This window comes from Eptatretus burgeri, chromosome 4 (genome assembly GCF_056783735.1).
Source record: "Eptatretus burgeri isolate ZD-2024b chromosome 4, Ebu_testis_v1, whole genome shotgun sequence".
Taxonomy (NCBI): Eukaryota; Metazoa; Chordata; class Myxini; order Myxiniformes; family Myxinidae; genus Eptatretus; species Eptatretus burgeri.
This window is the reverse complement of record NC_140964.1, coordinates 25,592,814-25,664,902: the sequence shown is the minus strand read 5'-3', so window position 1 is coordinate 25,664,902 and position 72,089 is coordinate 25,592,814. Positions and strand designations below refer to the sequence as shown.

At 43.6% G+C, this 72,089-nt stretch overlaps 2 protein-coding genes, 1 long non-coding RNA gene and 1 pseudogene across 3 annotated transcripts; 1 reads left to right on the top strand and 3 right to left on the bottom strand.

Annotated features, from left to right (window-relative positions):
• The first annotated feature begins 9,424 nt into the window (after window positions 1-9,424).
• LOC147027659 (uncharacterized) lies at window positions 9,425-12,313 on the top strand (annotated as a pseudogene).
• Window positions 12,314-24,675: 12,362 nt separating this feature from the next.
• LOC147027658 (uncharacterized) lies at window positions 24,676-29,050 on the bottom strand. The gene is made up of 2 exons (XM_085877193.1): window positions 27,642-29,050; window positions 24,676-25,104 (listed from the first exon to the last, which is right to left on the bottom strand). The coding sequence occupies exon 1, from the start codon at window positions 28,438-28,440 to the stop codon at window positions 28,006-28,008; it is 435 nt and encodes a 144-aa protein (XP_085733319.1). The 5' UTR covers window positions 28,441-29,050; the 3' UTR covers window positions 24,676-25,104; window positions 27,642-28,005.
• On the bottom strand, window positions 28,651-38,580 carry LOC147027657 (uncharacterized). Its single transcript, XM_085876524.1, has 3 exons — window positions 36,983-38,580; window positions 36,542-36,620; window positions 28,651-29,439 (listed from the first exon to the last, which is right to left on the bottom strand). Exons 1-3 carry the CDS (start codon window positions 37,045-37,047, stop codon window positions 28,651-28,653), a joined length of 933 nt encoding a protein of 310 aa, XP_085732650.1. The 5' UTR covers window positions 37,048-38,580.
• A 423-nt stretch (window positions 38,581-39,003) lies between these two features.
• LOC147027656 (uncharacterized) lies at window positions 39,004-68,319 on the bottom strand. The gene is made up of 3 exons (XR_015056893.1): window positions 68,127-68,319; window positions 42,981-43,095; window positions 39,004-40,084 (listed from the first exon to the last, which is right to left on the bottom strand). It is a non-coding gene; the product is annotated as an uncharacterized LOC147027656 (long non-coding RNA).
• Between the last annotated feature and the right edge of the window lie 3,770 nt (window positions 68,320-72,089).

Here is a 72,089-nt window from a genome sequence, read left to right as displayed (position 1 = left end):
CACCGGACGGACAATCCAGTCGTGACCCTCTCGGACTAACGCCGGGAACCTGTCACGGGTGGACCTTTCGGTCTCACCGCGATCGAGCCAATCAGCCCCCGCGTGGGATAGGGTTGCTCGCCAAATTCGACCTACCTAAGTACCCACGCGGAGGGTAGACCGGGCGATCGCACCTCGCCGCAGGTCGACTTCGGACACGGGCCACTTAAGCGACCCGTTCCGTACTATCGGGATAACCGAGCGGTGTTATTCGTCGACCTCGACGGTTCGATTAATTATCGGGCGTATTCAGCCCACTACCAACCCTTTACGTGAAGCAAGATGAGGATTCAATGAGAGAAATGACGAAGCGAAGCGGGAAACAGTTCAACACAAAGCACATTTATTCGCGACGAACGGAAAGCACACATATTCAATTCCACCAAAAGCACACAGAAAAGAAAAACACAATATTACACAAAAAGCAAATATAAAAGAGAAACACAATGCAGAGCTATCCGACTACCGAGCACACGGCAACACTTCTACAATTTTACTTCACAGACGGCGCCGACAACACATACCCAAAACCAAGGAAAGAATACCCTCAAGGATGAGGCGGGCCTGAGGCCGAGACCGGGTCGGGCCTACCCGTCTGGTGATGAGACGCGGAGCGGCGATGGTGCCTCAACTCCGCGGGCCTCGCGGGCAGTGTCTGGTAGGGGGGTGGGAAAGGGGCCCCCTTGGTCGCACTATCTCAGCGTGGGGGGAAACAGGAGGGGGTTGCTGATGCTCGGGGTATAGAGGATTTTTATTATCCCGCGACGAGCGTCTCCACCTCGGCCAGGTCGCGCTGTCGGCCTCCCTGGGGTGCAGCTCCCTGCACGACGCGAGCACCCCCTCGTCTGCCCTCGCCGCCTCTCCACAGCTCCGTCCCCTCCGTTCCGACTCCAACGCACACGACGACCAGCTCCTTCTTGCCAACTCCACCGCCCGCGAAGTCTTGACTCTCTGTTCCCTCTCGACTCTCCTACTCACTGGACTGATGAACACGGTCACTTTTATCAGCCCCGTGGCTTCGCCCTCTCATCTTTGACACCCTCCCTTCGACCTTTCACCTCGCTCCCCATTGGCCCGAGAAAAAGTGGGCGTGAATGCTTTTTGATCCATAAATTTGCATATATCGATCGCCCTCCAACGCCCTGGAGGCGGGGCCAAATCGCCCCTCGCTCACCAATTGGACGGCAAAAAGTGGGCGTGTGTCGTTTTTGATCCGTTTTTGAAGCACAAAATCCGTGATTTTGTACACGCTGTTCGGCGCGCGCCCTGCACGAGTCCAACACCGGTACCCACAGGCGGCGCAAGAACGGTGGCGATGCGACGGTTGCGAGGTGTGACGTGAAGGTCGTGGCGGTTGTGGTGAAGCGGCGTTGTGGTTGCTGGTTAATGTTGTGGTTGTGGTGGTAATCATGGCGGTTGGTCCAAAATAAAGATAGTAAAAGAAAAACGGCTATCCTGAAGAGTCGCAGCACGCATAAATGACATGTATTCCCACTAGACAACGGGTTTGGGCCTAACTACCCATGTACTTACCGAGATACCTCACCTAAGGGACCTGAATGGTGGTTTGCGAATTTGGTAACCACAACACTACCCCCTCCCCTTTTTACAGACTCGTCCCGAGTCGTCAAATTTTCGTGTGCCATCATGTGTAGTTTTCCCCTAGTACATTTTACCTACGGATCCCTGAGTGCGACATTCATGGTATTCGTGTCCCCAAAATAAATAACTTGAGGGCTGCGTAACTACCTAAACAAACTCACTCACACGGACGACTTAAATAAAATTGCCGGCGCTAAGACAAACATGCCGGGGGCGCACTCATATTTACAGTACATCTTAACCTTAACTTACAAATTTTACACTAAACCATGGCCCAGGATCATTGAACTCTGCAAAAAGAAAGCAGTTAGCAGGGAGCCAGGCTGCCCACATGCAGTCTCTGGCTCAAACAATGCAGGTGACAGGGAACGTGGCTGGCTGCTCACACGCAGTCCAAGGCCTTCCCTTTTGAACTGAACGCAGTGAACCACAACGGTGCATGGGCTGCACAACGCAGTCTCCGTGCCAGCTCAAGTGGCACACGCAATGAGCACAACGAATGGATGCATGAACACAAACACGGTGCACGGGCCGCCACTGCAGGCCCGTGTTGTAGCTGCCAACAGAGCAGTTCTCGCAGCTTGCAAACTGTTGCCTTGCGGATCCTGGCGCACATGGAAATGAACAGGGGGGCAAAGCAAAAATTGAACGGGGCTGGTGAACAGGGGCAGTGGGCATGCCATGGCAAAGGTAGCAGGCAAACACAGCCCGCAGAAGAAGGCCGCTGCAGGCAAACACAGCCGGCAGATGAACTGGCCGGCACAGGCCTTGAAGAAAAACAGCCAGCCGGCAGATGAAGTGGGCCGGCACAGGCCTTGCAGCACAACAACAGCTGCCGATGAAGTTGGCCGGCCTCTGCCTTGCAGCAACACAGCCAGCAGATGAAGCTGGCCAGCCTTTGCCGTTCACTGGAGGTTGGTGGAGGGAGTGCGGTGGTGCTGGCCACTTGGAAGGCGGGCTCGGACCTACCTACCTGTCTCCCTCCCAACCTATCGCCTTTGCCTGTCACTGTACATACCCACTCCCTTAATTTGTGAAAAACCAATTTAGCCCCAACTTATTTTTTTGTTGTTTTTATTTTTACTTCCCCACTATAAATCGTCCCCTAACCCCCTTTATCGTCCTTGTTCGGCTAACCTATCCTGTCACCTAGCCTACTCCCAACCCCTACGTTCCCTTCCCGGAGGGGAATAAGGGAGAGCTAACGTTCTGTGTCGAGGCCCAACGAAGCCTCAGAATGGCCTCCCCAGAGTTCGGCGATCTATAACCAAAGTGGGTCCAGCGCCCCACAACGACAGCGAGGGGATGGATGGTGCGGAGGGGTACATCTCCTAATCTACCCTAACCATTTAACTGTTAAACTACCCCGGGGCTTTCAACAAGCGCCTCTCGCTTAAACTATTGGTTCTAACAACCCAGATTCCCGTCGCCTGTGTTGGTGTCCTCACAATTTCGGGCCTCGCCCCCCAATTTTCTCTCCGTGCCCTCACACGGTCTCCTGGCTAGGACACGTGGCTCCCTTTGGCAGGCACGACCCTCTGCCGATTCTCCCGCTATGGCACCCCCGGGCACTACACTGCCTCCGAGCCTACCAGCTCCCTAACACCGGGGAGTGCCCCCATGGCACCTCCCCTGAAACGCACACGTGGCAGGCCGGCCTCCCGGGCCCCTTTCCGAGGGTCACCCGTGCCCACAACACTGCCCACGCGGCTAATGGCGCCCCGGGCCCCCGCACCAAGCAGGCGCACCCGTGCCCACTACTCTATCCCGGCCCCCCATGGGCCCATGGCCTACCGCGGCCGACTAGCCTGGTGCCCGGGGTACCCACTCAGCGATACTCACCTTTCGCAGCCACGCTCCCAAGCCCGTCAACAGGGCTCCTGCACCCCTCCAAATGGGTCTCGAGCCTACTTTCCCACCAACAGCAAAACGACCTCCATTTTCAATTTGACTAACCCAGCTAACTCACTTTACACTGACCCCGGGGTCCCTTGGGCGGGAGTCACTCCTCCCCCCAATCACTCATCGCACCATGCATTCCCCATTCGCTCCATTCACACAGACCCGCTGGCCTCACTCACTCACCAAGCACATGCTTCCACTTCACTCACCAACTCTTCAACACACTCACCGCTGAACTCTGCCATCCTTCTATCTGCATCCCCTAACTAACTCGTGCTCCCACGTCGTCCCTTAAACTATAGCACGTTCCTTTTAACACTACGTAGCTAAACTACGTCCCCTCTACACATCCACAAGTCTGTCACTGTCCTCAAATGTCCCAAAAATCAATTTATTTCCCAACCTAAATCTGGCTACAATCCCTCGAACTAATCCATTCCACGGACTCCATGAGGACTTACCCCTGCCCCATGAAGTCGGTCTAACTAAGCTAACCCTTCCCCCTAACTAGTTTCCATCCTGTGCCCCGGGTCAAGGGGGTCTTCCACCCCTTGCCCAGGAATCCTGTGCACCCGAAAGTGAGGCTTGTTCTTTTTTTTTTTTTTTTCTTTACATGCGCAGCGCCAGCGCGGCAACTCGCGCACTTTGCACCTGCCCGTGACGTCATGCAGCTGCACGTGTTCCTCGTCCCTCCTTGGACGGTACCATCCGGCAGAGATACCCCTCCTGCCGGATTCCAACCACACGTGCAGCCATGACGTCACCGTGCGCATAAAAAAAAACACAAGCCCCACGTCTCGAGGGGTTCCCCACGCGAACGCATGTGCTTTGCCCGTTGGAGCTTAACACACACGATCGCGTGGAGAACCCGTCCGGTCCAAATCCATTTACCTGCCTAAACTTTGTCCGTCCGCGGGATCGGCAAATCCACCGCGTGCGTTTCCGGACCGGGACTTCACTCTCGCAAGCGAGCACGTGGCGGTCTCGTGCGTTGCACAGCACGAACCTCGTGCTCACTGCTGGGTGAACCCGGCACGGTCCCCGAAATAGCTACAGCCGCTACTCGGCTTTCTTTCTTCTCATGTCGCCGTCGTCGCCATTCGACCCACGCACACCTGCGTGTTACGACGCACACAGTCCACTCCATCACATTCACACCGGGAGATGCGGCTGCGTGCTCCCGCATGCCAACCGACATCTCCCTCACATACCGCTCTCTCACACACACGGTCTCCCTTGCATAACCCATACCACTCACGCGTGCCTCACTACTCACACAAACCATACTACTCACACACGCGGGGGGACTCAACCGCTGTGCCTCATCCACACACCGTGCCTCACTCATACACGCGGGGGAACTCAACCGCGGTGCCTCATCCACACACGCGGGGGCACTCACCCGCGGTGCCTCATCCACACACGCGGGGGCACTCACCCGCGGTGCCTCATCCACACTCCGTGCCTCATCCACACACGGCGTGTTGGGAAGCACGTATTCCGGCACCATCGCCACCACACCACTCACACACGGGGTCGCTTCCACACACGGGGACGCACTCACACCTTGCACCACACACACAGGGACAACCACACTGGGGATTCGTGTCCCCACAAGGGTCTCCGGGGCCTCTATACCCCCCAAGCTCTCCGTGCACCTGTCCACAGCACTCCTCCCCTCGACCTCGCAAAGCACGACCGAACTCACCTGGTCGTGACTTGCCTCAAGGGGGCATACTCCCTCCCCTCGTTCCTGGAGGAGGCCATCCAGGTGCTCGCACTGGGTCTCCACCCAGTCCACCAGCTCACCCCCATTATCCTCCACTGCCTCCGTGTGTGTGTGTGCGTCACTTACCCCGTCTTCATCGTGTTGTCTCTCCTCTATCGTTCCTATCTCCCGTGTCTCTGCCAACTCTTCACCCTTTACCTCCCTTGTCTCAACTATTATTATTTCCTTTGTCGTCACCTCGTGTCTCGTCTCACACGTTTTGGTCTCCCCATTTAATTCTTCCCTTTTGGTCACCGTCGATTCCTCTGTCACGACCCTCGCCCAACACGCCCCCCGAATTATTTTTTTACCCGCCTCCACCGCGGGCCTGTCAGCCGTTGCATCCCCTTCCAGCTCGTTTGCTCCCACACGTGGAGTCGCCATTCCCAGCTCCCTGGTCCGGCCTTCATGCCCGCCTGCAGGCATCGGCCCATGTTCTGCGTCTCACCCCGGAGCTTTTTCGTTTCTTCCTTCATGTTTGTTTCCATTCCGTTCATTTGTTGTGTATTCGCATCCAATTTTTGTGTATTCGCATCCAATTTTTGTGTATTCGCATCCATCTTCGTTTTTACTTCGTCCATTTGCTTGTTCATGTTCGCATTCATCTTCGCTGTCATTTCCGCATTCATTTGTGCCAGCATGGTGATTAGCTGGGCCATGTCGGGTACGCTTGGGTGAGCCGTTTCGGCAGGGGTTGGGGAAGGGTTTTGGTTGAGAGGGGGAGAGGAGGTGTCATACACCGCGGCCGCTGCCGCACCTATTTCGGGCTCTGGGTTCAGTTGGACGAGTCCGTGTTCCTGCACAATCAACATTTCCTGCTCGGGGATTCCATCCTGGACCATGGATCCTACACATTCTACATCCATTTCTAATACCCCCGGCTCCCGCTCGCCTTGAGACGCCATCTTGCTTCTCTTAAAGGGTTAATTTGAATCGCTCGTAATTTGGAGGGAATCGCGGGTCGCTTCTCTCACCCCTGGACCGATTCCCGTGAATTTAGCCGGAGACAGGAGAGCCCGTTTTCCTGTTCTCCGATACCAGTGCCGCGAGGAGGGCGATGAATTTGTATCCCACTCCTGACACCAGTGTTGCGGATTCGCGCCCGCCGGCGTGCTGACGGCCACGTAACTCGAATCGCGGCACGTCGCCCACCGGACGGACAATCCAGTCGTGACCCTCTCGGACTAACGCCGGGAACCAGTCACGGGTGGACCTTTCGGTCTCACCGCGATCGAGCCAATCAGCCCCCGCGTGGGATAGGGTTGCTCGCCAAATTCGACCTACCTAAGTACCCACGCGGAGGGTAGACCGGGCGATCGCACCTCGCCGCAGGTCGACTTCGGACACGGGCCACTTAAGCGACCCGTTCCGTACTATCGGGATAACCGAGCGGTGTTATTCGTCGACCTCGACGGTTCGATTAATTATCGGGCGTATTCAGCCCACTACCAACCCTTTACGTGAGGCAAGATGAGGATTCAATGAGAGAAATGACGAAGCGAAGCGGGAAACAGTTCAACACAAAGCACATTTATTCGCGACGAACGGAAAGCACACATATTCAATTCCACCAAAAGCACACAGAAAAGAAAAACACAATATTACACAAAAAGCAAATATAAAAGAGAAACACAATGCAGAGCTATCCGACTACCGAGCACACGGGAACACTAATGCAATTTTACTTCACAGACGGCGCCGACAACACATACCCAAAACCAAGGAAAGAATACCCTCAAGGATGAGGCGGGCCTGAGGCCGAGACCGGGTCGGGCCTACCCGTCTGGTGATGAGACGCGGAGCGGCGATGGTGCCTCAACTCCGCGGGCCTCGCGGGCAGTGTCTGGTAGGGGGTGGGAAAGGGGCCCCCTTGGTCGCACTATCTCAGCGCGGGGGGAAACAGGAGGGGGTTGCTGATGCTCGGGGTATAGAGGATTTTTATTATCCCGCGACGAGCGTCTCCACCTCGGCCAGGTCGCGCTGTCGGCCTCCCTGGGGTGCAGCTCCCTGCACGACGCGAGCACCCCCTCGTCTGCCCTCGCCGCCTCTCCACAGCTCCGTCCCCTCCGTTCCGACTCCAACGCACACGACGACCAGCTCCTTCTTGCCAACTCCACCGCCCGCGAAGTCTTGACTCTCTGTTCCCTCTCGACTCTCCTACTCACTGGACTGACGAACACGGTCACTTATATCAGCCCCGTGGCTTCGCCCTCTCATCTTTGACCCCCTCCCTTCGACCTTTCACCTCGCTCCCCATTGGCCCGAGAAAAAGTGGGCGTGAATGCTTTTTGATCCATAAATTTGCATATATCGATCGCCCTCCAACGCCCTGGAGGCGGGGCCAAATCACCCCTCGCTCACCGATTGGACGGCAAAAAGTGGGCGTGTGTCGTTTTTGATCCGTTTTTGAAGCACAAAATCCGTGATTTTGTACACGCTGTTCGGCGCGCGCCCTGCACGAGTCCAACACTGGTACCCACAGGCGGCGCAAGAACGGTGGCGATGCGACGGTTGCGAGGTGTGACGTGAAGGTCGTGGCGGTTGTGGTGAAGCGGCGTTGTGGTTGGTGGTTAATGTTGTGGTTGTGGTGGTAATCATGGCGGTTGGTCCAAAATAAAGATAGTAAAAGAAAAACGGCTATCCTGAAGAGTCGCAGCACGCATAAATGACATGTATTCCCACTAGACAACGGGTTTGGGCCTAACTACACATGTACTTACCGAGATACCTCACCTCAGGGACCTGAATGGTGGTTTGCGAATTTGGTAACCACAACAATATATATATATATATATATATATATATATATGTATTGTATGTATATATATGTATTGTATGTATATATATGTATGTATGTATATATATGTATGTATATATATATGTATATGTATGTATATATGTATATGGAGAAAACGCTGAACCTGAGGGTCGAGTCTGCCATCGGCCGAGACCGAAAAGGTGATTCGATGGAGAGAGGAACTGAGATGACGAAGAGGAAGTCGGGCTTCGAGGCGGGAAGGCAGGAGAGGAGATGCGGAGCCTCCGTACTTACTCACCTCACGGCCCGACACCTTTGTTGATCCGCCTGCGGAGTCCGGCACCTCAATTTGGGCTTTGTCTGGTGAACGGGCCAGGCCTGGATTTGTATGCTGAACCCTGGAGAGAGATCGGCTGAGGCCCATCGTTGATCTGGCGGACTTGTGCCGTCGACATTGCGCGGGGCCAGAGCGCGCATAGACCCCTTGCGTGAGGTCTACGACAATAGGACAGGCGCCATTTTGCCACGCGGCGTGGTTCGAACTGGGAGCTCGAATCCATGGATATCTGCCTGTTGTGAGCGACATTTGTGCTCTTGACACTGTCCTCTCGTCCATGAAACCTCACCAAGTACTCTGTCTTGTCTTGCATGCATGCGGTTTGTCTTTGTCTGCACGTGTTGCATAAGGCATATTTCGGTAGCGACCCCCTCGAAACCTGTAGACCGTGGTTCCCTTGTTAAGAACGGGTTGAGGTTTGTTAATAAAACCATTGTCGTGAATTTTGCTTGGGTTGTGATCCCCGATGTTCCCCAATAAATCTGGTTAATTCGTATGAAGTTTTCATTTGTGTCGCGTAGAGGAACGATCCATTCGATTGGCATATAACACCAAAAATGGTTACAGACTGGTAGAAAACACTCGGCATCTGACAAAACCAGTCTGTAACCAGGGGTTCTATTTCCCCAACTGGCAAGGTACAAGGATTATGTTGGTATCGCGATTGAAGGTCCGTGACCTGAGGCCTGTGCTGAGCCGGCCTGCGTTATAGATCCCGAGACGGCCGGAGTGGGTTGAGAATCCCACCGTCGCTGAATCCTTAACACTGGCTGTCAGGAGTGGGACAACGAACTCTCTGCTTCCACCTCCGTAAATTTGCAGAACACCAATTGTGTTAACAATTGGTAGTGATTTTATGCTTGAGCGGATCAGAGGAAAAACTTGTAAACTATAAAGAAAATGGAGTTGAAAAATGGCGGCGCGGCTCCACCTTGGAGTGACACGAAGCCGGAGAGGGCTAATTATAGCGGAACTAACGGCATAACACGAGGCGGAGGCTCCCAGCCACCACGTGGTCATGACCATGGTTCAGACCACGTGGTCGCGGAATGCGCCATGGCAGGCATGGCAGGACAGCTGCGTGAACATTGGCAAGCTTCAGACACAATTGGGGGATGCCTTGGAAGAGGTGAGGAGTTATGAAGATTATGTAAGGGAGGTGCAAATTGAAATGGACGAGGCACAACGGCACGCAGACGAGATTCAGAAAAAGGATGTGTACGGTGGGTCACAACAAGTGGCTGATATACGGGAACGAATTCGGTGGCTGAAAGAGGACGTTGCCAACAGAGTCGACGAACTATGTGGAAAAAAGAATTTAGTCGTGTTCTTTACCTGTAATTTGGAATATGAGAAGAGCAAACTGGACAAAACAATAGAGGAAGAGCAGATTGGTATCTCCCAAGACAGGAAGAACTTGGAGGAAGAATGGAAAAAAAAGCTAAAAAAGGAAAAATGTGAACACGATTTGGAATTGAAACAACTGAAGGAAGAGGTAAGCTCAGGCAAACAGATAAGAGAAAGCCAAGAACGGAAGATAAAAAGAGGAGAGGAACATCTGGAGGAAAGGAAGGAAGAATTGTTGGAAAAGTCAAGACAGTTCAAATATCTACAGGGAGAAATGAATAAAGTAGAGTGGGTTACCTATGAGTTGGAACAAGAGAAGCGCAAACTGAATGAAAGAATAGAGGAAGAGCAAATTAGTAATTCCCGGGATAGAGAGAACTTGGAAGAAGAATGGAAAACAAAGCGAGAAAAGGAAAAACGGAAATACGATTTGGAATTGAGACAACTGAAGGAAGAGGTAAGATCAGGCAACCGGATAAGAGAAATCCGAGAACAGCAGATAAAAATAAAAAAGAAAGGCCTGGAAGAACTGGAGGAATACAGTAAGAAAAGGGACGAATTGAGGGAGGAAGCATGCAAAAGAGGTGAGGAGATGGGAAAGGAATTAGAAAAAAAAGCTTCTGAGTTACAAAAACACCAAAATAAAGAGAGGGAATTACAAAACGAGCTGAGGATGTTAAGAGAGGAAAGAAAGTGAATGGAGAATGAAACGGTCAGGAAGCACACTGTGCAGATCGAAGAGCAAGAAGCCAAAGCAAGATTAAAGAATGAGATAAAAGAAAGAATGGTGAAATAACAAGGAATGAAGGAGGAAAGGGAAATCAGCCAATTGAAGGAAGTGACGAGATTAGAGAATGAGGAACAAGAGAGATGGTGGGATAGAAAACAAAAAGAACATGGATTTGAAATTGAACAATTTAAGGAAAAAGCAAGGTTAGAGTACGAGGAGATAGTGAAAGAACAACGAATGAAACAGGAAAGTGAAATCAGCCAATTGAAGGAATTGACGAGATTGGAGAAGGAAGAACAAGAGAGACAGTGGGAGAGGAAACAAAAAGAACACGGATTTGAAATTGAACAATTCAAGGATAAAGGAAGGTTGGAGTACGAGGAGATAGTGAAAGAACAACGAATGAAGCAGGAAAGGGAGATAAGCCAATTGAAGGAAACGATGAGATTGGAGAAGGAAGAACAAGAGAGACAGTGGCATAGAAAACAAAAAGAAAACGAATTTGAAACTGACAAGCTAAAGAAGAGAGCATGGTTGGAGTACACGGAGATGGAAAAACTCCGGAAAGATAACGAACAACTAAAAAGGCTCGGAGAGGAAGAACGACTCAAATGGGAAGGGAGATGGAGCCAGGAAGTAGAACAGCACAATAATGTGGGATGTGTGATATCACCACAGGGAGTAATGTTAGTGGTGCGGAACTTGATTGACATCACTCTTCGGTTGGCACCACAATTAGAGCAAATCCTGGTGATAAAGACATTGAGGGAGTATACAGGGTTGTTGACGAGTGAGATACATTTTGAGCAGGTCCAGCATGTGGAGCTGATAGCCCCAGAGGAGTGTGGCAAACCGATGATGAGTAACCTGCTGGAGAGAAGCGAGTGGACAGAGGTGACTCTGGAACGAGGCAGGTGCGTGGGTACATGCATACATGGTGCGGACGATGAGCTTAAGTTAGAAATTGAATTTGATGTTAACGAAGAGACTGTCCGATGTGGTGCACGTATGCGTGACCCCTGAAGGTGTGTGTGGAGTGCCTGTGAATGAATGGTGTGAGCCCACAGTCCAGACTACAGCAACAGTTTGTGCTGCCGAGGCCGAAGTGTGTGTGGGTACTCACCTGGCATTCAGGAATGTAGCCCTGGAGTGTGAGGCAGTTGGTCAGTACACAGGCAAGGTTGAAGGTGTGGAATGTCAACACCTCACCTTGGAATGTGTGGAGCTTGCTGTGTGTGGGAGTCCTGAGCATGCAATGATGGTGACATGGGAAATAGGTTTGAGGTGCAAGGAGAAACAGAAATGCCACCAGGACAGAACTTGAGCCAGGGGACAGAAACCATAATGGACAGCTCCGCATGGGTTCTTACAGAGTTGGAAGTGCTGCATCCAGGAGCAGGCTTTAGAAATGGGATTTTAATTTCTCTATCAGCCTCACAGGAACTTTGGAGTGGAGTACAGATCAGTGGCAGGCGGCACTGGCGTGTGTCACTTGGTCTTCAAACCTTTCTGAGCACACGAGTGGTTTGGCGAGCTGAGTGGGGTTTATCTGTCTTCAGGGAGTTATGGAGAAGAGGGGGATGCCATTCCACCAATTGGGGTTTACCTGATTTCTGTGAACTCGGGAGAAGAGGGGGAGGCCATTTCACCGGTTGGGTTTTACCTGATTTCCGTGAACCCTGGAGAAGAGGGGGAGGCCATTCCACCAATTGGGGTTTACCTGACTTCCGCGAACCATGGAGAAGAGGAGGGGGTAGATCACAGCCCCCATTGAGGCGTGACCCCCTTGAGCCGTGGCGAAAGGCAGCGGGGTCATATAATGGGAAATGAGGGATTCGTTCCCTCACTCCCCTTCCAATGAGCCAAAGAAGCAGGCCATATGGGGATGTGAAAATCTTGATTGGAAATAGTACCGAAAGTGATTGCAAATTGAGAGATGACAGAAGGCATAAAAGAAGCACGAGTGGATTTGAGTGATTATTAAAAAAGTGGTGGAGACATTACAGGCAGAGCGTAAAACACACCTGAAACAAGTTGATGACAAAGGGTGGCTTGTTTGAGGAAGGGTTGAAACCATGCAGAGGTTCTATGGGACTGGTGAAGAGATTTTGATGTCTGGTTTAAACTTTTGGAAGTAAACGATTAGGGCAGTATGGAGGAAGCCAACGGACGACGGACGTAGAGACAAATTAATTGGGGTTTGATGAAAAAGTGTACCAGTTACATTTGATGACCAAGTTGTATCCAAGGGACTGGTGTGTTGTTGTTTTTTTCATGCAAACGTGAAAGGTGGCGGATGGTGTTGTGGGCTGGGTGTGCGGCACTGTGGAATGAATGACGAAAGTGTAGGGGTGAATGGCGTGGTTGTGCGAATGAGGAGAGTGAGTGCGAACAACTTACCCTGTCGGTAGGAGTCTCCAAACCAAGGTAGTGTAGGTTAGGGGGATTTAGAGGATTTGACATGGATTCTGGCTGTTGTTCCATTGTGCAGGCGGACTGTGAGGGGTAGGTGCAGGCCAAGGTATGGGGATACTGGTTGGTAGTGTGACATGGTATGGGAAGTTGGTGAGTCGGGAAATAGAGCACGGCTTTGGGCATTCCTGGCAGGTGAAGGCTGTCAGAGGTGCCAGGAGAGCACAGTATGGGGGCTATGAGAGCACAGTATGGGGGCTAGAGAGAGCCACCCCTGCGTTAGGAGCGCCATAAGAATGCTCAGGTGAACCCTGAGGTCGCTGGGTGTCCCCCACCCCCGGTTGGAAGCACGCAAAGAGGCCTTGTAGTTGTCACACTCCCCAGCCAGCGAGTTATGCCTGGCACCACCAAATGGAAAAAGACAAATGAGGGCCTTGCCCAGGTTTAATAGAATGGAACAGTGTGCCAGGTCGGAAAAAAATGGGTCATTTGGATCATTCTTGCCATAGCAGGGTTTGTTTCATTGTCTCAAACCAAAAGTAAATGGTTAGGTTCGATGGACTCTCCTCTGCACCATTCATGTGTGACACTTGGTACGAGTAGTGTTGATGAGAGAAATTGTTGGCAGTGGCCAGGCTGGGTCGCCCTCTCCAAGTGCCAGAGAGGCCACCAGTATGTCATGAGCACACATCCACGAAGATAACAGTTGAGTAAGAAACACACCATCCTGTCTGTAAAAGAAACAAAAAGAGGAAGAAAAAAAAGAAAAGAGAGAATTTAACCAAGGCAAGTCAGGCAAGGAAGGTTAAGGGGACACTCCATCTCACCTGGTCTGAGGTCATCACACCCATTTTCGTCCTCAATCACGCCTCCGAACTGCATTTGTTTACCATCAATGTCATCTTGACACCATTGCTGTGTCACCTGCTGTCCAACGCAGGGCTTGTTGCCTGCTGCTGTTTATGAGTAGGCCATATGGGCCGAAGCATTTTTGTGGGCCATTGAGGCCAAAGTGCTTTTGTGGGCCATTACAGCCGAAGATTCATGCCATTTTGTGGGCTCAGTGAGCCGAAGGACTCTTTGTGAGATTAGGCCACTGGGCCGACTGAACTCACCTGGTGAGAGGCCATTAGGGGTTCTATTTCCCCAACTCGTAAGGTACAAGGATTACATTGGCTTCGCGATTGAAGGCGCGTGACCCGAGGCCTGCGCTGAGCCAGCCGGCGGAATAGACCCAGGAGACGGCCGGAGTGGGTTGAGAATCCCTCCATCGCTGAATCCTTAAAAAAAAAAAATATACATATATATATATATACATATATATATATATATATATATACATATATATACATATATATATATATATATATACATATATATATATATATATATATACATATATATATATATATATATACATATATATATACATATATACATATATATATATATATATATATATATATATACATATATATATACATATATATATATACATATATATATACATATATATATATATATATATATATATATATATATATATATATATATATATATATATATATATATATATATATATATATATATATATACATATATATATATATATATATACATATATATATATATATACATATATATATATATATATATATATATATATATATATATATATATACATATATATATATATATATACATATATATATATATATATATATATATATATACATATATATATATATATATACATATATATATATATATATATACATATATATATATATATATACATATATATATATATATATATATATATATATATATATATATATATATATATATATATATATATATATATATATATATATATATAGGCTAACCCCTGCTTTAGCAGGGAAAATGGCCTTTAAATGCTTGTGTGTGTGTATGTATGTATATATATATATATATATATGTATATATATATATATATATATATATATATATATGTATATATATATATATATATATATATATATATATATATATATATATATATATATGTATATATATATATGTATATATATATATATATATGTATATATATATATATATATATATATATATATATATATATATATATATATATATATATATATATATATATATATATGTATATATATATATATATATATATATATATATATATATGTATATATATATATATGTATATATATATGTATATGTATATATATATATATATATATATATGTATATATATATATGTATATATATATGTATATATATATATATATATATATATATATATATATATATATATATATATATATATATATATATATATATACACATATCTTGGGTGGTCGCGAGAGTAACCTTATTTTCAATTTTTCCATCTGTCTGTATGTTTGTTGGGTGGTCGCTAGAGTACCCTTATTTTCACTTTTTCCGTTTGTTGGGTGGTCGCTTGAGTACCCTTATTTTCACTTTTTCCGTCTGTCTGTATGTATGTATGCTTGAATGTTTGTATGTAATGGACAGCTCTGGAGGCCAGAGGAGTCAACTGATTTTGATGAAACTTGACAGATCGGTTCATACCATGATGTAGTTCTATGCTTTTGAGCACCGTTGCTATGGATACCACCGTTGCCGAGCAACGGGAATTTGAAATATTTGAAAAATGCTAAAAAATTAATTTTTTTCGAAAATCAAAAATCGGCTTCCAGGCTTTTATGCGCACTATAATCACACTCTTTGTCAAAAAATTTCAGCCTGATCCGTCAAAAACTGTATGGCTAGTATGCAATTATATTACTATATGCTTTCACCCCAACGTTCTCGTTGGGATTCCCTAACGTAGGGTTAGGGAATCGAACACAAATGATGAATGGAAAGTTGCTCGTCATGTTCCTATATGGAACAACGAACGGCAAAAATGCCATCTGATGTGTTCTCTTATCTACATATTTCAAATTCGCCTTAGTCTAGCGACCACCCATGTCGCCTACCGGCCACCCATGTCGCCTACCGACCACCCATGTCGCCTACCGGCTTGTATATATATTGTTACGGCCGTGGAAATTCGCAGAACACCATAAAGGTCCTTAGTTCAGTTAGATCGATAAGTCCGTGTTCAGTTAGATTTCCCCACCGTTGTTTAATGGAAATTATTCGTGTGGACAGGGCTGTGATCTTTGAGTTAGCTGTTATTCTTTACTATCGTTATTTTGGACCAACCACTTCACACAACCACCCTAACTACAAAGTGCCACCAATTACAACAACCACGATCACCTCAACCCTCATAACCACACCACCACGTTTCCACCTCGGCACACGGTTGCCAGAGGCCTGGCCTTCGTCGAGGGAAAGCAGGCGGCCCCCGTTCTCCCCTCCCCCGGAGGAATGGCGTCGCCATGGTGAATCTCACCCTGCAAGGGACAAAGAGAACTACCGCGGCGGCGCGTGTACCTAATTTGGTGGGAAAACGCTTCCTTCGAGAAGTTTCCCGCATGTTCTGGAAGGAGGGTGGGGCGAGAGTGGAGGGGCGGGGTGTGGGTAATAAAAAGCGCGCATGGAGCGTTCGCTCTTTCTCTCTCTCTTTCTCTCTCTCTCTCTCTCTCTCTCTCTCTCTCTCTCTCTCTCTCTCTCTCTCTCTCTCTCTCTCTCTCTCTCTCTCTCTCTCTCTCTCTCTCTCTGTCATTGCTGGTGTTGTTGCTGCCGCTGGACGCAGCGTAAGGAGCTGCGCTGCTTCTGCCGGAGCTGCGTGAAGATCTGGGCTCGTGTCCGAGTCAGGAGCTTGGAGCGGTCGGTTGGTGGAGGTCCGGGCGTCGCAAAGGAGACGCGGGCTGGAGGCGCAGCGCTGCTGTGTCGCGTGAACCTGCGCGTGCGTGTGGGGAGAGCCGGAGAGAGCTCGCCTGTCGCCTGGCAAGGCCTGGGCGCAACCGCGGCTACGCTAGCTGCCGTGGGGACGGGACGTCGCGACTCGCCCGAGCAAGGCACCACGAGGGTGCAGGTAACCTGCAACGGTCTCGTGGGGCCCTTTTGGTCATCAAAGCGCCACGTTATAAAGGCCCACGGGCCCAGTCTGACTCCCTTGTCTGTGAGGGGGTCTTTTCTTTGCTTTTCTTTTGAGTGAATGTTGTGGCGCCGAGTCCCATAAGTAAAACCTGCTTAAGTACATGTACATGGTAAAACAATAGTCGGTTGTAGTGTTTTCGCCTTGTTCGTGTCTTTGTCCAACCCGCAGTCTCCGCAAATCAACTGCATGCGTGTTTTGAATTCCTTGCTTGTGTATACATGCTTGTATAATACCTGCATTGTTTGTATACGTGTAAAATAAATGTGCTGGGTTAAGGCCTAGGTCACATTTGCCACGGCGGCCGTGGGGTCTCCAAAATCTACGGCCACTAGCAATTATACTGCGGCCGTAGTATTTCCATGGTCACACAATGTAGTAGTCACATATGTTTTTATTTTTCGGGGAGCTGCATGACGTATTTATAAATTGTGGAGACCGAAAACGTGGGGGTGCCGTACGGTCTTTGATTTGATGTTGTACGGTGACCTTAGGACGTTCCTGCGGAGGCCATAGAATTTGCAAGGCAGACGCAAGGTGCCCACAAGGCGACTGCAGGGGGACCGCAGCGGGGCCCTAAGGCGAAAGTGCGGCCAGACGGACGGTAACGAATGGGTTAATTTTTTTTATTTTTTTTTACCAGTTTTTTTTTCGGCTTGTCGAATTGCTACGGCGAATGTAGAAATGAAAAAAGTTATAACTCCGCGTTATAATTCCATGGCGACCTTACGACCTGTAAAATATAGCCAAATGGCGTAGGGCCACCCTGAGGCTACCGCAGAAACTCTGCGGCCGTCGCACGTTTCTGTCAATTCAGAGGGCGTACGGCTGCTGTATCCTCGCCGTAGAGCAAATGTGACTTAGGCCTAAATGTACCCCGTTCGTCGTGTCATTTTTCCCCCATTGAAGTGCCATATTGTTTTTCGGAATACTAGTTGGTTTTTGAATACTGATAATAGAATCAGGTCCGGCAAGGTCTGGCGATAATACCCGCTCGGTTATCCCAGAACGGAACGAACCGCTTAAGCGGTTCGTGTCCAAACAGGCCTGCGCCGAGGTATGGTCCCTCGGTAGGTTACCCACGTGAATACTTAGGTATATCGATCTTCGGCGATTGACCCTGTCGTGCGCGGGTAGAATACGGACTGGGCCGTGGTGTGCGTTGACGGCACACCCATGACTGGTTCTCGGCGTTGTTCCGGGAAGTCATGACTGAATTGCTCGTCCGGTGGGCGTGCGGCTGCTATTAGTGAAAAGCGGTCATTCGCATGCCGGGTGGGCGTAGGTTCGTAACAATATGTATGTGTACGGATATGGGCATCGATTGGTGGGGGACGGGGGGACATTTCCCCCCCCCCCCCCCCACTTTTTATCAAGGGGGGGACAACAAATCGATTATCCCCCCACTTTTTTTCGTTGAACGTAAGTTACGTAACAGAAAACGAGCTGCTATAGTACAACCAGGCCGAGATGCTCCTCAAATACAAGAATAAATTTTTGAATCTCTCTATAATTCCAGCAATCTCTGTGTGCATGTTTGTCTGTGGGCATGTTTGTCTGCGACCACTGTTTCTCGCCAACCACTAGTCCGATCTACTTGAAACTTGCCAGGTATATTGCTGGGGACCCGAGGATGTGCCTTTTCGAGGTTCGAAATTAATCGGACAAGTGGTTCCCAAGTTATGGTCTCCGTACTCGCAAGCCGTTCGCGTCTGCTTTGGCTTTGGGAGCTGGATCAAACCATTTCACGTAAATAGAGGAGGGGGGGGGGGTTGCCCAATACAAAGCATCTCTGGATCTTTACTTTTTGCCAAAAACAACAAAAGAAAAAGAACCGTTAGTTTTATTGGTCTTTTATAGTTCTATTAAAGATGATAGGTTAACAATTCAACATTGAGAATCCGTGCTTCCCAAGCCATGGTCTCCCACCGGCCAAGCGTCCATAGCGACGTCGCTTTTTGATCCTTAAATGTTGGCTCTTCCTATCATTGCGAAGCAGAATTTGCCAAGCGTTGGATTGTTCACCCACTAACAGGGAACCTGACCTGGACATTTTGAGGTATGTTGGGACTTTTTTGGACTTTGTATCGTCATTTTATGAGTGTTTAAAGAAATCGCGGCTTCATGGCCCAGAGCGCCACGCCTCGGATAGTGTTCGGCCGCAATGGCTCGGGGCCCCTTTAGCGACCAAAATAGTTTATTTCACCTTTCTAACTTATATCGCCGGATGCCTGATATTATTAGCTCCACGATGATGTGCGTGTTTAATTTTTGTGACTTTGCACCATCGAGTTATAAGCCAATAAAATATTTTGCAGTCTGGTATGCTGATTGAGATGGTGGAGCTTGTGCAGGATGACGCGGTTTCACTCTACCGGCTCGCACGAACGAACGGAAAGATATTTTGTAATTCTGTTTTCATATTTCGCAGTCGATAACAGTGGCCTAAATCCCAACGTTGAAAACCGGGTGAAAATCGAAGGAAAGTGGGTGTTTTGGCGACTAAATTAGCTTTGAATACTTGGGAAACATAAAATAAAATGCGCTGATTCACTCGCTTTTGCGGCGGTTAATGTAAATAATGTTTTCATCAGTACTTAGACTTAGGGGAGGTATAGACCTACAAAACAAGAGGTATCATTCGGTCGTCGGACTTATGAGGATTAAATTATAGATTTTAAAAGGTAGCTGTTGAAAAATATGCAAAATTTACCGAAGCGGTTCGGACAAACGAACGGAAAATTATTTTTGAATTCTGTTCTCGGATTATACAGTATCTATAGGGAAGTAATGAGATTACCTCGAAAATCCGATAAAAAAAGGCTTAGGCTTAGTAGCTTAGCCGCGGCTTGCAATTTTTACGAGGAAAAATAACGTTCCAGAAGGAATTTCTCTTCCGCCATCATCCGAATAATTTCCCGTTTGCACGAGGACAAAGATGAAGGATAGACCAACAGAAAAAGGATAAAGGATAGACTGAATAAAAATTCCCTGTTACGCAAAAATAACCCTTATAATTCACATGTCAAAATTTATTCAACTGAAATGTAATTCCCTTCTCGTTTCGTCGAGGATATGGATATCAGAAAGTTTTTCGCGACAGCATCAAGTAGCACATCCCCGACCACTCTGCTGGAGCAATCAAGTTCCCAGAAAGAGGTGGACGATTCAAAGGAGAAGATAGCAGAAAAGGTTGCATGTGCGAGTACTCGGCCTAATTTCCCAGATCAGCCTTTTCAACCTCATGATGTCAGTTGTATCCCAGTTCAAATACTGCCAAACCGAAAGTTGGAGTTTCAACAACAGTGGTTCAAAGATTTTCCGTGGCTTCATTTTCATCAGAGCATCGGCGGTGTACTCTGTCACACCTGTACGGACGCTTCTCGTGAAAAACATACCGAACTTGCCTGCTGTGCAGAAGACGCATTTGTCTCAAAGGGCTTTCGGAACTGGAAAAAGGCTACAGAAAAATTCAGACAACACGAACGATCAAACACACATAGGCTTGCCTCTGAAAATCTGAAATGTCGCAGAAGTCAACCTGGTGTCCGTGTGCAGCTGAGCAGCAAACTGCTAGAAGAGCAAAGATCTGCACAGTCAGCACTTCTGAAGATTATCACCTCACTGCAATATTTAGCCTGACAAGGTTTTGCAATTCGTGGGAAGGATGCCTCTGAAGGGAATTTCAAAATGCTCTTACAGTTGCAGGCCGAGGATGATGCAAACCTCAAGACGTGGCTGTCAAGGAAGACGACGTTCACAAGTGGAGAAATTCAGAACGAAATTCTACAGTTGATGAGTCATGCCATCCTCAGAAACATCTGCAGTAACGTGAATGAAATGTCCACTCAGTTTGGACTCATAACTGATGGAACGCAAGATATTCAGGGTAATGAGCAGGAGTCGGTGTGTGTGCGCTCTGTGACGGATTCCTTTGATGTTCAAGAAGATCTCATCGGCCTCTACGAAGTATTATCAGCAACAGGACTATCACTTTGTAAGATGCTTCAGGATGTCCTAATTCGGTGTCAACTCCCTATTGAACACCGAAGAGCGCAGACTTACGATGGGGCAAGCAACATGTCTGGAAAGTACAAGGGCTGTCAAGCACAGCTAAAAAAACTCCAACCGCTGGCCAATTATGTTCACTGTAGAGCTCATGTCACCCAACTCATTACATCCAAAGCCCTACAGACTGCACCGTTCATAAGAGACGCCCTTGATTATGTCCAGGTACTCAGCAACATCTACAACAACTCTGGAAAATTCAAGCATCTGTACTTGAATATCCACGCTGACGATGCTGACACTCCTTGCCCTACACGCCTGAGGCCAATTTGCCCAACGCGTTGGTTAACTCGTTCTCCTGCCGTGAAATCGATATTGGATAACTATGAAGCGGTACTAGATGCCCTTCAACAAGGAAGTGATGACTTTGGTACGAACACGGCATCGCGAGCCAACAGTATTCGAAGCTGTTTTTCATCAGGAAAGTGTGTTCTCGGTCTGTTTGCATCATTGCCCGTTCTCCAATCCCTTGAATACCTCAATAAGGCACTTCAGGGTTCACAAGTTACCGTCTCTGGTATGCTTACTGCTGCAAAGGTAACTGCACAGAATCTCCAATCTCTCCGTACCGACCAGACGTTTAAGGCGGTTTTCGAATCAGCACAACAGAAGCTCCAGCAGTGCCAACTACATCCAGTGAACCTCCCTCGTAAGCACAAGCTTCTGAGGAGACTTGATGGAGGCACGCAGGAATACCCTGCCAATTCTGCAGAGGAGGTATACAGAGTTGAATTTTTCAGTCATTGACAGCACATCCGAGAACTTGAACGAGTACTTCACATCAACCGACCTCATGGCATATAGGGACTTGGGTGAAATGATCCTGTCTGGGTCATTCAAACCACAAATAGACCGCAAATATCCTGAACTGTCGGATTCCCTCGAGCAAGAACTTGGCTTCTTTCGTAACCAGTTCAGTGGTTCATCTGTTGAGGATTACCGTAAGATATTTTGTTGACATGGTGCCGGAAGTCCGTCGAATGTTCCAACAGGTAGAACGTTTGCTTCGGCTTCTATTGGTTTCCCCAGCAAGTTCATGCGAAGCTGAACGGTCATTCAGTGCACTCAGACGTATGAAGACTTGGTTACGTTCCACAATGACCCAACAACGCCTCAACCATCTCATGATCTGTCATGTTCACCGAGATAGTCTGACTGCACTTGACCCCCAAGACATTGCTACAAAGTTTTTAACTGGATCCGCAGACAAGAGGGTTCATATTTTTGGCAAGTTTTAAGGTAAGTTGACCGTACTCGTGTTATATTGGGTCGTCGATCTCGTCGAAAATTTTTTTTTATTTTTTTTGAGATTTGTTCTACCCTTATTTTATCAGTATTTAAAATGGCGATTTCAGTTAATACAATGGCGATTTCGATGAAACTTGGTTGGTAGGTTCATACCATGACCTAGTTATGTGCAAATGAGAACCGTTGCTATGGACACCACCGTTGCCTAGCAACGGGACTTTGAAATTTTTGAAAAATCATAAAATAATTATTTTTTCGAAAATCAAAAATCGGGCCACGGGCGACTGTGGGCAGTACATTCAGCCATATTGTCAAAAATTTCCAGCCGGATCCTATGAAAACTGTCGGAGAAGATAGACTTTGAATGAACCCTGGTCGAAAACAATAAAAAAACGAAGTTCGTTATATCTCAGAGACTATGAGTCAGATATACATGAAACTGGTATGGTAGGTTCATGGTATGTCCTAGTTATGTGTGAGAAACAACCGTTGCTATGGACGCTTTTGTTGACAAGTAACGGCTGAAAAACGACTAAATTTGACTTGATCGAATACCCATGTCTGCCTACTGGCTTGTCAATTTGTATGTCAGTCTAGTTTTCAGTTTTTGTTTAGTGAATCAGTTCAAAGGTCGTGAGAAGGCGGCTTGATAAACAATATATATATATATATATATATATATATATATATATATATATATATATATATATTTAGTTGTAGCTTTCCCACCCGCCGGGGTGCGAACAGCCGCGTTTAGCCGAATTGCGGCCGTACGTCCACCGGACAGACAATCAAGTCGCAGCTTTCCAGTGCAACACCGAAAACCAGCCACGGATGTGTTCTTAACCACACTACAACCTTGTCCGCACTCCACCCGGCTACAGGGTCCGATCGCCAAATCTTCGATTTACCTAATTATTCGCGCGGGTAGATTACCGAGAGATTGTACCTCAACGGGGCCGCTGGGACACGAGCCGCTTAGTCGTTAGAAGCTGTCAGTCGCCGACAGAACACCGATGAGTGAGGAAGTGTAAGTGAGCGCCGTCGGATTTTCGTTTTTGACAAAATGACAGATCACTGTGGTCTCATCGCCAGTGATCACTGTGTTGAAGAAGTTGGGATCGCTATTCAGTCTCCAGCATGTCCTGTACGATCTCCAAACGGAGTTGCTTATGCTCGATCGTTAGCAGCTTTGGCACGAACTTTGCAGAGATTCTCCTTAAGCCCAAATCCTCAGTCACAACGGAATGAACGGATCCAATGCTGATGCCCGCCTCATCTGCAAGTTCTCTGATCGTGATTCGACGATCCTGCATCACCAGGGTCCTCACTTGGACAATGACGATCTCATTTCGGGATGTTGAGGGCCGACCAGAACGTGTTTCACTTTCCACTGATGTGCGACCATCTTTGAAGCAGTTGTACCACTCTTTTATCTGTGTAGTGCCCATTGCTTCGTTCCCGAAGGCCTGTTGAATCTTGCGGATCGTTTCCACTTGGGAATCGCCAAGCTTTACACAAAATTTGATGCAATAGCGTTGTTCAAGTTTTTCCGTCATTTTGTCAAAAACGAAAATCCGACGGCGCTCACTTACACTTCCTCACTCATCGGCGGTCTGTCGGCGACTGACAGCTTCTGCAGGCGGAAAAATATTTACGCATACGGATTAGGATCGCCAACATACGTGCACTAAACCACACCTCCCTAGCTTCATTTGTTTCCGCACAAAAAATTAAGGTTGGATACTTTTTGAACACACCTCGTATATGTATGTATGTATATATGTATATTATGTGTATATATATATATATATGTATGTGTGTATGTGTGTATATATATATATATATATATATATATATATATATATATATATATATATATATATATATATATATATATATATGCATATATATATATATATATATATATACATGCATATATATATATATATATATATATATATATATATATATATATATACATGCATATATATGTATATGTGTATATATGTATATGTTTATATATATATGAATGTATATGCCTGTATATGTGTATGTATATGTATGTATGTATGTTTATATGTATGTATATATCTCCTCCTCTATCTCCCCCCTTTCTCTCTACTCTGTCTCTCTCTCCCAACTCTTCCCCTGGTTCCCCAGCTTTCCCCCTGTTGAAGGGACTGTAGCATGTACGAATCGGATTTGGAGTTGACTGGTGGAGTGCAAAGGTCGCTGCATGTATGAGCTATTGGTTTTGAATGCTCCCGCGCCAGGTCTCGGTGTGTGTGCGTGCGCGCGATGCATTGTTACGTCTGGCTTCCTTCTTGGGACTATGGTGCAGTAATTTGTCTTTATTTTGATCCTAACTACAAGTCTCTTGGGAAGGGTTACAATCATGGACAGGTGGCCACTCTGATAGAGATCACCTTCAGCAACACCAAATAATATTGTGCATTTTTTAGCCCAAAATTTCAACACTGATCATCGATGCAATTTTGCAGAATGTTTTGTAGATGTGTATTATAAATCACTGTAGTTGTAAGTTGTATCAACAGGGAAGGGCAGATTCGAAAGATGCAATAACATCATGATAAATATCAATATAATTGCTTCCATCACGACATGCCCCAACCGGCTCTCATCATTGTTTGTGCAGAACATGCCATTATCGGGCAGTTAATCAGGCACAAACACTTTTCTTTTTCTCCATGTTGACACTTGTCTTGCCTAATGAAAGTTCTGCAGAGAATTCTGGCAGGACAGTTATTCGCATTGTCCTGTCCAGCTGTTGTTTTGTGCACCCGATCTGCACCAAGAAAAGAAAAAGTGCTTATAAAAATTTGGCAAATCCAAGCATCCTGCTTGTAAAACCACAAACTTGTCCACAAAGCAAAACATCTCAAACGAATGCACATGATGTACTCGAAGCTTACATTGAAAGTAGCAATAAGCCATATTATTGTTAATATTATTTGGGGAAGGGGGGAGGGGCACTTTCAGATCCTTGGATCTTGAAAGAGGCAAAACCGAAATAATGTCCCAAAAAGATGAGGAAAATAGTTTGATGACTTGATTAAACATTTAAAGGAATAACTAAAAGATGCAGCAAAGCTTTTACTTTGTGGCTTGCTTTTGTTTTTGAGATAGAATGTATCTTTTTCTTCACTTCCCAAAGGACCGTTCTTCCCCTTACTCAGATCGAATGGAGGATTCACACCATGTATCTACACACGTATGCCACGCAATCTCCTCCGTCGTTTGGGATATTTTTCAATCACCAGTGGTTTCCTAAACCTGGTGTTGGCTTAACAGTTAATGTGGCTGGCTTAAGATCTTCGGGTCTTGAGTTTGAGCCCCTGTTTTTTTCATTGAATTAACAGCAGGTGTGGTTGACTCAGCCTGTCGTCCTTCTGAGGTTGGTGAAATGAGTACCAGTGTACTGGTAATAGAGAGCACTGCATCAGTGGCACAGCTGCACCCCCAGAAATTTTTTGCAACCAACAGCCACAGACTGCACACAATAGCTCATGGTTTCCAATGAACAAGGTGGCCTCAAAGTTGCTTTACCCCTCCCCAGTAATGCATTTGTTCTTAAACTATTTTAATATACAGGTTTTTTATGCAGTACTGTACTTGCAATAAGTACTAAGTAGTCATTGTATCTGTATGATGAAGTGCATATCGATAAAATGACTAATTATTATAAGTACTGCACAATAAAACCTGGATATTGAAAGATTTTCAGTACGAATGCTTTTCCAGAGAGGGGTACAGTGACTTTCAGACCCCTTTGTACAACAGCACAACATTTCTGTACTCCTGATTTCGAACCACGACACTGCGGTGAACTATAACAACCTCTCCCCCAAAATATGAACGCCATATTGTAGTTGACTAAGAATGAAAGTAGGTTTAGGTTTACATTAGGAATCAGTGTTGAGCCCCTTGCTTTTTCTGCAAGTTCCCCTTGCCAGAGGAGAGGGTAATTGCATTTTGGGTCAGTTTCTTTGTTACTTACAAAATCGAAGATTTTTCAAATATATTGGTTCGTCAATTTTGTTATTGTCTGTCTGTCTGTCTGTCGCCTTCAGGTCACAATTTTAAACCGATCTTCACGAAACTTCACCGCATGGTCGAGTTTGTCATAAGGAAGAAGCCTATTGTTTATGAGGTCAAAAGGTCAACATAGGCCAAAGGTCAACAACTTAGGTGAGATTTCGACATTCCTCAATTTTCATCCGATTGACTTGAAATATAAAGAGGATATATATTTAAGGTCACTGAATTCAACCACCAATTATTTTTGAGGTCATCATAGGCCAAAAGTTCAACAACTAAGATGGTGTTTCTAAAATCCTCAATTTTCATCCGATTGACTTGAAATTTGAAGAGGATTTATATTTCAGGTCACTGAATTCAACCACCCAATTATTTTTGAGGTCAACATAGGCCAAAAGGTCAGCATAGGCTGAATTTCGAAAATTATCGATTTTCATCCAATTCACTTGAAATTTGAAGAGGAGTTGCATTTTTGGTCATTTAATTCAACCACCAATTATTTTTTCGGTCAGATTTGTTTTATGGATTTTGCAAGTATCGTGCTCTGCATGATGTCTTCTTCCGCACTGAGGCAGTGCTCCTGTTACTTGCATATTGGGTCACTGAATTGTTTCACCAAAAGTCTGAACGATTGATTTTTTCCATATTGACATTCAACGGATTCCTTGACAACAATTTCACCCCATTATAATGAAATGGGACTTTTGTGGTTTTATTACTGCCATTCCTCACGAATTTTTCAATTTGTCAAATTAAAACTGACACAGGTCGTTAATGTAAAACAACCAATTAATCATGTAAAGCACTGCATAGGTCAATTTTTCGACATTACCAAATTGCTGTTTCCATGGCAACAATTGTTTATTTGGATTTTGCAAGTATCATGCTGTGCAAGTATTTTGCTGGACATCTTTCTTGTTTGTTTGTCTATCTGTCTGTCTGCACATAATATGCTAACGTCGACCACAAGCACCTCCTGGTCGTAACTAGTATTACATGTTATCTTTTTTGATCCAAGTACCTCGATAAAGCATGTACAATTAGAATGTGAGTGCATCTTTAAAGTATGTACAATTAGAATGAGCATGTCCTTAAAGTACATACGTTTCGAATGTGTGTATGTCTATAAAATATGTACTACTAGCTGGAGTACCCGGCGTTGCCCGGGGAAAAAAATAGGAGTAAGAAAGGGGTAAATTGTGGTGCTTAATATATATCACATTTATATATCACATTTAATTTGGACACATTTCACATTTCTTTGTCGTTGTCAGCGTTCGTCACCAGTGCTCCAGTGCCTCGGGGTAGACCACATTGCGTGTCTGACTATTGGGTGTCAGGATGCTGAACTTCACTGCGCTTCCGCTCTGAGAGGCAGCCACATACAGCTGGCCATGGGAGAAGCACAGGACAGAGAGGTCGACACCGATTGCCTTGTACGTCTGACCTTGAGCCTTGTTGATCGTCATCGCAAAGCATGGCTTGCAGGGAAACTGGAGTCGGCAAAACTGGAAGGGCAGCTCGAAATCGGACGGAATGAGTGGGATCCTTTGTATGGTCCACAGGAGATGGTGGCCTCAATGACACTGGCATGCAGGCGGGTTATGATGCTGCATGTGCCATTTGTGGTCTTGGTTGGCTCCATGTTTCACAGGATCATGATGGGCACACCGAGCTTCAGCTTGAAGAGGTGTGGTGGCATTCCTGACAGCTTGAGAGAATTAAGTGCCTCAACAGGGTTAGTGACTGCCTCCTCGTCGCAGATGGCACTGTCCACAAACTTGTAGATCCTCTCATCGTCGGGGAACTCTCCCACGAGCCAGTTGTTGAGCTGGTTGACATTGGTGTTCAGCGGAAAGAAAATTGCACGCTCAGCCACCCACTCAGACCTGACTTCATTTGTGGTCAAGCAAGGGTAGACTTCAGCCTTGAGCTCCTCCAGTGTGGAGACAACCTTGCCCAGTCCAGGAGGAATTGCGATCGTCTCTGGTTCGGCTGCAAATGGGATCTGTCCATTGCCAATTTCCAGGAGCAGCTTGGAGAAGTTGGTGGCCCCTTCATCGCCAGACAGGTGAGCTCGCATGTTGGTGGTCAGGTGCTTGACAATCACATGGCGCCACAAGTGGGACGTCTTCAGGCTGAAATTGACAATACTGGATCTGGTGCCTCTCTTTATCACTGGAAGGATCTGCTGGAATTCTCAGCAGAGCAGCGTGGGGATGCCTCCAATGGGTTGCTGGACTCCTGTGATATCCTTCAGTGTACGGTCCACAGCTTCATAAGCTGACTTAAGTCATTGTCGTCTCATCCACAATGATGGCAGCAGCATCCTGATGATCTTGGTCAATGCTGTTCCACGCTTGATGTTGCATGTTGGCTGCTCTTTGAGGTGCGTGTTGAGTGGGATCTTGAAGGTGCTGCGCAGCGTTCGTCCTCCCTGGAGCAGTGTTGCGACAATTCCACTGGATGCAGCAGCAAGAGAAATCTTGCCTCCTGAGTGAATCTTTTTCAGTGTCGTGTTGATGACAAAGCTCTTGCCTGTGCCTCCCGGTGCATCAAGGAAGATGATGCTACCTTGCTGCACCAGTTCAAGGACTGCATTGTAGACCTGACACTGGTTATCTGTCAGGTGCTGTTGGAGGTCAACAGCCTGGACAGCCAACTGCTCTTGGTTGTAGTCCACTTCCCTGAGGTACTCTCTCTCTCTCTCTCTCTTGAGCCTATCTTCTGTGCCCCTCTGTGATGTAGGTAGGTCATACAAACTGAGATGACGGCCGCCCATCATGATCACCTTGTCCTCGAGGGAGCAAAGTGCAAGGTAGTAGACCTCCTCGTTGTAGTCAGCATCAGGATTGCCAACATTGTGACGGTTCTGGAACAGGTAGTCTTCAGAGAGGAGGTCACGGAACTGATCCCAGAGTGTGCGTGGATTGCTAGGGAAACAGGTGATGAGTATGACTGCCATGAGACTCCTGAGGTTTGGCGCAGACTGGCTGATGCCTGCCTTCTCCATAGGAAGGTGGAGGTGCTGGTCATTTTCCAGGAGTCCCCTTGCGAGATAGACTTCACGGAAGGACAATTCCTGGCCATCCAAGGTTCACATAATTAATAAATGCCAATGCAAAGACATATTATTCCATATTAAATAAGATGAGAAGCACAATCCTTAGTTTTAATTTCACAACAAGCGACCACACATTTTCATTTCCATACCCACGACAACTTGACGCAACACAAGAATATGAGGTGTCTTTATTGTCTATGGAAACTTATAATACCTTGTTTAATATCACCGAAAAAAATGACAAGTTCAGTTATAATCTGGGAAGTGGATACAAAACGATAACGGTTTCACCCGGAGCATATGAGATTTCTCAAATATCTTCCGAAATTGCTCATCTTATGAAAGAACAGGGTGATGAATCAAAAAATATTGTTATAGATATTCAAAAACATACTTCAAAATCAACGATTAAACTTAAAAATAACTACAAGGTTGATTTCACAATTGATAATTCATTTGGAGTTATTGGGTTTCTCCTCAAAAAAGATTGAAACTAATGGGACGTTTTACAGTGATAATGTCGTTCAAATATCCTAAGGCATAAATTCGGTATTAAATCAGTGATTTGATTGATGGCGCTTATAATGATGGAATAAGAACAAATACAATATTTTCATTCAGTGCACACTCAACCCCATTGGTTATAAATTCAATATGGAACCCAAAAATCTGGTTTATCTACCTGTGTCAGGAAAAACCATACACAGAGTAAATTTTAGGATAACCGACCAAGATAATCGCATTATTTATTTTAATGGAGAAATTATATCCATCAGAATTCACCTACGTGAAGTTTTCCAATAAATAAATACGATGGCTATTGTGAGGAAACACGAGTTGGGAAAATATAAAATAATTACAGGGGATGGGATGTTCCTTACCCCATACTACAAGGGTGAAGGTATGTATCTTGGTCGAGGATACTATAAACCTCAGAGACAAAGGGGTGTAGGACATCAATTGAGAAAAAAAGGAGATGGGATAATTAATACTGTAATGGGTATAGGTTTAACTATTCTTAAACATAAAGACCTAATTGGTTCAACTGCTTCTGCTGTGGGAAATGTAGCGGGTGCTCTCATAAATTGCAAGCAATAAAATAAATTAAGAAAGACAAAACTCAGTTGTCTCCCCAAGAACGACAGAAAATAATTCAAATACTTGGGTCAGGGTTTCAAAAGTTTTAACATCTTTTTTCCGAAATAAATACAAGTATGGAAGCAATTGATAGTATCTATGATTTGGATGATACCATTGTTATCTCAAACTCCACTAAAAAAGAAGACTACTTAAAGGTAAATGCCATAACTGGAACAGACTGGAATACAAATGGAACAAAAAGTTTTGAAATAAATAATCAACAAACTTATTTGAATCCAGCCAAACGTTTCTTGTTGTGTAAATTTACATTCACTAAGGCTGCGAATACCACAAATGCTGCACTCGTAAATGATTTCTTCTGTAAAATGTTTGATCGTATTCGTTTGAATATTGGAACACAAGAAGTTGAAGCGGTTGATTATGTCTCTGCTACATCTGAAATGATGAAATTTACACTTCATTTCGTGATGGAATGGGAAAGGGGGCTGTCGAAGGTTTTATTCCTGATATTGCAATGGGAACAAACACAGACCCTGGATATAGTCAAAGGAAAGGAATGTATAATGATGATACAAAAGCAGGTAATAGTTTTACTGTGGCAGTTCCTCTTCAAGGTATATCTAGATTTTGTGATCATGATAAAGTTCTGTTTGGTCTTAAAATTAGATTTCAACTGCAAAGGAATGATAATGAAAATAGATTGCTTTTTGGTGTGGCTAATGCTTTTGCTGCTCAGAATAAATTTCTAATTGATGAAATTAGTTGGTATATTTGTGAATGTACTCCTAATGTTAAAACAGAAGAGATGTTGAATATAAGACTTAACTCAAAGAAGCCGCTCAATGTATCTTCTTCTTCTTTCGGCTGCTCGCGTTAGGGGTCGCCACAGCGGATCATCAGTTATGATCCGCATAATGTTAGGGTTAGGGTTAGTTATGTGTGTCCTAACAAATGTTAGGGAAGCCACTCAATGTATCATACCGCAAAAGAAGATGCCAACATGTTAAACTGAACCAAACCACTGACACGTGGAATTTGGTTTTTCTGGAAGGAAAGCCACAATATCTGTGGCTCATTTTTTAAAAACCAGATGGTGATACTGCTGCTGATAAGAATAATGCATTGAGTGATAATGCTAAGGTGAAACAACTTCGCGTTTCTCTTGATGGAACATTTTATCCACGAGATAGATTGTAAATTAATTGGGAAAAAAATGATTATGCTGAAGCATACAAGTCTTACCAAAAGGTGTGTGAAAGCAATGGAAATAAAGAACCCATTTTGGATATGACAGCATTTGAAAGTCTGCATGCAATCTATGCGATTGACCTGAGTGCTCAAATGGAAACTATAAAGTCTAATCGAGTGGATACTTCCCTATACATTGAAAGAGAAGAGAGTGAAGAAGTTGATACATATTGTTTGCTTTTGTAAGAAACAGAATTGCAGATTAATACAGATAATGGTGTTACGATTAGTCTCACGTAATTTTTTTTGATAAATAAATGAGTTGTAAAGTGCCAACTGGGGTATATGTTAATCAAATCAATCTTCATAAACTATCATCTTGTATTCAAATCAAAAGCCTTGTATGATTAACGTTAATACAATTCAGAGAAAAGAAGCAGTAAGAATTGATGTTTTGCTCACAAGAGAACAGGAGAAAATCTTGAACGATACTGGCTCACTTTAAATTAAAATGTCAAAACCAATGTTGAAGAAATATTCAATAAGAGAGACGAGTGGAGGATTTCTCCCATTTCTAATTCCTTTATTTGCTGGTTTAAGTGTGGCTGGAGCATTGACAGGTGGTATTTAAGCAGCCCTGAAAACTTCCAACGAAAGGAAGGCTCAACTCCAGGCTCAAAAAGAATTGGAAAGAGATAATAAAGAGTTGGAGAAACAAATTAGTGGAAGTGGTGTAATTGTAGATTTTGCTGAAAAACTTGAAAGTCTGCCTGATAAAGCGAGATTGTTAGTTAGAGATATGCTTTCTTCGATCACACAAGCAGGTGCAAAAGTAACGAAAAGGGTTAATGGATTTTATCTTTCTAATAAATAAATGAACAGTGGTTTAAAGAGTGGTTTAATAAAATTCCAAAGTGGTCTTTCTAATAGAGTGGCTTAAAGAATTTGGAAAGAATACAACATAAAATTTAGAACTTATCAAATATTGTAAGAAATTAAAAATTCATAATGTGGTTATTTGTATGAGAGATGAATTAACAAACGTGTCTAAACATACAAAGAATATTATTATGAACTTAGAAGATAATAATGGGAACGGTTCTCATTGGGTTTGTATTTTTAATTGTCAAGACCAATATTATTTTGATAGTTTTGGTCTTCTACCACCTGTTGAAGTCATAAAATTCTTACAGAATGGTGTTTATCAAACATTTCAAGTCCAAGTGTTGTGGTCAATTATGTCTATATGTGTTATTTCAACTCAACAAAAATAAATTTTTTAATGACATTATTTTTAATTTAATATAAATGACTTATGTTGGTAAAGATGGTTCTATCTTTGGTGTATCCCAAGAAGTGAATATTGATTTATCAAATTATTACACAAAGGCACAGGCTGAACGACAGAAATATAGTGTCGCAAAAAATATTAACATGAAAAATGCTTATAAATTAAATTATCAAAGCCCGACTGACGAGAATGACTTGGTGAGATTAAGTGATTTATCACAATTTCTATCCTTAAATAAAACGGCTGTGTATTCCAAAGATACAGAAGTGTTGATTTTATCTCCGGGTCATACAGAATTAACAGTTCCAATTAAAATAAAATTTTACAAAGATGGGCGTATCGTTTGTATGAGAATAGAACAATGGGGATATGATATGAATGATTTAGAATATGATTGGTCATTTAAAATGAACTGAGAAGACCTGGAACAATTAAATCAGTCTCATAAGGAAGAATATTATCGACTTGGTGCCGAGAATGAGTTTTGTGGAAGCACAATTAGCAAACAACAAATAATATAATTTAATAAGGGTAAAATCAATGACGGTTTTGCCATAGTTTCTATCATGAAAACACAAAGAACAGGATTATATATAATAAGTTAGGGAATACAAACTGATTTAACTATGGGGAGGATGGGGAGGTATTTCCTGTCATTATATTAATCTGTCATATATTTCTGATACATAAATGACAGCAAGAAGGCTTCAAGAAAATTATCATTTCTGTGTCCAAGCATACCTTCAAGAAAAGGGTATTAGGTATTTTAATAAATATGTTCTACAACATAAGAATGAAGTATTTTCACTAAAAGATTGGCTTTATACTGATGTTAATAAACCAACAACTTTGGATTTAACTAAAATGTTAAAGAAGGAAAAAAAAATTTAAGTGAAGAAAACGCAAGGCTCTTTTAGAAAATCAGAAGAAATTTTATTAGTTTCCTGTTGAAAAAAAATTATTTTGGATGCAGGAATATCAAGTAATCTGGATGAATATATGTATGATATTCTATGGGGTGAAAGTGGTTCAAGGATAGTGAGGGATGAGGAAGGAGTTGACGAAACTGAGAAGAGAGAGAAGGAGGAGAGGGAGAGGGAGGAAAGAGAGAGAATAAATAAATATAAAAATATGGAAACCAGTGAGATTATAAAAAGATCAAAGGTATTACAGAAAATAAATAAATCTCAATGCACCGAGGAGGAAAACAAAGAATTGGCAAGTCTATTATAAATATACGTGTCAGGATTATTAACATCGGTTTCAGGGAGAAGATTTAAACGAGAAAGTGGAGATAAAGAAGTCAAAGAAGGAAAATATTATATTATTGATGATGTTGGTGTAATTGACTGATTAAAGGTTTACATTTTTTTTCTTAAATAAATGGAGGAGAGAGTGAAGACATTTCTAAGGATTCTTTATGTTTTAAAAATTAAGATTCAAATGTGCATGTTGGAAACGAAAAAGGTTTTCACACTGTCGGAATTTTTCACATAAATAAATGAGTTATTGTCTAAAATGTAAAAAGAAAACCAAGAGTAAAAATATCTCGTATGTTAAAAGTAAAAATAATAGGGTTATACAAAAAGGTGCATGCTGGGTGTGTGGCTCAAAAAAGAGTGAATTCATCACCAAACACAAACAAGGGAGAGATATACAAAAGTTTTTACCAGGAAGTAAATTTACAACTACTGGAATATCAGGGGAATTATATCTTCCAGGTTATTCTTTCTGTGGTCCAGGAACAAACTTGAATAAAAGATTAGATGAGGCTGAAAATCCTAAACCGTGGAGCAAACCTATCAATAGGGTTGATGAAGTGTGCATGAGGCACGATGTTGATTATGGAAATAGCACAACGTTGGAAGAAAAACATGAAGCCGATAGAGAAATGTTGTATAATTTGTCTCATACAAAATCCAACATTGAGAGAAAAAGTTGATGGGTTCATCGTGAAGAAGATGAACAGTGCTAAATTGAAAATTGGGCTTGGAAATTTAAAAAAACTTATGGGCTCTCATGATGTCGTTAAGAATGAAGAGCGATTAGCTGATGAATTACATAAACCAATAATCACAAAGTTTCATAGAAGGAAGGTTTATTCCAAGGAAGTTGATTATATCTGGTCCGCTGATTTAATTGAATTCAATTATGATAAGAGGTACAAGTATGCTTTAACCGTTATTGATTTGAGGAGTAGATATGCGTGGGTCGTCCCTTTGAAAAACAAACAGGCAATACTCTTATGTTAGCTTTCCAACAGATATTCAGTAAAAGCAAGAGAAAACCTAAAAAATTGTGGACTGATGAGGGTACAGAGTTCTGCAACAAAACATTTATGAATTTTCTTTAAAATAACACTACATTACATTAAACAGCACCTTTAATGAAGGAAAAGCGGTTGTTATTGAGCGTTTTAATCGCACTTTAAAAGAGAGACTATATAAAAAATTCACTCAACTCGGTTCTCAACAATGGTTATCTTGAATTCAGAATATTGTGGATAAGTACAACGACACGATTCACATCTCAACAAAAACTAAACCATCAGAAACATTTACAAAATTAGAATATGAAAAAGAGATTAATGTCAGAAAGCCTAAGTTCAAAGTCGGTGATATAGTAAGAATATACAGGTAGAAATCTCATTTTGAAAAAGGTTATTCCAAGCGATGGACGAATGAACTTTTTAAAATTGTTGATGTCGGCGATACAGTTCCTTAGACTTACAAATTATGTGATTTAAAGGGGGAAGATATTTTAGGTTCATATTATTCATAGGAATTACAAAAGACAAAGATAAATTGTAAAAAGTTTTTTGACTCTGCCCCTTTTTAAACTCCGCCCCTTTTTGACTCCGTCCACACAAGCCCCACCCACATAAACCACATCAACATCCATCATATCCACATAATTCGTGATTAGTTTATTAGTTCCCACACACAACATGTTTATTTAATTTTTAAAAAATTGCTCCACCCACACAACCACATCCACACAAGCCCCACCCACACAAGCCCCACCCACCCACCCACCCACACAAGCTCCACCCACACAAGCTCCACCCACACAAGCCCCACCCACACACACACACAAGCCCCATCCACCCACACAAGCCCCACCCACCCACACAAGCCCCACCCCCTGTGCGCCCCCACCTTTGACCCACCACCCCCCTCATCCCACCCCTCACCCTTCCCCACACACACATGGGGAGAGGAGGAGAGAGGGATGACGGGGTGGTGGGTCGTTGGGGGAGCGCACCTACCCCCCAACCCTAACCCTCCCCCAACCCCCTCCCCTTTACATCTCATTTATTCTTTTCTTGTAATTCAAAATCAGGGAATAAATAGGAAAGCATTTATAATTCAACAAAAGTGATAACATTGAACAAAATCTTCTTTCGCAGCAGTCTGATGGTTTGTTTTGGTTTTGAAACTCGATCAACACATTCTGTTCAAAACAAAGAGTGAAGAACAATTCGGGTATATAAAGATGATTATATCATGATATTAATAAAATTATAAATATAACATTTACCTCCAGAAGATAGAGTGTCGTGTCAGATTCCTCCAGAAGATTAAGTTGTGTGTTTGGTTCATCCAGACAGGTGTTTAAACTGAAAAATAAAAAAATTAAAAATAATGAGTCAAAGACACACGCACACGCACACGCACACGCACATGCACATGCACATGCACACGCACAAGCACATGCACACGCATACACACATTTGCACACATATACACACATTCACATTTACACACACATACACATATTCACACACATTTGCACACACACACACACACACACACACACACACACACACACACACACGCACACGCACACACAGACACACACACAGACACACAGACACACACACACACACACACACACACGCACACGCACACACAGACACACACACAGACACAGACACAGACACACACACACACACACACACACAGAGGGATAATTTCTCACCTTTGACTCGACTCATTCAAGATCAGAGGACGTGAGAATTTCTTGCCAGCTGAGAAAAATATCATTCAATTCTTTTCTAAACAAACAAATGTCTTCAAGGAAGTCTTTCATGTTTATCCACTCATCGTGTAATTCAAATAACTCATTTTCAAGATCAGTTATCAACGATGTTCTTGTTGGGGACAAGCTGTTAGAAAAAGACACAATAATTATTGGTTGTATAGTGATTTAATTCTGTATAAAACAACAAATAATGAATTGGTTTCAGGATCTCACCTGTCATCTTGTGAAAACGATTGATCCGCAAGGTCGGAGAAATTATCTGCACAATCCATTCTCTAAACTAGAGGGGGAGCACTCGGTAGAGTGCAAAACCTCCACTGCCAATACTGCGAGGTCACTCAAGTGAACCTGATATCCTATTCATTCAATTTGACGTCAACAGTGCTCACAGAGTTATAGTTTGCAACTTTCCCTTTTAATTTTAACTTTTACATACTCAATTCATTCGTCTGAACTGGATTCCTTGAGACAGAAATTGATTTTACGTAGGTATATCCACCTGAAGTTCCAAAATCAGCCGCAATTATAATTTTGGCAAGTTTTTTTGTTGAAAATCATTTATAACATGTAGAAATGCAAAAAAAAAAAAACAATTCGAAATTTTGTTGAAAAAAAGTTGCAAAATTTTGTTTTTTTTTCTCGAACAATTTTTTTTTGTTGTTGTTGGTTGGAAATCACTTAAAACATGTAGAAATGCAAAAACAAAAATTCAAATATTTTTCTCAAAATGGCCACCATAGCGGCCATATTGGATTTTGGACCAAGTCCAAAATCTAATGGCATGGTCCTTGGACCATACCTAATCCGCCCCACCAAGTTTCGTTGAAATCCGTCGAGAAGTTTTTCCGTAATACTGTTCACAAACAAACAAACAAACAAACAAACAGGGGTGAAAACAGTAACCTCCGTCCATCTTCGATGGCGGAGGTTAATGACCAGAATTTTTTGGCTTGGTTCGGGCGAGGCAGCTTGGCTGACTCCAGACTGACTCATTTTAACACGAAAATGAAACATCTTGCTTTGAATGATTTTGATAAAACCTACGTTTATAAGTTGTTTTTAGCTAAACTTTGTTCTGTTAGTGTTGTGATGATTTAAGATATAACCATGAGAGACATGGGCACAGAATACTTCCTCATTTTCACAGCACGACTGTGCTCTTAAAAGCACTTCATCATTTTACTAAACCGAAGGAGGGATAGCCCTTTCTTTCGTGCTTGAAGAGATAAAGTGAATATACTCGATGGAAATGAATGTTATAAGAAAATTAAGTTATTCTCTGAAGTAGAACATGGGCAAAACTAGAGGGGAAGCACTCGGGAGAGCGCAAAACCTCCGCCGCCAATACTGCTGGGTCACTCAAGTGAACCTTATATCTTATTCATTAAATATGATGTCGACAGTGCTGACAGAGTTATAGTTCTTTTCTCCAACATTTTTTTTTTGGGGGGGGGGGGGTTGGAAATCACTTAAAACATGTAGAAATGCAAAAAAAAGAAATCGAAATTTTGTTGAAAAAAAAAGTTGCAAAAATTTTTTTTCTCCAACAATTTTTTTGGGGGGGGGTTGGAAATCACTAAAAATATGCAGAAATGCCAAAAAAAATTTTCTCTAAATATTTTTGGGGGGGTTGGAAATTACTTAAAACATGTAGAAATGCAAAAAAAAATTTTTTTTTTCTCAAACAATTTTTTTTGGGGGGTAACAATGTTTTTGGGGAGGGTTGGAAATCACTTAAAACATGTAGAAATGCAAAAAAAAAAATATTTTTTTCTCGAACAATTTTTTTTGGGGGGGGGGGGGGTTGGAAATCACTTAAAGCATGTAGAAATGCAAAAAAATTAAATTTTTTCTTTTTTGGGGAGGGGGTAAATTATTTTTGGGGGGGGGTTGAAAATCACTTAAAACATGTAGAAATGCAAAAAAAAAAATTTTTCTCCAACAATTTTCTTGGGGGGGACCAAGTCCAAAATTTAATGGCATGATCCTTGGACCATACCTAACCCCCCCCACCAAGTTTCGTCGAAATCCGTCGAGAAGTTTTTCTGTAATACTGTTCGCAAACAAACAAACAAACAGAAAGGGGTGAAAACAGTAACCTCCATCCATCTTCGAAGATGGTGGAGGTTAAATATTCGTTGGTTCGCTCTTTGAGTGGATTGAAAATATGAAAGGGAAGAAGTGCTTTAATCAGTAAGTCTCAATCTTTCATAGTCTCAATTTTACATTTGCTTGTATGGGAGGGAAGGGGATAATTGGGGAAAAAATCAGTATCAATTTATATTTGCTTGTATGGGAGGGAAGGGGATAGGTGGGGACAAAATCAGTCTCAATTTTACATTTGCTTGTATGGGCCGGAAGGGGATAGGTGGGGAGAAAATCAGTCTCCTATTTTGGGCTTTTGGGGCTTGAGTCAGAAAGTTTTTCCCTTTTCCCTCATTCATTTGAATGGGAGTCCCTGAAACCCCATTTATCATCTACTCCCGTGTGTGCATTTACTAGAATTGGGTGGGAGGGAAAATCACTTATGCATTATTATGTTGTGATGTAAGATGTGGTGAATCCTCCTCCACATTGGCAAAGCATCCCATAATACCACGCCCGCCGCCGCATTGGTTGCATTCACCTTCCCTGCAATGATAACACCAGTCTATCACAATCCATCTCTTTATTCTGACCCACTGCAGCAGAAGGTCACGCTCTCGCCCACCTGGCCTGCCAAACAACATGGCTTCCGAGCAAAATCATCCCACATTCTCACGTGTAATTTTAAAACAAAACACCAGGTGACCTCTCTCCTTGGAAACCTGTGCAGTCTCTGCGCTCGGCTCAGTTGTGTATGTATTGTGTCCACAGCCCACAGCCATCACACACAGCTGGAATGTGCCACCCTCCTCGCGAGTGATTCAAATCGCTAAAAGCTCATATCGATGCAAAAATGAAACACTCCTTTGGAGCCCATACGTCCTGCGCACGGACACACGAAGACGTGACGTTCGTGATCATGGTGGTGGAGCGTTTGGGTGTGAATGGTTTGTCCTGCGATCACACAAAGTATTTACAACATTCAGTGCCACGTTTGAATCAATATCATGTACCATCAATTTCAAATCTTTCTCCCCCGGTGCCAACCAGCACACGAGGTACCACAATATCCAACAAGTTGCAATCAATTTTAGACAACATCCAACTACAACTGCTACAAGCAAACTAGCCAGTGATGCAACCACTTATTGACATCGCTACCATAATAGCTTTGTTATGCTCAAAGAATTGTCGTTTTTATATGTTGATCCCATGTGCACTTGCGATCAACAGATAAAAATCAAACAATATATTTTAGCTTCACCATTTTTCCTCTTTGACAGTAATTTTTCTTATTTAATTTTCCCACAAAGATGTTTTAATTTTCCCACATCAAAACAGTTTTGTCTACAACCAATTTCTCTTGAGCAGGTCAAAGACAAGCTGTCCACCCTTTTTCCCTTCAGGCAAAGCACATACATTCCTTCACTCCACAGCAGGGTACCCCCCCACCCCCACCCAACTTTATTCATTGTACCAAAAGTGCTTGCTTCTCCAAATGATGAAAAGTACACAGCTCACAAGACATTTGGTGCACATTCCAAACTCATGATTTCCTCCTGTACGTGTTTTAATATTACCAGCTTTATATCAATCCGAAGTCAAAGGACTTTCACTGCATGCTTATTCTGTTCACTCTTTTCCATTTCCTTCTTCAGGTTTTTGAGTCAGTTCTTATCAAAACTCCCATTTATCGGAAAACTATTTGCACTTGCCTTCTTCCAATCACACCATTTGTCCAAGCTCCGCACCAATTGAGGTCTGTATTTATCAAACGTATATCGTTTACGTGTCCCCTGTTCTGGTGTCTCACAGGGCTATCCACTGTCCCCACTTGTTGACGCCTGTCCTGACTGTCAATGGTCCCAACAACGTACTTTACATATACACAGCAAGGCACTGATCGTGCACACTTCTGGACGTTCCTCGTTCCACACACCAAGCCTCGTGTTGATTGACAAATTCATTATAATTCTCCCATGCCTGTAACCACAACACAACTGCATATATGTCTGACATACACAAACCAATACACACATACCCACATGCACTGAAACGTTGTACACAAACTATTTCAGACACTTTCAGAACATTGACCCAATATTGTTGCGGAAATGGGCCCTTAGTGGGTTATTAAATATAGGATTAGCCCAGATCCCCCCTTAAATGCATGTTTAGCCAGGTTGTTTGGTAATCGGATGTTAAATGTGTGTCGGAAGGTGTAGCAGGTGGTCCAGTGTTCATACAGTGGTGGTGTACTGAGAGGCGCTATCTTTTTCCTTCCCCCTTCTTAACCAGCCCCCACCCAGCGCCCTGACAGAGCCAGTCAACAAGACGTGCCAGCAACTCATTGGCGGAGAGCTGCTGCAAACCCGGACCATGGACCAATCATGCGTCCCCGGAAGTGGTCCGAAAAAGCCTGCTCCGAAAGGTTAGAAAACGGTTCCTTTCACCGGATCTCTCTCTTTTGCCGTCGACCTCACAGGGGCTGGACACACCAAGGCTGTGTGCGTGGACTGGGCCGATAGGAGGACGTCGCCACCATTTTGTCACGCTGCATGCTTAGGGTGGGCGCTCGAATCTGGTGACATCGGCTTGTCACGAGCCGCATTCGTGTCTTCCACACCTTTCCTCTCGTCCATGAGGCACCACCCAGTACTCCGTGTCTTGTATGCTTGTTGTCCAGGCCTAAGGCTTATTTTGTAAGGGCCCCCCTCCGAAACCCGTATCAGTAGCTCGCGAGATAAGGGCGGGTTATAGATGAATTATAACGTTATCGCGAATGCTCTTCTTGTGTCGTGTTCCCCGATGTTTCCCAAATAAATCTGGCTGATTCATGCGAAATTTGCCACACTGAATTTATTCGTGTCGCGCTGAAGAACAAATGCTCGATTTGTATTTAAAACCAAACTGGCTACAGATTGCGGCAGACTTCGCTCGGTCTCTGATCAAACCCAGTCTGTAGCTGGGGTATATCCCCAACAGGCAAAGCACACGGGTACTTTGGGATCGTGATCTTAGGCGCCTGACCCGAGACCTGTGCCGAACTGGCCGGCGATATAACCCGTGAGACAGCAGTGCTGTTTAGCGCTCCCGAATCAACAACAATATTACCATTAAACACCTCACATGAAATCACTTTGGTTACATGCGTGATGATTTCTTTTCTTTTCTATCCCAGTGGAATCTCTATTTTTTGGTTCACTCTGCCCACAACTTCACATCTTTTGAAGTACTCTACCTAAAGGTCTCATTCATAAACTTGGTGTTTAACCTCAGAGTGGGAGCAGTGCCATCCATTTGCTTTCGAAGAAGGATTCCCCATTACCGTACTTGTAGTCACTTCGAGTACTCGTCAGTGCTCAGAAATCAAACCTTATTTTGACTTTCTTTTATTTACAGAGACTTCCTCAAACCCCTTGGTCCCCAGCTCTCGCAACCTTGGTACGAAATACCCTTGTCACTCACCCTTGTGGCAATACCTGCGCCTTTCTGCCAGCCCGTGACTCCACAACTTATACATTCTGCGCAGTGCCCTCTAATGCCGTTTCCCAACTCGGCAGTTCGACAACCCTCTGTGCAACGCCTCTCGCCCAACTCTGTGACTCGGCGCTTTGATCAAAACCCGACAAGATGTTATCCGACTCAAGGAATAATAAATCCCTTGATATTTTATGGAGTAACGCCGGACCTCCCTGCCGAAACTCTCAAATTATTTTATTTCACTCAATAAACAGCTACATATACTCTTAACTTTTCATTTTCGGTTCGGGATTGCGCAACGTCCACAGAGAAAAGAAGGGCAGTCTACCCAGCGGGAGCAAGTCACCCTCTAGAAGAGATCTCTCACCTTCATTTTTGGTGCCGGTGTTTGCTGATCGCCGGGCAGACACCCCTCTCCTCTCTTCAAATGGGCTGTTTATCCCATCCTCATCACCAATTCTGTTGTGGTAATATTTGACCACCTTGAAACAGAAATAAGTTTATGCTCAATTGAAGCTGTTTATTCAGTAACAAAATAAAAGACAGAAACATGTGCACATGGAAGATAGCCTGGAGCGAATCTCAAGCAGTCCTAATTTTACATGGATTACATTGAGTATATATATATATATATATATATATATATATATATATATATATATATATATATATATATATATATATATATATATATATATATATATATATGTGATCTTATCAAGGCGTGGTTAATACATCAAAGGAAACTAACAAAACAAAGAAAGGCCTTTTGAGAAAGCACAGATGGGTAAAATCACAAACACCGGATGAAAAGCAGTCCCTTACTGGGCTTGCTCCAGATGGTCCTGATGAGGGGAGTAAAAGAGAATGTGATTTCTTGGCCAGGCCATCTGGGCCAATGGACCCTAGATTAGGTTTACAAGGTCTTTCTTACTCCTATGGAATGTGTACAAGCCTCCCAATGAGCTTTTCACGGCAAATATTTCTCAAATTATTTCTAAGTCATTAGCTTAGGCTAATTGGCATTTTACCTCATTATAAATTCAATTAGAAATTCAGTTTACCACAGTGGCTAATTTTGCGATGAGCAACAATCGTATCAGACTGGAAAGAAGACAAGAAACAGTTTCCACCTTTGTCCATGTTTGTCAAGATTATTGCCGAAGAAGCAGAAATAGCGTGCGATTCGGTAACTTCACTCCAGGCCTGGCGAGGGTCTGTAATCTCGAATTACTTTTTTCTATTTTGAGAAGGGCTGTAGTAAGTAGTCCGACTAGTAGGAAGAATTGTATTGCATTTTTACTGCAGTAGTAAGTAGTAAGAATTTACTACTAGTAGTAAGAATTGTATTGCATTTTTACTGCGGTAGTAAGTAGTAAGAATTTACTACAAGTAGTAAGAATTGTATTGCATTTTTACTGCGGTAGTAAGTAGTAAGAATTTACTACTATTAGTAAGAATTGTATTGCATTTTTATTGCGGTAGTAAGTGGTAAGAATTTACTACTAGTAGTAAGAATTGTATTGCATTTTCACTGCAGTAGTAAGTGGTAAGAATTTACTACAAGTAGTAAGAATTGTATTGCATTTTTACTGCGGTAGTAAGTGGTAAGAATTTACTACTAGTAGTAAGAATTGTATTGCATTTTTACTGCGGTAGTAAGAATTTACTACTAGTAGTAAGAATTGTATTGCATTTTTACTGTGGTAGTAAGTGGTACCTGACTGACCTTTGTCAGGTCAGGTTCGATCTGTGACCTGCTACAGGTACCATGTAAACCTGTACTAACCTGTTCCATGGTCGGGTTGTCGGCGACTAAACCGTCTCCCCCACCAGGTTTTCTGGTGAGGAGGGTGTTTGGATATGGACACCCAGCAGGATTAAAAACAAAACCTGTCAAAGGGCGGAGGAGCTCCTTGTGAGCCAACGGCCATCCATATCTAGTGCCCAACTGTGTCTGCGGACGTCCTCCTGCAGTTGGGTTACTTCTTATTAGGAGGTTGGTGGCAGGATTTGCACTCCGGCCACCGTAAAACCCTTCATTCCGCAAAACGCAAAAACGCAAAAAAATCTGAAAACCCACTCCGTGGGAGTACCTCCTGTGCAGCTTCCCTTCGCAGGGCAGCTCACCGGATGGCGGGATTGGGGCAAAGCCTTCAGGACCCCCAATCTTTGATAGGAGGGAAACCACGGGGTAACATCCCTGGGTCAGATTGCAGGAGAGTGTGTCGGAGTGGTGCTGAGGTGTCGTCCACCAGACGGCGGTCTCCTTGGGTTAACCTGAGGCGGTCCCTTCGGGTGGGTGCCTGGAATGTCCTATCCCTAAGAGAGGATGATCACCTGTCTCTGTTATCATCTGAGCTCAAGCGTTTGGACATCGGGATTGCAGCTCTCTCTGAGGTTCGGAGACCGGATTGCGGCGAGATAATGGTGGGTGGTTACACCTACTATTGGTCTGGTCGCTCTGATGGTTACCATACCCAAGGTGTTGCTGTAGCTGTGTCCAATAAGCTGACCCCAATGATAATTGAGGTAACACCGGTCAACGAGCGTATTATGAGATTAAGGATTCGTCACTCCTTAGGTGTCATTTCCCTGGTCTCTATTTATGCTCCGACTGGGCGAGTGATCTTACCATGAAGGACACATTCTACGCCACACTCGAGTCTGTGGTTGATCAGTGCCCCAGACGAGATACACTTCTAGTCTTGGGGGATTTCAATGCATCGACTGGAACTGATAGGGATGGTTATGAGGTGTGTGTTGGTCCCCATGGGTCAGGAACTATGAACCAGAATAGCACTAAGTTCCTTGACTTTGCAAGAAGTCATGGACTTAGGGTGGCTGGTTCATGGTTTCAGCGCCCGCAAGCTCATCGCTGGACTTGGTATTCCAACGCTGGCGGTGTGGCAAAGGAGATTGACCATGTCCTCATTGACGGTCGTTGGAGGATGATCCAGAACTGCAGGGTCTACCGGAGTGCTCAGTTCCTCAATACTGACCACAGGCTTGTTGTAGCAACTCTAAAGCTGCACCTTAAATCCTGGAGAATGGTACCATCCCAGCCTAGGCTGGATGTTGCCAAGCTCAGGGATGAGAGAGTAGCTGAGGAGTTTGCGAACAGGCTGAGTGGACACTTGGGGGGTCTGGGTGCTTTGGGGGGTCCTGAAGAGTTGTGGAGCACCTTCAAGACCACCGTCCTTGATGTTGCCGGTGGATGCCTTGGAGTTCACCGCAGGGCAAAGAAGAATTTTGTCTCTCAAGGGACACTGGATACCATTGACCAGAGTCGCAGGGCCAGGCTGAATGGCAGAGCTGAGCTGTTCAGGGAGCTGAGGCGTAAAACTGTACGTGCACTGAGGGTGGACAAGGAGGCCTATGTGCGAGGAATCTGTGAGGGGTAGAGCATCACCTGTGGACAGGTGATTCTCGTCCCGCTTACAGGGGAATTCGCGCATTACGTTCATCCAAGCCCATCCCTCGGAGCACTGCAGTTCGAGCAGAGAGTGGTAGGCTCTTGACAGAGGAGTCTGAAGTGAAGGCCCGCTGGGCCGGTTACTTTGAGCGGTTGTACCAGGCTGATCCCCCAGCTGTCGAGTTGGACGTCAAGGGTGTTACAATCCCTGTTGCTGACCCTCGAATCAACTGTGGTCCACCATCGCTTGTGGAAACACGGGCTGCGGTGAACCAGTTGAAACGGGGCAAAGCTCCAGGGATCTGTGGCATCCATGCCGAACTTCTCAAGGCTGGTGGAAATGCTGCACTCGCGTCGTTGCATGCAGTTTTGTGCTCTGCCTGGAACACAGGCATCATCCCAACTGACTGGAAGAGGGGCCTTGTTGTCCCTCTCTGGAAAGGAAGGGTGATCGCCAAGACTGCAACAACTACCGAGGGGTGACGCTGCTCTCAGTGCCGGGCAAGGTCTTTGCTCGGATAATTCTTGATAGGGTTCGCCACCATCTGCTTGAGCACCAGCGTCCAGAGCAGTCAGGCTTTACACCAAAGAGGTCAATGATTGACCGTATCCTTGCACTTCGTGTCCTCACCGAACGCAGACGAGAGTTTCGGCAGGGGCTGCTTGCAGCCTATGTTGATCTCTGTAAAGCGTTCGATTCAGTGAATCGGGATGTCCTCTGGAGGATTCTTGGTCTTCGTGGGGTGCCACCAAAACTGATCGATCTGATGTCTGAACTCTACTCTGGTACTGAGAGTGCTGTGAAGTGTGGTGGTACCATCTCTGACTTATTTCCAGTTGTTACTGGAGTTCGTCAGGGTGTGTACTTCCCCCCACCCTTTTCAGCACTTGTATGGACTGGATTTTTGGGAGGATGTCGGAGAGATCAAGTTGCGGTGCATCGTTTGGCAATGTCAAGATCTCGGACCTTGATTTTGCAGATGATGCAGTCATCTTTGCGGAGACTTTAGACATCCTCTTGGGGGCCCTCGAGGTGCTGAATGAGGAGTCGGAGCCGTTGGGATTACGGATTTCTTGGGTCAAAACAAAGATCCAGGCTTTCGGTGACATCTTGGATGCTGCTGTCCTGTCTGTGTCTGTTTGTGGTGAGGATGTTGAGGTCGTGGATAGATTCACTTACCTTGGCAGTGATATTCATGTCTCCGCAGGTTGTGAGCCGGAGGTCAATGAAGCGTCTGGGTCGGGCCTGGGAGTCATGGATTCACTGGATCATGGGGTGTGGAGCTGCCGGTACCTGTGCGGGAGGACGAAAGTCCGAGTCTTCAGGTCCTTGGTACTTCCAGTCTTGCTCTATGGGTGCAGAGACTTGGACTTTGACCAAGGATCTGAGACGGAGACTTAATTCCTTTGGTACCAGGTCTCTTCGGAGAATCCTTGGCTATCGCTGGTCGGATTTTGTGTCCAACGAGCGGTTGCTGAGAGAGACTCGGATGAGATTTGTTACCTGCATAGTCCGTGAGCGTCAGCTGCGGCTGTATGGACATGTGGCTCGTTTTCCTGACGCTGATCCTGCTCACCAGATTCTCTCAGCGAGGGAGTCTCATGAGTGGAGGAGGCCAGTGGGCCGACCACGTGCCTCATGGTTGCAGCAGGTTGACCATCATCTCAAGGAGATGGGGATGGGCCTGGCATCTGCCTGGGGGATGGCCAGACGGAGGCCCCTGGAGTACCGGCGGAAAGTGGACGCAGCGACGCGCTGTTCTGGCACATGCTCCCATACCTGACCTGAGTAAGTGGTAAGAATTTACTACTAGTAGTAAGAATTGTATTGCATTTTTACTGCGGTAGTAAGTAGTAAGAATTTACTACAAGTAGTAAGAATTGTATTGCATTTTTACTGTGGTAGTAAGTGGTAAGAATTTACTACTAGTAGTAAGAATTCTATTGCATTTTTACTGCGGTAGTAAGTAGTCAGAATTTACTACTAGTAGTAAGAATTCCATTGCATTTTTACTGCAGTAGTAAGTAGTAAGAATTTACTACTAGTAGTAAGAATTGTATTGCCTTTTTACTGCGGTAGTAAGTAGTAAGAATTTACTACTAGTAGTAAGAATTGTATTGCATTTTTACTGCGGTAGTAAGTAGTAAGAATTTACTACTAGTAGTAAGAATTGTATTGCATTTTTACTGCGGTAGTAAGTAGTAAGAATTTACTACAAGTAGTAAGAATTGTATTGCATTTTTACTGCGGTAGTAAGTGGTAAGAATTTACTACTAGTAGTAAGAATTGTATTGCATTTTTACTGCGGTAGTAAGTAGTAAGAATTTACTACTATTAGTAAGAATTGTATTGCATTTTTATTGCGGTAGTAAGTAGTAAGAATTTACTACTAGTAGTAAGAATTGTATTGCATTTTTACTGCGGTAGTAAGTAGTAAGAATTTACTACTAGTAGTAAGAATTGTATTGCATTTTTACTGCGGTAGTAAGTAGTCAGAATTTACTACTAGTAGTAAGAATTGTATTGCATTTTTACTGTGGTAGTAAGTGTTAAGAATTTACTACTAGTAGTAAGAATTGTATTGCATTTATACTGCGGTAGTAAGTAGTAAGAATTTACTACTAGTAGTAAGAATTGTATTGCATTTTTACTGCGGTAGTAAGTAGTCAGAATTTACTACTAGTAGTAAGAATTCTATTGCATTTTTACTGCGGAAGTAAGTAGTAAGAATTTACGACTTGTAGTAAGAATTGTATTGCATTTTTACTGCGGTAGTAAGTAGTAAGAATTTACTACAAGTAGTAAGAATTGTATTGCATTTTTACTGCGGTAGTAAGTGGTAAGAATTTACTACTAGTAGTAAGAATTGTATTGCATTTTCACTGTGGTAGTAAGTAGTAAGAATTTACTACTAGTAGTAAGAATTGTATTGCATTTTCACTGTGGTAGTAAGTAGTAAGAATTTACTACTAGTAGTAAGAATTGTATTGCATTTTTACTGCGGTCGTAAGTAGTAAGAATTTACTACAAGTAGTAAGAATTGTATTGCATTTTTACTGCGGTAGTAAGTGGTAAGAATTTACTACAAGTAGTAAGAATTGTATTGCATTTTTACTGCGGTAGTAAGTGGTAAGAATTTACTACTATTAGTAAGAATTGTATTGCATTTTTATTGCGGTAGTAAGTGGTAAGAATTTACTACTAGTAGTAAGAATTGTATTGCATTTTCACTGTGGTAGTAAGTAGTAAGAATTTACTACTAGTAGTAAGAATTGTATTGCATTTTTACTGTGGTAGTAAGTGTTAAGAACTTACTACTAGTAGTAAGAATTCTATTGCATTTTTACTGCGGTAGTAAGTAGTCAGAATTTACGACTTGTAGTAAGAATTGTATTGCATTTTTACTGCGGTAGTAAGTAGTAAGAATTTACTACAAGTAGTAAGAATTGTATTGCATTTTTACTGCGGTAGTAAGTAGTAAGAATTTACTACTATTAGTAAGAATTGTATTGCATTTTTATTGCGGTAGTAAGTGGTAAGAATTTACTACTAGTAGTAAGAATTGTATTGCATTTTCACTGCAGTAGTAAGTGGTAAGAATTTACTACAAGTAGTAAGAATTGTATTGCATTTTTACTGCGGTAGTAAGTGGTAAGAATTTACTACTAGTAGTAAGAATTGTATTGCATTTTTACTGCGGTAGTAAGAATTTACTACTAGTAGTAAGAATTGTATTGCATTTTTACTGTGGTAGTAAGTGGTAAGAATTTACTACTAGTAGTAAGAATTGTATTGCATTTTTACTGCGGTAGTAAGTAGTAAGAATTTACTACAAGTAGTAAGAATTGTATTGCATTTTTACTGTGGTAGTAAGTGGTAAGAATTTACTACTAGTAGTAAGAATTCTATTGCATTTTTACTGCGGTAGTAAGTAGTCAGAATTTACTACTAGTAGTAAGAATTCCATTGCATTTTACTGCGGAAGTAAGTAGTAAGAATTTACGACTTGTAGTAAGAATTGTATTGCATTTTTACTGCGGTAGTAAGTGTTAAGAACTTACTACTAGTAGTAAGAATTCTATTGCATTTTTATTGCGGTAGTAAGTAGTCAGAATTTACTACTAGTAGTAAGAATTCTATTGCATTTTTACTGCGGAAGTAAGTAGTAAGAATTTACGACTTGTAGTAAGAATTGTATTGCATTTTTACTGCGGTAGTAAGTAGTAAGAATTTACTACAAGTAGTAAGAATTGTATTGCATTTTTACTGCGGTAGTAAGTGGTAAGAATTTACTACTAGTAGTAAGAATTGTATTGCATTTTCACTGTGGTAGTAAGTAGTAAGAATTTACTACGAGTAGTAAGAATTGTATTGCATTTTTACTGCGGTAGTAAGTAGTAAGAATTTACTACTAGTAGTAAGAATTGTATTGCATTTTCACTGTGGTAGTAAGTAGTAAGAATTTACTACTAGTAGTAAGAATTGTATTGCATTTTTACTGCGGTCGTAAGTAGTAAGAATTGTATTGCATTTTTACTGTGGTAGTAAGTGTTAAGAATTTACTACTAGTAGTAAGAATTGTATTGCATTTATACTGCGGTAGTAAGTGTTAAGAATTTACTACTAGTAGTAAGAATTGTATTGCCTTTTTACTGCGGTAGTAAGTAGTAAGAATTTACTACTAGTAGTAAGAATTGTATTGCATTTTTACTGCGGTAGTAAGTAGTAAGAATTTACTACTAGTAGTAAGAATTGTATTGCATTTTTACTGCAGTAGTAAGTGTTAAGAATTTACTACTAGTAGTAAGAATTCTATTGCATTTTTACTGCGGTAGTAAGTAGTCAGAATTTACTACTAGTAGTAAGAATTCTATTGCATTTTTACTGCGGAAGTAAGTAGTAAGAATTTACGACTTGTAGTAAGAATTGTATTGCATTTTTACTGCGGTAGTAAGTAGTAAGAATTTACTACAAGTAGTAAGAATTGTATTGCATTTTTACTGCGGTAGTAAGTGGTAAGAATTTACTACTAGTAGTAAGAATTGTATTGCATTTTCACTGTGGTAGTAAGTAGTAAGAATTTACTACTAGTAGTAAGAATTGTATTGCATTTTTACTGCGGTAGTAAGTAGTAAGAATTTACGACTAATAGTAAGAATTGTATTGCATTTTTACTGCAGTAGTAATTGTTAAGAATTTACTACTCGTAGTAAGAATTGTATTGCATTTTTACTGCGGTAGTAAGTAGTAAGAATTGTATTGCATTTTTACTGTGGTAGTAAGTGTTAAGAATTTACTACTAGTAGTAAGAATTGTATTGCATTTATACTGCGGTAGTAAGTGTTAAGAATTTACTACTAGTAGTAAGAATTGTATTGCATTTTTACTGCGGTAGTAAGTAGTAAGAATTTACTACTAGTAGTAAGAATTGTATTGCATTTTTACTGCGGTAGTAAGTAGTAAGAATTTACTACTAGTAGTAAGAATTGTATTGCATTTTTACTGCGGTAGTAAGTGTTAAGAATTTACTACTAGTAGTAAGAATTGTATTGCATTTTTACTGCGGTAGTAACTAGTAAGAATTTACTACAAGTAGTAAGAATTGTATTGCATTTTTGCAGCAGCATTGTTTCTCTCTATGTATTTTTCTTTCTTTTCTGCATCAACATAAAGTTAAACAAAGTTCATACCTTTGAAAAGTTCAGTATATTGATTTCATCCAATTATTGTGTGAGAAATGTTGTTGACGTTAACAACGAATTTTGGTATAAAGAGAAAATGGAGTGATTAAACATCATGCAAATAGTAATAAAAGACAACACAACATCATGTGAATAGTAATAAATGAAGGCCTTTCCTTCGCTTAGTTTTCCATGTATCTCCCTTATTACCTTTGCCACCGAAAGAGATGGAGGTCATGTTTTCACCCCTTTCTGTTTGTTACTTGCAAAATCAAAGATTTTTCAAGTACTATTGGTTCGTCGATTTTGTAATTCTGTGTTTGTCTGTCTGTTTGTCTGTTTGTCTGTTTATCGCCTGCAGGTCACAATTTTAAACCGATCTTCACAAAACTTCACCACATGGTAGAGCTTGTCATCAAGAAAAACCATATTGTTTTTGAGCTCTTAAGGTCAAAAGGTCAACCATAGGCCAAAGGGCAACATCTCAGGTGGCATTTCTAAAATGCTCAATTTTCATGCGATTGACTTGAAATTTGAAGAGGACTTATATTTTAGGTCACTGAATTCAACCAGCCAATTATTTTTGAAGTCAACATTGACCAAAAGGTCAACATAGGCCCAAGGTCAACAAACAAGGTGGTATTTCTAAAATCCTTAATTTTCATCCCATTAACTTGAAATTTGAACAGTATTTTCATATCAGGTCACTGAATTCAACCACCAATTATTTTTTGAGATCAATATTGGCCAAAAGGACAACAAAGGCCGAATTTCTATAATTGTCAGTTTTCATCCGATTGACTTGAAATTTGAAGAGGAGTTGCATATTTGGTCATTGAATTCAACCACCAATTATATTTGAGGTCAAATTTATATTATGGATTTTGCAAGTATCGGGCTCTGCATGAAGTCGTATTGTCTGTTTGTGTGCAGGATATCTCAAAAAGTTGTGGATGGATTTGGATGAAATTTTGAGCACAAGTTTAGTGTGTGACAAGGACGAACTGATTAGATTTTGGTGAAGATCCGGATCCGGATCCAACTACAAGCATTTTTAAGTGATTCTTCACCATTGAGAGATGGGGCCAAATGCGATATAAAGCAAGATATCTCAAAAACTTGTGGACTGATTCGGACGAAACATGGTGGACATGTTGGGTGTGTGACAAGGAAGAATTGTTTCAATTTTGGTGAAGATCCGAATCTGGATCTGGATCTGATAATTTTGTAAGTGATTTTTCACCATTGAGAGATAGGGCTAAACTGATATACTGTTGCGAATCTGGAAGTCATGAGCACACAGACATTCAGGTTCCTATAGCTTAGTTATTTCGATAAGTATGTGTTTCTAGTTAGAATCCATCCCCTAGTCTAATGGGTGAATAAATGTAAATGCGCTGTGAAGTTATTTTAATCGTCAGGTTTGCTTTTATTTAACAACACCAACGATAACAACACCATCTTCACTTCCATCCTGACGCCATGATGCTCGCGGCATTCTTCGCGTGCTCACCAGCAGGCACGCGCGTGGGCGGAGTCTAGCGTTGGCATGGCGTCCCTCCTTCGCCATTCGGCAAGGAGCGGGCATCTCACCCTCCCCATTTCCGACTCAACCCGATCGCCATTAAGCACGCAGCCAGAAGTGAGGAGGTAGGTGGAGCCACAAACACCTCTGCTCGGGACTCCGCCCAGGAGGGTGGGAGTTTCCTCCTACCGCGGGTCTGTCCAATGGAGTGTGGCCAGGAAATCGCACGATGGGTCCGACCAATTGGGAGGCGAGTGGTCAGGAGAAGAGGCCCCTCCCTCCGAGAGACAAAAAAAGGTTGGTGATTTTGGGGACGAAGAGAAGAGAGATTGTTCTGATCCTGTCGCCGACGTCTGCTCTCGTCCTGTCGCCGGCGTCTGCGCTCATCGGATCCTGACGCTCGCTGGTCAGCTCGAGCGCGGGTTGCATCTGGACGCTCGCTGGTCATCTTGGGCACGGGTCGCAGCTCGACGACGCTGGGCTGGTCTCGTCCTGGTTCGCTCGTCTCGTCGAAGACCGCACGAGGCGGGAAGGTCCATGTCATCCTGGGTCTTTGTGTGTGCGTGTGCGTGTCCTGTGGGCCCCGTCTTTAAGTAGGAATGGTTAAGTCCTTTTTGCCTGTACATTGACTGCATTGCTTTCATCGTCGGTTTAATTCTGCTCTGTGTTTCCCCTTTCCCTATTGTGAATAAATACCCCGATTGTTAAATGTTTCAGCTTGTTCATGTCTATTCTTTCATTGACTGAGCGTGCTGCGTGTTGGAAATTAGCAAGGCCATTGTGCCGTTGTAACAGGGTATTCGGGATCGACGGAACTCGGCGATCAAACCCCTCGGATCGCACATGGAACGAGCACGCTAAGCAGCTCGTTCTGTCCGGGTGCCGTCGAGGGTGTGGAGACTCAGTAAATCGCCACGTGGTCTCTAGGTGTTTTGAAAATTGGCTATAACCCTGTACCACGTGGTAGAAATATTGACCCTTCATGGTCCAAAAAGGGACCCGTACTTTTCCGGAGTTTTCTGAAGAAGTACGATCTGAATTCCGGGCGATCGGTCGAGCCGACTCTGCAACTCCATCTCGCGGTCGTGCTCGTGGCCGATGCCCGGCCCCGCAACAATATAACACGATATCTCAAAAATTTGTGTCCGGATTCGGACAAATCTTGGTCGACACATTTGGTGTTTGGCAAGGAAGAATTGATTCGATTTTGGTGAAGATCTGAATCCGAATCTGGATACGAGAATTATTTGTTTTCTAAAGTGATTCTTCACCATTGAGATACAGGGTCAAAAGCGATATATAGCATGATATTTCAAAAATGTGTTGGACTCAATATGTTCTCGTGGATCAGGTCTTGCATGGCAGAGGTATGCACTCTACTGAGTGCCCTTCTAGTTTTACAAGTTTTGACTTTGTAAGCTCAGTTAGATCTCGCAAGCTGCACCAATAGGCACAGTGTCTGGCGGATATGATGAATCACAATCTAAATGTTAAATTCTGTATCTGTATTTCAAAGTCTCCTTGTTTGCGAAGCTGGCAGAATAACCGAAAGATATAGACACTCACCTCTGACCTATCTATCCTGGATTTGAATCTCGACCCAGCTATAAACGGTCATGCCGGTGTTTCACGGGCAGGGCAATTCGTCAACGTGTTCACCATCCCTTGGATGGATGTTAAACTGTGCGTGTCCCACCTGCCGACATTAGTTGGTAGATATTAAAGATCTCCCGGTGTCCTTCACTTAGAGGAAATTACTTGTCACCTTCATCCAGAACAAATCACAAATTCCTTCCCGAATGGGCAGGGGCACTCTATCAGTGACACACCTGTGCCTCAAGAACTATGTAAGCAGTGGGCTGAATTCAGAATTGATTCCCAGGCCGATATGCATTCGCAAACCACAATAAGCTGCTCACACAAGCCAGATACTTGATCGCGTGCTCGTGCTTGCAGCACAGTTTAAAAAGCAGAAACATTAAACAGCCAAAACCATGAGCAATTTTGCAGAATGAAGGATTAAAGATTGTGAACTCGTAATATATTTTTTTTAAACCCACAGAGCAACGAGTCATTGGGCATCTGTTTTTCATGGACTGACCTCATATAGATTATTAAATGTTTGAAAACATAGATGGGAAAGAAGAATATATTTTGTAAGTTGTTTGCAAGCAACTACGTACGTTAGACAACTCCAGTTGATCTTTTTTTTTTTTTTCAAATGACCGAGTTCGAGGCCTGTGTGGCAACATTTATGGATGACATTTTGCATCTCCAGTACCCAAATTCCACAGCATGGATCACTTTTATGGCAGAGTAAACCGCAGGATTAACTAAAATGGCACTTGGTAGAGCGCATACCTCCACCAGGCTGAACAGTTGACAATTTGCATCACATTGATAAGCTGGAACTGGATCCGGACCTCCGAATCGGCTTGTTCTTATCACCTAACCAACTCATCCATCAAGTTTCATCCAAATCTGCCCACAACCATTTGAAATATCATGCTATTAAAAGTTTTGCCCATATATATATATATATATATATATATATATATATATATATATATATATATATATTCCTATATTATACTAGCCGGGATACCCGTGCTCCGCAAGGGAATCCTGTGGATGACAGCGGCTCTGAAGGAGTATATGTCAGTGATAATTGTGAAATTGTAGAGGCTGCCACCATTATTTTTTTTTTCATCACCACTATAATATTATATTTTCCCCACCATGTTTTATATGCAGAAGACTCGAGTTCAAAAATGTGAAGATTTATTGCCGCATCAGATAAAAAAACCGAAATGCCTCAACAATGTGAGGCTGGTTTCATGTCATCATTTGTGACTTAATTTATACGTCGGGCAGAACCCATCCTGGCCCAGCGTATTTGATTTATTTACGTCTGTTATCCTGATAACATCAAAATTATAACCGTTCTTGAAGTAAGAATTGGGAGACGTGTATTATGAAACGGCATACCTCTGAACGCCTCTGTCGCTGTTGCCGAATTCAAATTTGTTCGCTTTCGCAATGGCATTATGTTTCGGGTTTCAAAGCTGATATAACAGGAGGAGAATGTGTATGTTTAAAAAGTCAACGAAGAGGAACATTTTGTATTTCAAAAAACCCTAGCGTTTACATGAAGCCTTTTGTTACGATTCATACGCCGGAGCACTATTCGAAAGCCATTTTTTTTTAATGGGAATTTTTTTTTAATGTATATATTTATATTTTTCATTTTTATGGAAAGCCACTTTGCGCATCCTGGAGCTGAATGTTCGGTCTATATGTGAGTAAAGTTTCATCAAGATCGGTTCACTGGTCTCGGAGCTAATTGGTTACAAACAAACAGACAGAAGGACTGCCATTTATATCATATATATATACACTGCAAATATGAGTGTCATACAGTGCAAGCATTAAAGATTGTGAACAAATCACAGTGTGTGTGTGTGTGTGTGTGTGTGTGTGTGTGTGTGTGTGTGTGTGTGTGTGTGTGTGTGTGTGTGTGTGTGTGTGTGTGTGTGTGTGTGTGTGTGTGTGTGTGTGTGTGTGTGTGTGTGTGTGTGTGTGTACATAGATATAGATATATATATGTACATACAGTGCCGAGAGAAAGTCCACACCTTTCAAAATTTTCAGCTTTTGTTCGCTTATAGCCTGGAATTAAATTGCATGAAATCAGACTTTTCCCACCTTTTATTTACACATCATAACCCACAACTTCCAAGTGAAAAACAAATTCCAAAAATTCCAGGAAATTAATTAAAAATACAAAACTAGAATATCTTGGTTGGATAAGTGTCCACCATGCTTATAATAGCAATTGTAAATTATCTCAGGTGTAACCAATCCCCTTCAAAAGCACACACCAAGTGAATTGACCTCCACCTTTGTTAAATTATAGTGATTCTGATTGTTTCAGAATAAAAACGGATGTTCCTGGAGATTTCCTCTGCTGGGTAGTGCATTTCACAGCAAAGACTCAACCATGACGAAGCACCAAGGAGCTTTTTAAAGACCTCTGTGATGAAGTTGTGGAAAGGCACATAGCAGGGGATGGGATTAAAAATATTTCAAAGGCCTTTAATATCCCTTGAAGCACAGTCAAGGCAATCATTAAGAATTTGAAGGCGTATGGTATCACCAAGAACCTGCCTCGAACAGGCCGTCACTCCAAACTGGATGATGAAGCAAGGAGGAGACTGATCAGAGAGGCCACCAAGAGGCCAATGGCAACTTTGAAAGAGCTACAGGCCTTTATAGCAAAGACTGGTCACTATGTGTATGTGACAACAATATCCCAAGCACTCCACAAGTCTGGCTTGCACAGTATGGTGGCAAGAAGGAAGCCAGTCCTCAAAAAAGCCCACCTGGAGTCCCGTTTAAGGTATGCAAAAAAATACTCCAGAGATTCTGAAGCCATGTGACAAAAGTTTTGTGCTCTGACGAAACCAAGATGGAACTTTTTGGCCTTAATGCAAAACGTTATGTTTGGCACAAACCCAACACGGCACATCACCCAAAGAACACCACCCCGAGTGTGAAGCATGGTGGAGGCAGCATCATGTTATGGGGATCTTTCTCATCAGCAGGGACTGGGGCACTTGTCAGGATAGAAGGGAAAATGGATGGAGCAAAATACAGAAAAATCCGAGAGGAAAACCTGCTGCTCTCTGCAAGAAAGCTGAAATTTGAACGGAAGTTCACCTTTCAGCATGACAATGACTCGAAGCTCACAGCCAAAGCTACACTGGAGTGGCTAAGGAACAAAAAGATAAATCTTCCGGTTCTGGGTTTCTCGTGACGGCAGGGTCTCTCAGAGCTCTCTGCTGTCTTTCTCAAAGCGAAGTTTCTGGATGTTGTTTGTCCTGTTTTAACTGTTTATTTTCTCACCTACATGCTTAGTGTGTGTTCCTTATGAGCCTGGTGTTGGCGCAGTGGTTAGGGCAGCGGCTTCGGATCCAAAAGGTCCCGAGTTCAAGCCCCGTTGGGCCACTGAATTAATACACCAGGGGGTTGACTCAGCCTGTCATCCTTCCGAGGTTGGCGAAATGAGTACCAGTATACTGGGCCGGTGTATACCCCGGTTAAAATAGGTGTACCATATCCCTGTGTCGTAAGAGGCGACCAGGATTGCATCAGGAAGGGCATCTGGCATAAAACATGTGCCAAATCACGATGCGGATCATACGGATGATCCGCTATGGCGACCCTTAACAGGAGCAGCCGAAAGAAGAAGAAGAAGAAGAAGATACTGAGTGTGTGTTCCTAGTTCAGTTTTGTTTCAAAAATAGTGCTATTTTGTGAGTTTTCGTCGACCTTGTCTTACAGGGTTCCTTAAGGCCTACCCATCTTTCCCCTCTTGGTGGATGATCGTTTTTATTTGTATTCCCTCCCTTTAACCTTCAATTCCTATTTCCCCCACTTTCCCAATGCCCCCATCCCTCCCATCTAAACACTCTGGGCTTGCAGCATGGTATTGTGTACACTGTGGTCCTAAATGAGGAGAAAGCTTAGAAATTGAACCCAGTTTTAATAAGATAAACAATCTTAATGTTATATAATGCCCAAGTGTCTGTGCTTTCAGAAAATGTATACTTTGCTCTGGGTCCTATGGATATAGTTGCTTACAAAAAATGTTTTTTATCCAAACACAGGCTATTTTTTTCCATTTTTTAGCTCATTATTTAGAAATGGGTTACATGTATGATTGTATATGTTGTCAAAAATGGTTGAAAATGCATTTTTTGTTTGATATATATAATTATACATAAGAATACAGCAATTCCTCGAAACAGTACATTTCTTATGACCTTCTGCATATCTTGGCACCTTCAAATGTGTAAAATCTCAGATTTTGCAAAATTTCCCCCAGTCGTAGTGAAGCTTACAAAATCTTATTCCAGAAATTTGAAATGCATCTGATAGAACATCTTAAATAGCAATTTACTTCTGCATAAAGTGATTATTTAAAATGGAAAGTTTCAACATGGATCATTACGACATACCAGTTTTTAGGTTCACTTCCATGATTGGGTCAAAAATGTTCGGAAGTACGTAACAAATTGCATTTACCAAGCTGCTCCAAAATTACTGGTAGCTATAAGCTTGATTTTATAACCATAGAATAAGTTTCCCAAGATGGCACTATGATATAAAAATCAACACCAAAGGCCAGTTTGTGTTCAGTATACAGAACATCAAAGGTCGTTAGGAAGTACGTAACGTTTTAAAGAAATATGCACTTTTAATCCCAAGATGTTAGTTTGGTTCATCACAGCATGTATTTCTATGGTTAAGTTTATGTGCATATACATTTATGACGTGAATGAACACTTGGTAGCGTCATTTATGACCTGAATGAACACTTGGTAATTGGTCACTTCCGGTTCCGGGTTTGGAGCGTGGAGAGGTCTGGTTAGGGGCTATCTGCTGACGATCTCAAAGTTAAGTTTCCGGTCGTGATTTGTCCCGTTTTAACTGTTTCATTTTCTCACCTACATGTTACTGTGTGTTCCTCGTTTGGTTTTGTTTCAAAAATCGTGCTATTTTGTGAGTTTTTGTCGACGTTGTCTTACCGGGTGTTTGAGGCCTGCGCTTGAGGCCTACCGGTTCCCCTCGGTGTACGATCATTTTATTTGTTTTTTCTCCCCATTACCTTCAATTTCTATCTTTCCCTCTTTCCGAACGTCCCCCATTTCTCCCAACTAATCTCTCTATTTCTTATCTTAAATCAATAAAAATAAAAAACGCTAACCTTCTCCTGATTGTGCTGCTTCTTCTTCTTCTTCTTCTTCTTCTTCTTCTTCTTCTTCTTCTTCTTCTTCTTCTCCATCGCCTCTTCTTCCTCTTATTCTTCCTCTTCTTCTTCCTAGATTTTTTTCTACAACACTTCCATGACCTAATCTGTTGAAAACTCTCTCAAACATTAATAATAACAAAAACGATATCTTGTAATGCTTCATCTTCCTCTCTCACACATGTGGTACTCTTTACTGTTTCATAATGCACTACTCTTCTGCTATTTCAACAGACTGCTCTCATTTCGACCTCTCCTTCATACCTTGCCTAAAAAATCCAACTGGTACAGCGTTTCTTCTGTCCATTCTCTGAATTCGCCTTTATTGCATCCATCAAGAATTGTGTTAAATCGCATCTCTGAGCTAAAACTTTTAAAAACCTCAGTTTGCTATGAATGTTCGCTTTCCATCAACAATTCTTTTTTTCCAACTTCAGTGCCAACTCACCCCTCTCACCCCTCACTCTCACTCTCAAAGCAACCATCCCACTCTTCTCCCTCCAAGCTTCCCTCTCACCTCTCTCAAAAATTCCCCCCTCACCTTTCTCCCACCTTTCATCCCCCTCACTCATCCTTCTCAAAGTTACCCCCCCTCTCATCCACAAAGCTGCCTTCTTCCACTGCCTTCTCACCTCCATCTCTTCACTCCACCTCCTCAAATCCTCAACTGCCTTCTTCCCCCTCTCTTGTCCCCCCTCTCCCCCAGCACCACAGAGCCTTTTCTCCTCCTCATTCAGGCCTCCCCTAGCTATTCTGCAATCCCCCACACTCTTTCAACAACCCTCCTTACCTCCCCCTCGTCCCTTGTCCTACCCTCCCCCTCCCCCCCACCCCCTGCACCCAAAGCCTCCTCCCCTACCTCTTCATTAAAAGTGTGGACCTCAAATATCCGGGGCCTTCGCTCAAACCTTTCAGATCTTTCCATACAGGTTGCCACTGACAAACCAGACATAATCTGCCTAACAGAAACTTTCCTCCCCCAAGACGTGTCTGACTCCCAAGTATCTCTCCCTGGTCACTCCTCCTCCGGAATGACAGACCTGTGCCTCGTCCTGGTGGAGGAGTTGCTCTCTTCATCAAAGACTCTATTCCTCACTCTCCATGCACTGCTCTCACTCCCCCCCCCCAGGAAGACCTCTGGCTACAGCTTCCCCTCCACTCCCACCTCATGTTTATATGTGTACTGTACCATCCACCTAACAGTGATGACTCCATCTACATCTCACTATCCGAAAACATGGACCATCTTCTATCTTCTCATCCAAACTCTCTCTTCCTCATATGTAGTGACTTCAATTGTCATCATGCCAGTTGGCTAGGTGAGGGTACCTCTCTCACCTGTCATGGCACCTCAGCAAAAGCTTTCTGCGACTCATTGGGACTGACTCAATCGGTCAACTTCCCGACCCGGATCTCAACCAATGGTACTCCATCTCTTCTGGATCTGATTTTGACAAATTTCCCTGACAATATCTGCTGCTCTTCCTTCGCTCCAATCCGTTCTTCTAACCATATCCTGGTCAAAGTGGACATCTCTCTGGCTATTATCAGAGAACCACCTCACCGCCATCGAGTCTGGCATTTCACTCAAGCCGACTGTCAGGGTCTCCAAGCAGCCTTCAAACTTATAGACTGGTCTCCTATCTCTACTTTCTCAAAATCAACTCATCCTGGGAATTCTTTCAAAGAAACTTCCTCTCCCTCATGCACAGATTTTTCCCCTCTCGTGTTCAGTTGTCTTACCCTTCCTCCCGCCCTTGGTTTACTGAAGCTTGTGGCGAGGCAGTTGTCCTGAAACAACTTGCCTTTGCCTCATGGCAAGCAAACCCAACTGAGGGCAATCTCAGTTCCTTCCAGAAAGCTCGGAACAAGTGTGTATCTACCCTCAGGAGAGCCAGAAAACAACATCTTTCTCATCTCAAGTCTGAACTGTCAAACCTCTCTCCCTCCTCAAAATCCTGGTGGCGTCGAATCAAATCTGTTTCTGGTGTATGTTCCCCCTCCATCCCCTCCCTTACCTCAAATGGCCGCACAGCTGATACTGCATGTGAAAAAGCTAAATGCCTAAACTCGGTGTTTGCAGCTAAATCTTGTGTCCAAAACCCATCACTTTCTGTACCCACCTTACCCAGTCGCACCCAACTGTCCCTGGACTCTGTGTCCTTTTCTCCTGACAAGGTGGAGAGCTTGCTGTCAAACCTCGACTCAGATTCTGCAACCGGTCCAGACGGCATCAGCCCACGTGTCCTCAAAGCCTGCTCTTCTGCTCTTGCTCACCCTCTCTCTGTTCTATTCACCCTCTCATTTGCTTAAGATCATCTGCCATCTGCTTGGAAATCTGCAAACATCACTGCCCTGCATAAAAAGGTGCAAAAACAGATCCCTGCAACTACAGACCAATCAGCCTTCTCTTAATCATTAGCAAGGTTATGGAATCCATCATCGCTTCAGACATGAAATCCTTCCTCTTCTCCAATGGCTTGATTTCCGATCATCAATTTTGTTTCAGACCAGGTCACTCTACCCTGGATATGCCACTTCTGCTCTCCCAACAATGGATGGAGGTCATCAATGCCAGACAGGAAATCTGAGCCATATCCCGAGACATATCACGTGCTTTTGACACATACCCTACTCACCAAACTCTCTTCCCATGGTATCCAAGGCCATCACCTCTCATGGCTCGCAGACTTCCTCTCCTGTCACAGTCACCGTGTGGCCCTAAATGGAGTTCTTTCATCCCCCCTTCCTGTCCAGGCTGGAGTTCCTCAAGGTAGCGTTCTGGGCCCTGTTCTTTTTCTGGTTTTCATCAATGATCTGTCCGACTCTCTGGGAAATACTCTTTTTCTCTTTGTGATGACTCCAACCTCTGCCGTACCATCTGTCATCCCTCAGACCGGCAAGCAGCAGCTTCTTCGCTCACTGCAGATCTGGATAAAATCAGAAACTGGTCCAACACGTGGAACATGTCTTTCAATCCTGACAAATCTCACACTCTCATTATGTCTCTCCGAAAGGACCGTCTGGAAAACCACCCATCCACTTTCTCAACAATCCTCTGGAGGAAGTCCTTTCTTTCAAGCTTCTGGGTCTCACTATCTGCCATGACTTTTCCTGGGAAAGCCACATTTCTAACGTCGCATCCAAAGCCAGTCACCGACTGGGAATCCTCCTTCGTGAAAAGTCCTTCCTTGGCCCACCTGAGCTCCTGACCACATACATATCTTTTCTCCGCAGCCTGATGGAGCACTGGTCTCCCCTCTGGGCTGGTGCTCCTGCATCCCACCTTTCTCGGCTTCATGCTGTGGAAACCAAGGCATTTCGGATCATTGGCATCTCCTGCGATGAGGCTGAGTCTTTGGGCCTCTCACTCAATCACCGCAGGTTGGTCGGTGGTCTTTCTGTCTTCTACCGACTCCTCTCCGGTCTTGTCCCCTGCTGTGTCTGCGATTTGTCCCCACCATATTTCCGCAGGGCGCTCAAGGTCCGCCAACAACCCCCTTCTGGTAAAACTACCAAAATCACGAATCGCTGCTCACCTTCACTCTTTCATTCCTCTTTTTTCCCGCCTTTGGAATAAACTCTCTCGCTTTGTTCAATCCCATTCTTCCCTCCAGGCCTTCAAAACAGCTGTTCACCACCACCTCTTATCGTCCCCCAACCAAATCCTCGATCTTTTCTACCCTTGTGAAACCACCCCAAACCCACCTACTTCAAATTTCCTGCTTTCCTTCCTGAAAGTCAATGCAATGTCCATCTTGTACACCCCGTGTTCCCCGCCCCATCCTTCTCCCTTCCACAGATCTCCTAATGTCTCTGTTCCCCACAGTTTTGTCCTTCCCACTCCCGCCCCTCTTGTCTCATGCCCCCCTTGCTGGGCGTTGTGTGTTAGCTCTCATATGAGCCTCGACAAGGAAAACAAACAAAATGATGGCCTTGAGTGGCCCAGTCAGAGCCCCGACCTAAATCCAATCGAAAATCTGTGCCATGACTTGAACATTGCTGTCCATCAACTCTCCCCACACAACTTGACTGAGCTTGAACAGTTTTGTACAGAAGAATGGGCAAATATTGCCCAATCAAGGTGTGCAAAGTTGGTGGAGACCTTTCGCAACAGACTCGCAGCTGTAATTGCTGTTAAAGGTGCTTCCACCAAGTATTAACTTAGGGTGGTGGACACCCTTGAAGAATATGGTGGCGAACCCCTTGAAGAATAATTGCACACATGTTCTGGAATATTTTATCAGGAGGAAATAAAACAGCGAAATTTGGAAGTTCCCTGCTCAGTCCACCACCGTACCTTTTCAGCATCGAACTAGTGATAATGTGGAGTCAGAAGTGCAATCAAATATGTATTATGGCAGAGTGGCTTCATTTCCTATCTGTCACGAAATTGGTGTTGCCCCGTGGTCTCCCAAAAGCAAGAATTTTGGAGAGAGTGTCTGGTTGCTTCTTCAAGATATTTGAGAGAGAGAGAGAGAGAGAGAGAGAGAGAGAGAGAGAGAGAGAGAGAGAGAGAGAGAGAGAGAGAGAGATAGAGATAGAGATAGAGATAGAGATAGAGATAGAGATAGAGATAGAGATAGAGATAGAGATAGAGATAGAGATAGAGATAGAGATAGAGATAGAGATAGATATAGATATAGATATAGATATAGATATAGATATAGATATAGAAAAGCAATATTGCTTTTGATATGCTGCACTGATTCTATTGCTATCCCTGACAAAAGAATATACCAAGTTGTTTGGCAATGCTACTGCTACTACTCACTATTTTAGGGGGGAAACCTTTCTGGCTCAAGTCTTTCATGAACCAGTTGACAAATCCTCATGTTCAGCTGGAGGTGGCAGGAACTTGTAATTTATTCGGCAGGTCAGCAACAACTTCCCCACTGTTTGGGGAAAACACCACTAAATGTTAAAAATTCCACAACAATCAGAACTGACAGACAGATCCTGCGACTTCACATCCATCCGAGGTATGGCACACACATTGATGAATTGCCTTTCCTCTGAAACACTGGGATGACAGTTCATAGCTGGGCCAAGGTTCAAACTCAGGCTGGACAGCTCAGAGGTGAGTGGGCATACTTCCAGGCAATCCTGCCAGTCCTAATGTCATAATAAATATGTACAAATACCAAGTTCTGTCCCCTTTGATAATCATTGCCTGTCTCACCAGGTGTGTTCATAAATCTTGACTGGGAGAAGGATTAATGGCATCATTATGATATTGTAACAGCCACGGCCCATTCCAGCGACCCAGCTTGAGTTTCGCGGGTCATGTCAAAATGACCACAACCGCCAGCCAAGTCCACAGCCCCGAGCAAGTTCCTGGACCTGCTTGTCACATTGCAATACTCGTTGGGACCCTGTACCGTGTAATCAATGAGTGATGCTGGCGGATCCGCCACACTTGTACATTCTCATGCCTTGAGCTGCAAAGCTCTCGTGTTAGGTTACGTTAGGTTAGGTATGGGAGCATGTGCCGGAGCAGCGCGTCACTGCGTCCACTTTCTGTCAGTTTCCCAGGGGCCACCGTGTGACCATCTTCCAGGCAGATACCTGGCCCATCCCCATTTCCTTGAGATACCAATCAATCTGCTGCAACCATGAGGTATGCGGTTGACCTGTTGGCCTTCTCCACTCATGAGGCTCCCTCGCTGAGAGAATCTGGTGAGCAGGATCAGCGTCAGGAAATCGAGCCACATGTTCATATCACTGCAGCTGATGCTCAAGGACTATGCAGGTAAGAAATCTCATTTGAGTCTCTCTGAGCAACCGCTCGTTGGACACAAAGTCTGACCAGCGATAGCCAAGGATTCTCCAAAAAGACCTGGTACCGAAGGTGTTAAGTTTTCGTCTCAGATCCTTTGTCAGAGTCCAAGTTGCACATCAGTAGAACAAGACTGGAAGCACCAAGAACCTGAAGACTCGGACTTTCATCCTCCTGCATTGGTACCAATAGCACCACACCCCATGATCCAGTGAATCCATGATTCCCCAGACCCGACCCAGACGTCTGTTGACCTCTGGCTCACAGCCAGCAGGGACATGAATATCACTGCCAAGGTAAGTGAATCTCTCTGTGACCTCAACGTCTTCACCACAAATGGTTACAGACAAGATGGCAGCATCCAAGATCTCAACTGAAAGCCTGGATCTTCGTTTTGACCCAGGAAACCCATCGTCCCAGTGGCTCCGATTCCTCATTCAGTGCCTTGCGGGATCCTACAAGAAAACCCAGTGTTTCTGCAAGGATGACTGCATCACCTGCAAAATGAAGGTCAAAGATCTTGACATTCCCAAGCCACACACCGCAGCTTGATCTCTCTCATATCCTCCCAAGAATCCAGCCCATGTCAGCGTTGAAGAGTGTGGGGGGCCAGTACACACCCCTGACAAACTCCAGTAACAACTGGAAATAAGTTGGAGATGGAAGCACCACAACTCACAGCACTCTCGGTACCAGAGTATAGTTCAGAAATCAGATTGATCAACTTTGGTGGCACCCCACTGTGGCGTATCTGAAGGATTGCGGGGAGAAAGGCCAGACACCACATAAGTCGAAGCTCCACGTTTATTACCCAGGGAGGCACACACTGCGCATGCGCGTGGTGGTAGCTTCACAGAACACGACACCCGTGAAGACCAAGAATCCTCCAGAAGGCATCCCAATTCACTGAATCGAATGCATTGCAGAGATAAACACAGGCTGCCAGCAGCCCCTGCCAAAACTCTCATCTGCATTTGGTGAGGACCCCGAGAGCAAGGATACGGTCAATCATTGACTTCTTTGGTGTAAAGCCTGAGTGCTCCGGGTGCTGGTGCTCGAACAGATGGTGGCGAACCCCATGACGAATTATCCTTGCAAAGACCTTGCCCGGCACTGAGAGCTGCGTCACCCTTCTGTAGTTGTTGCAGTCCTGGTGATCACCCTTCCCTTTACAGAGAGGGACAACGAGGCCCCTTTTCCAATCAGTTGGGATGATGCCTGTGTTCCAAACAAAGTTCTTCTTCACCTGAGGGTGGCTTCCAAGACATCTGCCGGCAACATCAAGGATGGTGATCTTGAAGGCACTCCACAACTCTTCAGGATTCCCCACAGCAAGACCCCCAAATCCCCACTCATCCTGTTCACAAACTCCTCAGCTACTCTGTGTTCCCTGAGTTTGTGAACATCCAGCCTCGGCTGGGATGGTACCATTCTCCTGGATTTAAGGTGCAGCTTTAGAGTTGCTACAACAAGCCTGTGGTCAGTATTGAGGAACTGAGCACTCCGGTAGACCCTGCAGTTCTGGATCATCCTCCAACGACCGTCAATGAGGACATGGTCAATCTCCTTTGCCACACCGCCAGCGTTGGAATACCAAGTCCAGCGATGAGCTTGTGGGCGCTGAAACCATGAACCAGCCACCCTAAGTCCATGACTTCTTGCAAAGTCAAGGAACTTAGTGCTATTCTGGTTCATAGTTCCTGACCCATGGGGACCAACACACGTCTGTGTCAGTACAGGTGGATTTCCTGTTTCACTTTGCCACTCACATTCGGATCTGTGGGTACATATAATTTTATGTTTATTGTTAATCTTAATTGAAACGAGAAAGCATCTCAAAATGCAAAGCGCATCGGCGTCTGCTTTGTACTCGAACTAATCAGTCTTCTCTGTAGTCTCATAAGGGTATGTTGAAAATTTGATGGCAAAAGCTCAAAACGTTGTCACACACACACACACACACACACACACACACACACACACACACACACACACACACACACACACACACACACACACACACACACACACACACACACACACACACACACACACACACACACACACACACACACACACACACACACACCGGGGTAAGGGGTGCCCCCCCCCCCCCAATTTTTTGTACCCGTCTTGTCGATGCTGACTTCATGACCATTTATCGTCGATGACCCTCATGTGAACGGTCTTCCCAGTAAAACAAGATGGACCACACGAAGCACTCCTTTTCCACAATTCATGATTAATTTACACTGGCAAGTGGCAACAATTTCTGTTTTACATGTCCCATCAATGTTTTACCTCCTTCGTGTTTGTTCTTCCTTCGTGAGTGATTGCTGTTCATACAACCCAGCTGGCGACTTCGGGACCCTCGGGCTCTGGATATAATGTGCCTGCTCCACTTGGTGTGGTCACGTGGTCATGTTGACGCCACTCCACGGTGTCATTGACTCGTCCTCAGGTAACGTTGGGAGGAGGGACCGTTTGGGCGCCGGGATTTGTAAAACGAAGTGTTGTCCCAAATCACCCGAACTGGCTGAATAGAAGAGAGGACAGATTTATACAACCTCGAGACGGTACAATTCAGAAGATCTCTCTCACACACACACACACACACACACACACACACACACACACACACACACACACACACACACACACACACACACACACACACACACACACACACACACACACACACACGCACACACACAGTCACACGCACACACACAGTCACACGCACACACACACAGTCACACACAGTCACACACAGTCACACACAGACACTCACAGACGCTCACAGACACTCACAGACACTCACAGTCACTCACAGACACTCACAGACACTCACAGACACTCACACACTCACACACTCACACCCTCACACACACACACACACACACACACACACACACACACACACACACACTCACACACACACACACACACACACACACACTCACACACTCACACACTCACACACTCACTCACTCACACACTCACACACACAGATTGTATAAAACAACGTTATCCCATACCTTAGTGTAGGTTAGTTAAACTGTGGGCTGGCAGGATGGCTTAGACTCCTGGAGGTATGCACACTCGTCTCTTCGACTCCTGGAGGTATGCACACTTGTCTCCAAGCTGTCTTGCCTGGGTTCGAATCCCGACCTTGTTATAAACTGTCATACCAGTGTTTCACAGGCAAGGTGATTCATCAATTTTGTGGTTCATCCCTCGGATGCAGGGCCGGATTTACTTGCTTGTGGGCCCAAGCCAAACCTTATCAGTGCCCCCCCCCCAAAAAAAAAATTATATATATATATATATATATATATATATATATATATATATATATATGTCGTAATATTGTCATGTAAAAAAAAAAAAAAGAATTACAACATAATGTAACACATCAATAATTTTTAATCAAATTAGTTTCATATCAAGCACATCAAAGTAAATCAAGTTCCATACCATGTACATCTTACACATAGGAATAATGGAAAAATACAATGACACTGAAGCATAATAAATTCTGCAAGCACAACAACGTGAAGTTCAAAATGACATTTTCCTGCTTTTTTCTATGGCAAATTTGTCAATGATACTGTTTGTGTCAGGGGATTGTAGGAGGTCAGATTCAATGCATAGTAATGAAAGTGAGTTTAATCTGGTTTGTCCCAAAGTTGATCTCAGGTGATTCTTCACCCCAGATAGAGTAGAGAAAGACCTCTCTCTCCTTGACAGTTTGAAATGGGGATGGTAAGGAACATTCTTACCAAGATACTTATGTTTGGAAAGGCAGTTATCAAAATGCCATCTTTAGACCTCAACAAAGTGGAAATGTTTGTCACTGACCTGTCAGATTCAGAAGACAAAATGTCTTTAAACTGCAAAAATTCATCTAAAACAGATGCTTCCAGGTCACTGGAATAGGTACTGACAAGAAGTTCCAGTTGAGCTTTGATGTCATCATAGTTCATACTGTCATACTCTGTTAAAAAGCTAAACAGCTTCTTTATTTCTGAATAGGCATTCACTCTGCGCTCTAATTCATTCCTAAGGCAATCTAATATTGTGTAAAAATTGTCCACCATGAATAGAACTTCTGACGTGGATCAAGATGAGTTTCTATCCCAACTGATTCATCAAATAATTTTTTTTCTCTTTTTTTTTGTTCTTTTTGTTGAATCTGTGTAGATAGGCTCAGTAAAAGTCCAAGCCTGATCTTCTATTTCATCAAACTGACGCTGTCTCATTTCAGAGATGAAGGAGATCAAACTCTCATACAGGTTCACAACTGACAGAAGGTCAGTCTCAACTTTTTGAAGTGATAAGCTGGTTGCATTAAACCTTGTCAAAATCTTATACCATATTAGCAGGGATACCCGTGCTCCACACGGGAATCCCATGGATGACGGCAGATCTGAAGGAGTATATGTCACAGTTAATTGTAAAATTGTAGAGGCTGCCACAATTATTTTTTTTTTCATCACCAACATAATACTATATTTTCCCCGCCATGTTTTACATGCAAAAAACTTGAGTTCAAAAATGTTAAGATTTATTGCCGCATCAGATAAAAAACCATAATGCCTCAACAATGTGAGGCTGGTTTCATGTCATCATTTGTGACTTAATTTATACATCAGGCATAACCCAGTCTGTCCCAGCGTATTTGATTTATTTACATCTGTTATCCTGATAAAAATTATGTTATATTATGTATATAATATGAAGTTACAACGTACCTTCGCCCATAACCATTCTATAAAATATCTACATCGCCCATAACCATTTAATTATAAAATATTATACACATACGCCATACGCCATCACCATTCTATTTTTATCTGTAATATGTATATATACAAACCACCACCACCATTTTTTTTAATTTCCCACCACCATTTTTATTTTTCACCAGCAACATGTATTTCCTTCATCGCACATCCTATTCCCGTTTATGAAATAACTGAAGTTTCTCAATAATTTTAGTGGAGTGCTCGAGGATAAACAATATTTGATGTCTTCCCCTCTGGGGCCAATATGTATAAAGCCTCCGATGATCCCACTCTGGAGCATCCCACATATAGCTGACCATGGGAAAAGCAAGGAGTGGATAATTCCAGCCCTGCTACTTTCAATGACTGTCCTTGTGCCTTATTGATAGACATCGCAAAGCACAGGCATACAGGAAATTGTAGTCGCTTAAATTCAATCGTTGAATTTAATGGAATGAGTGGAATTCGCTGAATGAATACATCTTCTCCTTTCGCACATCCTGTCATGATAGTGGCCTCAATTACATGTGGTCGTAGTCTTTTCACAATCAGTTTTGTTCCGTTGCAAAGTTTTGGTGCATCTCGATTACGTAATAACATAATAGGGCATCCAACTTTTAACGACAGATTGTACGGAGGCAATCCTGGTAATTCCAATGAGCTTAGGAATTCTGTGGGATAATGTATGGCTTGCTCAGTATCCAGTGTGGTGTCAATAGACTTGTGACTATGTTGTTCACCTGGAACTACTTGTAATAACTGATGGTTTATTACACGGACTGTTTCATTAAGTGGAGCCAGGATTGTTCTTTCACAGAGCCACTGTATGTTTTTGTAATTAGTCGCTAAATTGGGATACACATGAGCCTCTAATTCTTCCAGAGATGAAACTATTGTACCACAGTCATCGGGAATAAATATTACATCATTTGTGTTCGGGATTTCACCATTTCCAAGTTTGAGAAGTAATTGTGCGAAATTGCCAGCATCTAAATCACCATATAATTTGACCCTTATATTTGTTGTTAGATGGATAGTTTGTACGAATGTCCAGAGGTATGAAGATTTTATACTGGCTTTCATTTCATCAGCTGGAGTGCCACGGGGTACTACAGGTAAAGTTTGTCTGAAATCGCCAGAAATAACAAGCGTAACTCCACCTATAGACAGGTCTACTCCTCTTAAATCTGGCATAGTTCGACCTAATGCTTCGAATGCATCCTTAGGCGACATCGTACCTTCATGCGAAACCATGAGGTCGCAATTCTTCAGCACTTTTTCTGCTTCAGTTTGTTTGCCAATGCCACAAACCGGATATTCCATTGTCGCTAAGTTGAGAGGCACTTTGAAAGCAGAATGCGCTGTGCGGCCACCTGAAAGTAGTGTTGCGGCGATACCGGATGAAGCAACGGCTAATGCGATCTTTTTCTGGCTCCTCATCTTAGCAAGCAAAAGGTTGAGGACAAATGCTTTGCCA

Excerpts from the sequence above, each read along its gene's own strand:
- LOC147027658 (XM_085877193.1), bottom strand. The coding sequence starts at position 28,440 with ATGCGAGCTCACCTGTCTGGCGATGAAGGGGCCACCAACTTCTCCAAG.
- LOC147027657 (XM_085876524.1), bottom strand. The coding sequence starts at position 37,047 with ATGATATTTTTCTCAGCTGGCAAGAAATTCTCACGTCCTCTGATCTTG. Across the intron at positions 36,621-36,982 it reads TTGAATGAGTCGAGTCAAAG|TTTAAACACCTGTCTGGATG; the intron begins GTGAGAAATTAT and ends TTTATTTTTCAG. Across the intron at positions 29,440-36,541 it reads CGACACTCTATCTTCTGGAG|GAATTGTCCTTCCGTGAAGT; the intron begins GTAAATGTTATA and ends TTGGATGGCCAG.